This window comes from Diabrotica undecimpunctata, chromosome 9 (assembly GCF_040954645.1).
Source record: "Diabrotica undecimpunctata isolate CICGRU chromosome 9, icDiaUnde3, whole genome shotgun sequence".
Taxonomy (NCBI): domain Eukaryota; kingdom Metazoa; phylum Arthropoda; class Insecta; order Coleoptera; family Chrysomelidae; genus Diabrotica; species Diabrotica undecimpunctata.
In genome coordinates this window covers 47788038-47860126 of record NC_092811.1, presented here as the reverse complement: position 1 = coordinate 47860126, position 72089 = coordinate 47788038, and the positions used below count along the sequence as shown (strand labels likewise).

The 72089-nt window shown below is 32.2% G+C and overlaps 4 protein-coding genes across 4 annotated transcripts; 2 read left to right on the top strand and 2 right to left on the bottom strand.

Moving 5' to 3' along the window:
- Nucleotides 1–20986: 20986 nt before the first annotated feature.
- Nucleotides 20987–22048, top strand: LOC140450640 (uncharacterized). The gene has a single exon (XM_072544301.1). It carries the CDS (start codon nucleotides 20987–20989, stop codon nucleotides 22046–22048), a length of 1062 nt encoding a protein of 353 aa, XP_072400402.1.
- Nucleotides 22049–28684: 6636 nt separating this feature from the next.
- On the top strand, nucleotides 28685–32524 carry LOC140450639 (uncharacterized). Its single transcript, XM_072544300.1, has 3 exons — nucleotides 28685–29513; nucleotides 29878–31638; nucleotides 31959–32524. The coding sequence occupies exons 1-3, from the start codon at nucleotides 28685–28687 to the stop codon at nucleotides 32522–32524; spliced, it is 3156 nt and encodes a 1051-aa protein (XP_072400401.1).
- Nucleotides 32525–33800: 1276 nt separating this feature from the next.
- LOC140450638 (uncharacterized) lies at nucleotides 33801–35581 on the bottom strand. Its single transcript, XM_072544299.1, has 2 exons — nucleotides 35322–35581; nucleotides 33801–34548 (listed from the first exon to the last, which is right to left on the bottom strand). The coding sequence occupies exons 1-2, from the start codon at nucleotides 35579–35581 to the stop codon at nucleotides 33801–33803; spliced, it is 1008 nt and encodes a 335-aa protein (XP_072400400.1).
- A 35084-nt stretch (nucleotides 35582–70665) lies between these two features.
- LOC140450637 (uncharacterized) lies at nucleotides 70666–71688 on the bottom strand. The gene has a single exon (XM_072544298.1). It carries the CDS (start codon nucleotides 71686–71688, stop codon nucleotides 70666–70668), a length of 1023 nt encoding a protein of 340 aa, XP_072400399.1.
- Nucleotides 71689–72089: the final 401 nt, after the last annotated feature.

Genomic DNA, 72089 nt, shown 5'->3' with positions numbered 1-72089 from the left:
CACGACTGGATGTAGGTTTTTCTTCAGTCACCTTCTGTTTCTTTGTTGTAATAACAAATTTTTCCATGATCAAATACAAATATGTATTACAAATCCAAGAAAAGAAACAGGAAACGGAAACAGAAACTAAATATTCTATTCTGGTATAAAATTGAGTTTGTTCTTTTGTGTTCTCTTCTTTTTTCTTTAGTTGCAAAGATGAATGCTTTTTTTAAAGAGAAATTACCGGCATTACACAAAATTGTCATGAACTGAAAATATTTATATCTAAAAACACCGACATAAAAAAATCTGTAATATCGAAAACTATCGTAGGTCAAAAAAAATATTGATGGCAAACGATAGTCAGTACTATAGATAGTTATCGATAGTGCTATCGATAGTTCTTCTCCACTAATTGATATACTTAACGTTTTGCAGAAAAAAAATCTGCATACTCGAATTTTGTCATTGCCATTTTTACAGAAATAATGTTTTGCATTAGATCTTTCTTTAGTACATGTTGCATTTCCATTAAAAAATGCTCAGTACATTTATAGATACATAAGTCACAATTAACTGGTTTAGGGCTTTTGCCATCACGTAAAATATTTTTAGTAGGGTAAAGTACCCAGTTATTGGCATTTTAAGCAAAAATTTTTAGGTAACTATTTTAAAAACAGTATTTATTTAAAACATTAATAGTTGTGTTTTCACTTACAGATTTGGTAGTATTTTTAGATAATAATACTGACGTCTTTTTATTCAAATACCATCTGAATTATTTTATATAAATTGTTTTTTGAGAATCGGTCTATTTTACCAGTTATTGGCACTTGAGTCTAGTTATTGGCATACCAAGGATTCCAGGTATTGGCACCTAAATTCAGATAGGCATGTAGTTACGGTTTAGTGGGTACCTAGGTTACGGTAGGTAGGTATATTGTTTAAAAAATATTAAATCTTAATATAACTTTTTATTAAAAACAAAAGAAATAAATAAAAATGAGTCAAACACGTACAAAAATGAAAAACATAAATGTGAAATGTAAAAACATAGGTTTTAAACATTTTTGAACGTTTTTTTCATTTAGATTTAGTGCAATTTAGTTATCTGTGATGGCAACAACGAATTGATTAACGAACAAATCTAAACACAGGTTTACATTGGGAAAAAAAGTGTACCAGTTTTATATGACGGGAACTGTACCTACTCAAAATTTAAGATGCCAAGCCGCGTGTGGTACACACTTTACAAACATAAAAGTCTTTATAGGTCGTAGCTTTCTTTAGGCAACCACAATGGTAACTTCTGGAACATTTTTGACACTGTATTCCAAAATTTATCAATGAAAAATTTTTTGTACAACTGGAGGATATTCCTTTATTTAAATTTTATTATTTTTTGGCAATGAACTGAATGAAATTTGTGTTTGTATTAAATGGTTATTATTTGCTGTCTCCTTTAAAATATTTCTAATTTGCTTGAGTTTATTCGCTATTTTTTTCATTTTATCTTGTTCTTTTCTTAACTTATTTTCTTCTTTTTTTACTTTATTTTCTTGTTTTTTCCATTCTTTTTCTGTCTTATCCCTCTGCTTTTCTTCATAATTTTTTTTCAACCACTTGATGTGATAACAAAACGAAGTCTTTCAGTCTCAAGCTTGCCTTCTCTTTCAGGAGTTTTGACCACATCAAGTAATCTTTAAATTCTATGCTCGAGCTAGTATTTGACACACAGTTTGCTTGATTATCATTATTCTTATTAGAATGCTCTACTACAAAATCAGTCTCATTTCTATCAATAATATGTTTAAAATTACTACAATCAAGTAAACTTTCATATGGGTGGGCGGGTGTGTGTGCGTGAGTGTGCTTGGGTGTGTCTGTGTGTGTGTGTGTTTACCTGTTCTTACTAATACTTCATTTCCAGGCATAATTTCACTTCTTATATAATAATCATCTTTCTCTACACTTATTAATTGCATATTTCTATTACTTTACCATTCGTACATTTTCTACGCTCTAACCATTTGTTTTAGCCACTTCTTCCGTCGTCCCATAAGGCGTGTTTAAACTTGACTTCACATGTTGCTCCCATTTTTGATACTTAACTTTTAATTTTGCTTGATCTTCAGGAGGCTCCAAAGTAACATTCACCAGTCGTCCAACATTTTTATTGCATTTCTGCGCGAAAATAGAAAAGGAATTATTCTAAGAGAGATAGGAGAGGTACTTAATCGTGGGTGTAACAAATGCGTAGTTGCCGTATTAAAAATTTAGTTTGAATATGAACATTAGTAGATATACGTTATATACTTACCATATTTGCCATACCATACTTGCCATGTTTAAGAAAAAATCTAGATATATTTAGAAACATTTTATATTAGCACGTATCGGTATCAATGTAGTTTATACTAGAAATGAGTAAGATACAGTTATTCTAGGAATTAAGTGTTTTACGAAGTGTCACAGTTAGGTAGGATCTACATTAATTTTTTTGATTATTTGATTAGTTACAAAACTAGGATTAAAATATTGTTGTTAATTCTGAACAATACTTTAAATAAACTGAAATATCTAAATTAAAAAATTGTAAAATTAAATGTAAATTAAAATAACGATTATGCATTCAATAAAACTTGAAACATAAAAAATGCTTGGTGAATAAAGCAAATAAATCTAGTCTTATTAGGACCAAGAAATTAATGTAAAACCTTGAAATAAAACTGCTAGGACATCTAAAAATCCAGCATTATTAGTTACTTTTTGATAATTTTAATGCGCATAAGTTTAGTAATTTCATTTTTAACACAAAATCTAATCTTTGACCAACATCTTTCAACTAATATGGGATTTAGCTCAATGCATTTCTCACATTCTTTTTTGTTTGGTACAATTCCCTTCTTAATATTAAGTTTAAAATAATTGCAGACGGCTTCCTTTTCTTGATTCGTCCATGGAACTGGACCTCTGGAAATCTTTTTGGTCTTTTTTGCTTTGGTTACTAAAAAAATCAATAAATAATAAATTAATAAATTATATTGTTAGCAAAAAATAGTATTATCATTTTAATTTGGCATGTTTTTACAACGCCCCAGTTACCTCAGATTACAACTGAAATATTCCATATATTGTTGACTGTTTTTCTTAAGATTGTTCAAATAATCACTTACATTTTGTTTTGTGAATGGTCTGAACATTTTCATCATTATCAATTCCTGCTTCACCTTCTTCAGCTTCTGGTTCTTCTTCCTCATCTTCTTCTAAAGTAGGCAGATCTAGAAAATGAATCATAGAAGCAAACAAATTAATACTAGTTCAAATTAATATTCAAAACATTACCTTTAATTTCTATTTCGTCAATAGATTTTCCAGCAAACTTGTTCACTTCACCTTTATCAACAGCTATACGCAATCGACTTACTTTGGTGAGTTCAATCCCACTTTCGTGCATTCTGTAAAAATCACGATGTACTTTGATGGAATGACCTAAGTGACGAGCTAACCAGTCATATTGATTTTCTGACATGTCAAATAGTTGACATACAGTTGCTACATATTTACGGAACTTTGTTCCCGTTATTGCTGAAGGATTCTGCAAATCAATTTCTTCACATATTTTTTTCAAGCAATCATGCCCGCTAACATTTGAACTAGATGGATTAGATCTGGCGAAAATGTATACATTTTGACTTGAAATACCACATGTAACTCTATGTTGAATCAAAATATCAATACATTGTTTCGTATTTGGAGTTAGGATTACTGGGACCTTTTTGCCACGTTTCCCTTCAATTTCCACTACTGTCAATGACTCCGCCAGTTTTTTTTTTTCGATTATTGTGAGAGAATTTTTTATTTCGTCCGTATTTTGCTCTGCCCAAGTTGGTCGGGAAATATAATCAGTTAGCTTCATTTTTGCTGCTTCACCCGATCTGCGTTTATTAAACGATATTATTCTAGATAAAGTTAACGTTGCAAGCCGTGTCCACTTATAATTATTAGTGTAGTCTTGTATTAATTCTTGTTTAGCCTTTAACATGTTTGTATCGATATAATTACTAAGTTTCACTAAATCGGTCGTAATTGGCAAAAGTTGAGTGGAATTCAATTTTCTTCGGTAAAGTGTGGATATAGCATTGGAAGATATTCGTATGCTCCATTCCATTTTCATCAGATGAAGGAATGATAACAATGACTTGTTGTTTTCCATATTTCCTGCTCTTAAAGCACTGCCTCTCTGAATAGGCATACATTTCTTAAGAGCATAACCCAATTTTAAAGCTAAACTCGGAGTATGAAATTCTGGTCTACAGTTACTACTAGCTGCCATGGCCATACTAATGGCTTTAGTTGCTTGAACAACCACATCGAATTTCTTAGGAACCAGAAAATCGCCAGTCGTTTGCGACCTACTGTTAGTTAATTTCTTAAGGGATATAACTAAACGAGCTAGCTGCCTCATGGTTTGTCTTATTAACTCGTTTTGAGTATCACCATACTTCTCGTACTGCATGGCTCCATATTTCAATATCAAAATATCATTGTTGCAGGTGTTACCAATTTCATCGTTTTTAAACTTTGCTATTATTGAATTTGTGAAATGTTTAGTAAAACCAATTCCGAATATATCAGCTGGTCTTCTATTACATTTGCTCCATCTTACGTAAATTCCGAAACATTAATCTTAGTCGCTACATAGTTCGTCACACGAAAGATCATTGTCCGAGCAATCAATCGGATCGTCTTCAGAATCCTCACCCAAGTTAATTATTATTTGATCAAAAACGACATCGAATTGTGGTTCTTTTGTCACAAAATTATCCTCAATCGAAATATTTTTATCACAAACTTTTTTTCCATTCTTCTGCAGGAAATTTGTCAAAAAACTCATCGCATAATTCGGTGACGTCATTTAATTTAAAGCTAACATTTTTTGATCTAACAAAATTTTTCAGTTCAGCCCATACCAGTTTAATTGGATTTAGATCCGGATGATAAGGAGGCAGTCTTAATACCTTGTGACCATAACTTCTAATCACAGAATCAATGGAATATTTAACAAATCGAGGCTTATGTAATTTAATTGATTCGTAGAGATCTGTCCGAAGCATATCCTCGGTATACGGTATATTTCGTTCTCTAATCACATTTGGATATCTGCTTTTTGAGATGCCGAAGTTGGAAGTTTATCCTCTCGTTTGTTGTGGTACGATGCATTATCCAACACAATAACGCTGTTAGAAGGTAAATTTAGCAACTGTTTTTCCGTAAGCCACTTGTCATAGTTTTCATAATTTATATCGTCGTGGTAGTCTCCAGTTTTAGATTGGGATTTCCATCTAAGATACGAATTCTTGACGAATCCGTCCTCAGTTCCAGCAGCAACAATGATTAATATCTGTTCTTTTTTATACCTGCTTCCTCAAACCGTCGAGACTGTTCTCCAATGTTCTCCTGATCACTCCAATTATATTCTTTTAAATAATCTGAGTGCAAGTATGTCTCATCCGTAAAAACAATTGTTCGCTTTTCGCTGCGTAATTGTTTAATTTTTCTAAGATAATCTAGTCTTAATTTACGTATTTCATGTTTTTCCATTAAAATATGTCGATTTTTTTGGTTTTCTCCAACGAAATCCTAAATTATGAATCTCTTTTGAAAGAGATTCATAATTTAGGGTGCTGCTTCCGGTGTACCAATTCTTTCACAATTTTTTGATGCAATCTTTTAATTGTCGGTAGTATTTTCTCCTGGATATGGAAGTTTATTATAAATCGACGTAACAAGCCTTCGTCAACTACATACATTTTTAGTTTAGAAACTCTGTGCTTTTTTGTAGACGGAAAATTGAACAGATTTCTGCTTGTGCAAGCTTTATCTGTTACCCGTATGGTAAATGCTGGAGTTGTTATATTTGATGACCATTTATTTAGAACACAACTTTACACTATTTTCTTAACATTACTTATTTTAATTATATTCAGTACTTAGTTGACGTTGCTGAGACTACTTCATAATTAATGATCGCGTTACATCAAGTTGCTATCTTGACGTTAATTTAGTTCTGCCCTTAAGATAAAAGTCGTTGTCTCTTTTATAATAGACCTTGCAATAGTCAGCAGTCGTTCATTAGTGGGTCAAGTTTGTTTTACATAACCTACGACAAATTTGCGATTCATAATTCTGCCGACTTTACACATTCTAATCGAGGCCATTTTATTGATGTCCTCGATTCGAATTATTAAACATATTTTATATAAACAAATGCGAAATGCACATTATTACATGTTTATGAACATGTAATAACATGAACATTACATGAATTATTACACGTTCCTTTTAAACTTTATCTTTTTATGAATTGTAATATTTTAGGGATAATACCACACCATCCCTCTTACGGAAAAAATTTCTCTCTTGCAACTGTCTCATTCCACTCTCCCTTTCCCTTAGGAAGAAGAGAAATTTTTCAACCTCAAATAAGTACTGTTTACCTATGCTACTGTATACATGTACATTATCTTAAATCTAAAACATGTGATAAAAATAGTTTATTAGTTTGCCTTATTCGATTATTTGTTTACGCCGCGATTGTTCATTTGCTCTGTCACTTTTCCCGCGATATCACTAATATTGTTCACTTATGTCTACTGATTGTAAGCGTATAATATGTTTTTATGCACCTCCCTAATCTTTCCGGTATCTAGCCTAATTTTACAGTTAACATTATTTACTTCTGTTATGACAAAAGGACCTACATAAAAACTATCAAACTTATTATTTTCTTCTTTTTTGAGCAGGACTAGATCTCCTATTTTAAAATGTTGAGGTGCTGCGATTTGCTTGCTTGCGTCTTGTCTTCCCTTTTTGTGATTTATTAAGAATGTTTTAGCTCTGTCATGTGCAATTTGTAGTTTATATCGGAGCTTATTATAATAGGCATCTATGTTATAACATGGTTGAACTTCCTTTGTGAGATCTTCTGGTAAATTTACTTTCCGACCATACAACAATTCAAAAGTGTGTAGCCGTGATAAGCATTAGGGGTAGTGTTGTAGCAGTATGTGAACATTCTGCAACACTCGTCCCAATTTTCCTTGTTTTCGTCTATGAATGATCTTACGTATTCATTTAGTGTCCTATGTAGCTTCTCACAACTCCCTATTGACTGAGGGTGGTATGCCGTTGAAAAATTGTGTGTGATCTTTAGCATTTTAGTTAATTCATTCATTATTTCATTTTTGTATTCCGTGCCTTGATCCGTTCTAATCTGTTTCATGAGTCCGTATGTTGGTATGAAATTATCAAAAATTCCACGAGCTATCGTTTCGGCTTCTTTATTAGGTACTGGGATACTTACTGCGTATTTCGTCAGTTCGCAAAGCATTGTAATACAGTATCGATTGCCTTTATTACTTTTAGGGAATGGACCTATCATGTCAGTAGAGGGCAAATGAGAGTTCTAGCCGCACCGTTCGTATACCCCCCACCATTATTATACCCCCCTCCAATGGTGAGGTAAGGGGTGAGAGTTCTAGCCGCACCGTTCGTATACCCCCCACCACCGACCCCTACCCTTTTGTATACCTCCCACCACTGACGAGGTCAACGACCGGTCAAGGGGTCAAAGACCGGTCAAGGGGTCAATAGCCGGTCAAGGGGTCAATAGCAGGTCAAGGGGTCAATAGCAGGTCAAGGGGTCAATAGCCCGTCAAGGGGTCAACGACCGGTCAAGTATATTATTAATAATACAGAAATGCTTTTAGGTAAATTTATTTTAGTTAACTTTATTTTATGTAATACATTTGTGACATTGGTATTTGTATGGTAGGTAATTGTTGTATAGTGAAATAGAACAATGTTCCCAACAAGGTAGCTTCATTTGGATGGCTTCATTACACCGAATATGTGGTGGAAGTTCATTCCATTTATCCAATAAATCAAACCCATCAACATGATCCAGAAGGTACCACGCTGGAAATAGTTCTAACTCTTGTTTGTTAAATAAACAAAAATCTTTACGGCAAAGATAATGATCCGTTATCACTTGCTCTAATAAAGAATTGTGTTCAACAAGATTTAGAATACAAATATAGCAGTCGCTGACCGAAGGAGGATACATCACTCCATCACAGGTGGAAGGCCAATGATTATAACAGCGAGTAATTTTCGCTCGTATATGCGGATTATTTTTCACTTCATCTGATAGTTTATGTTCAATATCTCGTAAATCTGATGCTTTCATATACTGAAGATATTGTAATGGAAAATCATGTAATTCTTCGGAAGAAAAGGCACTCAATGGAACAGCAGGAAAGTGTTTACTGTAAGAAGTCATGTCGAATACTGTTTCATATAAAACATTTAACCACCGCAAGAATAACTGGTTATACCCCCCACTCACAAACACCTCCCACTTACAAATCCCACTTAGACCCACTTACTAGACATAAAAGATAAAAGGTAGGCTAACCTGTCTATGCATTGAGTAAACATGTCTCAATACGACTTTAGTGGTAACACACCCGTTCAAAAATATGGGGTAGATAATAAAAAAGATGTAATAATTGGTGAAAGAAGTTTTCAGTTAAACAGATCGAAAAGCAAATTTGTGTCTATTGGGTTAAAGTACGGTGCGGAGTGTGTACCAGTGATATCACTATATGTAAATGAAGGACAACGGGTAGTATTCACGGAAGAAGATTGGAAAGATTTTTTATACTACCAAGGAGTGATTACAAATTATCTGCACACAGTGGAAAACTATGCACCTATAAAAAGGAAAAATTTAAATAGTATAGAATTTATAGTTATATAATTTTATATATATATATAATTTTATAGTATAGAATTTAAAAAGGTACTAGAAGCAAAAGTAATAAAGATATTACAAGGTAACTCGTACATATATTTAGGATACGAAACCATTTGTAAATTATGGGAGGTGTTACCGCTTATACAACATTATATTAACCATTTGAAACAAGAAAGTTTCTGTGAATATTTGAAAAATCTATATCCGCAACTACGAAACAACACAGGTGATTTCTATGAAAACATATTAAGAAGTGTCAAGACAAACACCCATATTTGCTTTGAAGATATAAGTAATATTTTGGAATTGGTGTACGTGTATCCAGAAGCATTAAAAGATGTCTACAGAAACTGGGAAAAAAGTAACTTTTAATGATGATTTTAACAAAACACATGTTCTACGAGTTTGGAACTACGCATATCGTCAAGCACGACAAAGGTATTGGGAAATATTTGTAATAAATAAAATAAGATTTAAAAAAAGAATCGAAGAAACTTCAAAAGTAATATCTCCGATTTTAAATATAAATCATAGATTTTTTGTATACAATAGTAGGTTTAAATAAATATTAAAACACAAAAGTTTTTTATTTTAAAAATTTATTAAATACAAAATGTTTAACATATCTAATAATTACATTTAAAAGTAGAAAAGTAACACAAAAAACTAAATACCAGGATAAGCGAATGTTTGACAGATATTCTCCACCAACTTCGCCAGAAGAGCTGTAGAGCTGACGCCATTCTGTTTCATCATTAAAGTAATTGGGGAAAGGTAATCGTAGTTTGTACACTGTACTGTTATATGGTATGTAAGCAAATCTAAGATCCACCCCATTCAGTTTATAGAGACTCATGTTAGACCATTGCGACGGCCAGCTATCATTTTTTGTACCATTTTTATCAAAACATATATGAATATCCTTCACAGCATAAGGTTGGTAAATATAAAGCACCCCCTGCAAAACGGCATGTAAAATGAGTAGACCTGCTCCAGACATTACTTTATCGCAAACTAAGTTTTCTATATTTATACAACATTATTTTTACTAATCCACGAATTGTGACTTTTATCCAGTCCCAACCATTTAACATAAACTCGATTAGCTTTGCGTTGCAATATCTTTTCCACAAGATATACGTCTGAATATTTAACTTTTTGAAGCTCTTCTGTGTAAAAAGCCCCTTTAATTTCTTCTTGTTTAAAATCTTCAAGTAAGTATGTAATCGGATTGGTAAACTGTACTTTTTTAACCTTAAATATTTCAGTCGTCCAAGATGGTGTATATCCTTTTAGCCCAGTCATATTAGGGCTTTCACCTCGGAATGAAAGATAATAAGCTGCAAATTGGTATGAACCTTTGTTTTGTCATTCTAAATGTTGTCTCAAAAGTCACAATCGTTATCGTGTCCGCGTCTCAAGATATTCAAGGTCAAAGGTCACAAAAATCGGTTTTTCGCGAATATCTGGCTTCCTATCGGTTAAATGAGATTTGCATTTATTATAAAAGTTGTAGGCTATAAAATTCCCTACAACTTTTGTTTAAACTTTTTTTTCATACGACCAACCGTTTTGAAGGTAGAGCGCGAAGAGTGCACATCGTACAGTCATATACGGCCTAATGCAAGGTCAAGCGTGAGTTATGCTTATCAGTACGTTATAAAGTCAATTATTTACTTGGAAATTATAAATATTAAACAATGCCTATTATTTATGTACTAACTATTAATTATTTATATTTAATTAAAGTAAGTAACTTGATTATTTATATATAATTATTCATATTTAACTATTTAAGTATAAAATATTATTAATTCTGGATTATATATTTTAGTTTTATTTTAAGTTAAAATGATATAATAGTAAGAGTATATATTTTACACATATTTTTATTTATTATTAAATACGGCATAATATACATTTATCAAAATGTGAGTTCAAATATCAAAAGTATCTTTGTTGATTTTAATTGTAATGAAATTGGAAATGGAAGCTAATTATCTTCTTCTTGTTCGTCGTCTTCTTCTTCTTGTCGCTCAAAAATGTTCGATTCATTGTCATCATCCTCATTATCTGTCATGTTCATCTCCAAACCTTCCAGAATATCGGGATCATATGTATTTTCTTCATCGGGATTACTTGGATACAGTGAAGCGTTGAGGCAAGCTTGTCCGTTGCACTGGCCGCAAGCTAAAGAACATTGTAGCCCTGATTTTCTGCATCCACAGCGGGAACCACAACCATTTTTGCAATTGCAAAATATTACGTTTAGTAGTTCGGCTGGTGCTGGAGGTAATAACGTTCGTATGGGCTCCAGGATTTCATTTTCAAGCATCCAGCCCCATTCTTGAGGTTCTAAGTCCTTCCCTAACCACGTTTGAATCTGGTAGTAGACACGTTTTATGTGTTGATGAGCTGCTACACTTGTTGGTGGAAGTGTTGACAGGTGTACAGGTTTATTTAGTTTTGTAAATTTGATGAATTGCGTGTAGCGGAAATGATCAATGTTGTCCTCAGATTTTGGAGCATTATATAATGCCAACAAGATGCGCACTCCATTTTCTAATAATGTTTGTTTTGGGCAGTTTTCTTGTTGAAATACTTCCACCAGTTTATCTAAATCAGGAATTTTTTCCAATGCTCTAGTAACAGTTTTTTTTCCTTTTTTAAATAGCGCAGAAGTCGTGTCACAGCCACTGAATGCGTGTAAAAATAAAATGTGCTTTTTAGTACGAGGATATTGGTCAAAACTTTTAGTAGAATATATTTGTGTTTTGACATTGCCTTTGCCAACTTTTTTCAAAAAAATTTCCTGATGATGTGACTGAGTACGTCCAATTAAAATAACGAGCAAATCGATATCTTCTCCTATGATGACAGCAGTCTTTTGATGTTCTGATAAGGCAATAGCTGTGTCAATGATGAGAACATCAGCATCATCTCTGGCTTGTTTTGTTGTGATATTAACAGTTTTAAATTTTTCAACAAGCATGTCGATAAATTTTTTTTTATTAGACCGATTTGATAAAAATTTTTCTTGACTGATTGGCACAACCATTGTTTCGTCAAAACAAACTTCATATGATTTTGAAAGTGCAGCAGTTCTTCTTTGTTGTTCCAGTGCTTTAATATTTTTACTATAGTCCGAATATCCGTCAAATACAACAACAATTGCTGAGCCATAATGTGTTTGTAAATATTTAATGTACTTATTTAAAATAATAGAGAAAGTATCGTCTTTGCTCCATACGACGCGATGCAGAAGAAATCCACCATCGATGATGTATGTTACATTATTTTCATCAAGATCGATAACGACAGGCATCATATTGTCATATAATGTTGCTTTCGTGGTTTTTCTCATGCCATTACTATCAAATAAAGATGTCGGATACGGGCTTAGTTCATACTGAAGATATTCTTGTAAATTACTTTCAAATTTTTTGCTTACAGTTATTCTCTGGAAAAGTAACATTGGATCTATAGAAACTTTACAATCATTAATTTTGACAGATTTGTTAATGGCTGAAAGCGGTAAAACCTTATCGACGCGTTTTAACTTTATTTCGTTGAAGTTCAAACCAGTTATCTTTACCATAGATTGCAATCCGATTTCATGGGCTCGGTGACAATTAATTTGGTCATTTCCAACGATTCCTGAAGCTAAGGATACCAACTGATTCGTATTTGGAAAGGGATTATGAAGCGTAAACCAACCAACCAGTTCATTTACATCAGTATCATCCCTTTTTATTCGTGAATCTCTAGCATCAACATGTTGGTCCACAGAATCGAAAGAAATGTTACAAAACCGTTCAATTTCTTCACAAATTGTATTCGTGGCATACATAGCATATACCCACTTACATAGAACACTTTCTTGTGTACTTCGGCCTCGAGATACTCCTCCTTCTGTCTTCATAGATTTCATCAGACTTTGCTCGATTACCATGTCTGTCCATGTACCAGAATTGAATTTTTCTGTTCGTTTTACAGTAAAGAATCCGTTTTTAAAGTTCTCAAAAGCCTGTTGATCCATTGTCTCCTCAAGTTTTAACATATCTTGAAGATACAAATGAGCTGATTTCGCATATAGGAAATGACCACCAGCATGAAAATAGGGCAGCATTTTTCGCACTGCATCCAAATGTTCTTGAAAAAGTCCCAGCCTTTCAGCGCGAATGAAATCTAGGGCTATTGATACCATTTCAAAATATTGCACCCATAACTGTGCCGTGGGACCTCGAGCTTTTAATTCTTTTAGTTTATCCTGAAATTGATCAATTAACGAGTTGGAGCTGCTCGTACATCCTTCAACATCTTCGTAGGAAACATCGCGACTAGTTATCTGTTCAATTAACTCATCTAACACACAATTTTCAATTTTCATCTCTTCAAAAATCTTTATTGATAATGCAAGTCGTAATAATATATGGCCTCTGATACTTCTTGCATAAGCGTGACCATTCAACATTTTGTCGACCGAATTTGTAGCATATATTTTACTTAAAGCTTCCTTGAGACCACTACCGTCCATTACATGTCCTATGCATCCAAGAAAAGACATGAGCATATGAAATCCTCCAAGTTTGACAACTGTTTTAGACAAGTCTGAGTTTGCATCTGACGCAGCAACCATTTCACGTGCTTTTGAGTACAGGGGCTGATCAAATGTAATTATGCACGTTTTTTGTTGATGTGACTTGGCAATATTTATAGCACTATGTAAAGTTGTATAAATTGTGTCTAAATTACTGGCAGGATGATCAATGAAAGGTAGAAATATAACCTGAGAAGTTGAAAAATTTTGATTATTTTTCGTAAGTTGTTGAAGATAGCCATTCCACCCTGGCAACGGTGAAAGATTCTTCCATTTTCCGTATAACCACAACAAATCAACTGCATTAAATTTTTTTTCAATCAGTACTTGATCATCATGTAGATTTTGGACTTGAATCTTGCTGTACCCAGGTACAACTGGCTTTTCATATGCTAAAAGAGATACATGTGATATTGCTGCTAACTCTTTTGCACTCGGTTTAGTTGTACATTTTTTTATGCGATCATCATAAATTACAGCATCTTTCGGAGTAATTATTTTTATCATTCCCATAACGTGAAGAGTATTATTACCGTCAAGAGTACTGACATTAATATCTGCATTGTCTCCAACATATTGTACCAACGCACCAGACTCTGATGGTAAAATACGAGGTTGTGGATGGTAAACTGATGAAACTTCATACTGTATGGTATTACTATATGATGCAGCAAATCCTAAAGATGATAAAACATTCAACAATTTTTTAGACCCATATCTTCTGTGAAGAAATACGGAAAGGCCCAACAGTAGCTGTGATGAAAATGAACGTTCTCGTATCGAAGCCATTATTGCGTGGCTAATAGATGTGCATTTCGTTTTTAAATGATCTACTTGTCCTTTTCTATTTTTTAATATTATTTCTTCCAAAAAATGTGATAATGTTTTTGGTATTTCTTCATTAATACAATCTAGCATTTTATTCGGAGGTGGATACGTTTTTGTTTCAACTACAGATGATCTGATGTCTTCCCTAATAATAGCCGCAGCAGCTTCTACAATCCGTAGACGTTCTTCTACAGGAGTACTTTTTTTATTTTCGTACCAAGCTCTTGATAATACGTTAAGCTGTGTATCACGGAAAGATATAATTGTAAATGATCCAATTTTTTTTGTGATTATTATATCAGTTAAATACTTTTGTTGTAATTTTGTAATAATTGTCTTATCGTCAGGTATGTATTCCGTAGGGACATCTTTAAGTTCTTTCAAAGTAAATTGAGAATCTTCATTATTTTCTATATAACAAAAAATCTCCTTCATTGCTTGAGTGACTTGATCATCTTGGCGAGGCATTTTATCTGCAGATGGTACTCGGGTTAAAAAGTTGGTATAGCAAATAGTATGATACTTTGCTTCAGCAGCGATCAAATCATACTCGTAATATATACGTTCCTTTACTAATTCTCCTAAGGAATCGTTTCGTTCTTCTGCTCTCTTAATTACGTTGTCTTTGAATGCAAGAGTACTTACATTACTTATTGTCCGTCTATACTTTAATTTTTTTTTCTTTTCTGCTATTTCATCAGCTTCTTGGCCACAAAATAAGCATAACTTTCCAAAATCAAAGACTTCATTTCGTTTTTTACGAGGTGCACGTGACGTTGAAGGTTCACTCTCATCTGTGCGTCGTTTTGATGCAATAATAACATTTTTACTCGTGTACACTTTTCGACACTCGGAATGCACATTTACAGAACTTAAAGTATTTAAATAGTCTATATGTCCATCATTTCTTTCAATACTTGCAGTTTTTAAAGTTTGTAAACCACGTACGACATTCACAGAAACACCTTCTGAAAGTTTCTTATCACATATAAAACACAAATCAGCCATAGCTCTTAAAACCGTACGTCCGTAGTTGCAACGGTACAATTTCAAACTAACGAATAATCTTGACTCATACAAAGTGGAGAGAGTGGCCTTGAATACTATAGAACATCTGTCCCGGCAATGAATAGAAAAGGGCATAGGGTAGGGACAAGTATTTCCAGGTATATAAGTATTGAGAAATTTACGCGTTTTAAAGAAAAGATATATAATGTCGTGTTAACTTAAAATAAAACTAAAATATATAATCCAGAATTAATAATATTTTATACTTAAATAGTTAAATATGAATAATTATATATAAATAATCAAGTTACTTACTTTAATTAAATATAAATAATTAATAGTTAGTACATAAATAATAGGCATTGTTTAATATTTATAATTTCCAAGTAAATAATTGACTTTATAACGTACTGATAAGCATAACTCACGCTTGACCTTGCATTAGGCCGTATATGACTGTACGATGTGCGCTCTTCGCGCTCTACCTTCAAAACGGTTGGTCGTATGAAAAAAAAGTTTAAACAAAAGTTGTAGGGAATTTTATAGCCTACAACTTTTATAATAAATGCAAATCTCATTTAACCGATAGGAAGCCAGATATTCGCGAAAAACCGATTTTTGTGACCTTTGACCTTGAATATCTTGAGACGCGGACACGATAACGATTGTGACTTTTGAGACAACATTTAGAATGACAAAACAAAGGTTCATACCAATTTGCAGCTTATTATCTTTCATTCCGAGGTTGACCCCTTTTTTTACCTAATATGACTGGGGTATTTAGCAAAAGCGTGTCGATATTTACTTATGCGAACATAATCCCCTTTTTGAAATTTAGGTTTATGTTTATCTACGGTTTTTAACCAGTTGTAAGCAGTTATACGCTTCGCATTTCGGTCAGTAACTTTACTTGGAATGACTCCAGTAGTTGAATGTTTCGTGTTATTATATTGTTCAACGATGGAAGGTAGTATGTTAACCCATTTATAAGAACCTTGGAGATTAAATTGTTTCCATAACTTGGACTTTAGAGTTCGTATAACGCGCTCAGCAATACTTGCTTTTAAATTAGAATAAGTACTGTAATGATTTATACCATAAGTCGACATTAGGTTTTTAAAGTGAGAATTATAAAATTCGGTTCCATTATCTGTTTGTAAATGTTTAGGAATTTTAGACATTTGAGATAAAATTTTCTTCATACCATTGGTGACTTCAGATCCCGTTTTTTTTTAATTGGTGATACCCAGACATATTTACTAAATGCATTTATAACAATCAGGATATAGTTATACCCGTTGTTATATTTAACAAAAGGTGTCATAATTGCTAAATCTGCTTGACACAAATCATGCAAACCTTTAATAATAACGTGTCTCCGTTTAAAGTTTTTTCTTGCTGGTTTATGAAGTTCATTAACGACTTGTTCTTTAGGGTTAGACATTTTTTTCCAATGAGCACTGAAGTGTAATATGAACAAAAACGTTAGGCTTCGTATCAAGTTTAAAAGAAAGTTTATCACCTTTTTTTACATGTAAACCAGGCAATTCATGGTATTTATACTCTACCGAATTTAATAAAACTAATCCATTAAAACCGTAATGTTGTATTGTTTCAATTTTACCGTTTACAGAAAATACATATGACGTCCCTCCATGATCCAACACGTAAAACTCCTTGTTCAAACTTGTTTTTTCTTCCCCTTTTAAAGCTATTATACATTTAGTGTGGTAAGACGACGAATCACAAATAAAATATAATGGATTTGTAGAATTATCGTAAGACTTTAAATCAGTTAGAAAGTGATTACCAAATTTATTAATAGGCATTATTATTGAATTATACCACCTTCTCGAAGTTCCTCGATAATGGAAATGATTTCGTTGCCGTGACCGTTATTTCCTGCAGATTGTGATGCTAGAAGCAGTCGAAGTCTATCTATTATTTCATTGTAATCGTCAAAGTATTTATACTCAGTTGGTTTCGTAGTATATTGTTTTGTTAGTAAAGTCCCACCTTTTTTACCGCTAAATTGTTTGGCGCGATTTCTAGTTGTTGCACCAAGACTTGAAGGTCAAGAACTTAACCTCTGTCTCTGAGGTTGTGGTCTAGTTTCCAATACTGGCTTTATAATAAAATAATATTTATCTTTTATTTTAGATTCCATTTTTCTAATTGGTAATTCATGGTTATTGTTTCTATGAAGAGCATTGGTTCGCCGTAAAATATCCACGTATTCGTTTATATCCTTCTGTTTAAAACTAACAGGGTTTGCCTTAAACATTAATTCATAGAGACCGGGTGTCCCTATGTACTTAACTCCTTTTATAATCATATCCGAACCGTCAAAATCAATATTTGAATCACCGATTGAAAATTTTTCGTTAGCTAAATCGTGATACACTCCTAATATATGATCAAATTTACCTTTTGTATCCTCTATATTAGCTTTTACGTACTCCCGAGGTAAAGGTTCAGTGAATTGCTCATAGTACTCACCCATTACGTCAGGATTATTAACCATATTGTTAAACTCTAATACAGTTTCTTCAAAATATCGATTTATATCTTCACTACTATTACACCTCTTACACGTTGTGATGTAAATGTATCTTCTGCACTATCTTCTCCAAGTCGTGATTCAAATGTTTCTTCGATCCCACTAGGTGGTATAAAAGAAAGTTCTCCAAAGTTGGTAGATGTTTTAGATGAAGGAGAACGTTTATTTGGCGATGAAGTTGTAAGTTGATATGAACTAAGATTTGGTGTGCTTAATCGACGAGGATTATACTTGAGAGATTCAAATTTAGGTGATTTAGCTAGGACAGGCTCTTGTTTTATATTACTTGTAGGTTCTAATTTTAATAACAACTCCTTGAGAGGTTTTGTTATGGGTTGATAATTTTTTTCCAACTGACTTTGAGACTTGGCAATGTCACTTTTTAAACTACGGTATTAGCGTTTTAATGCTTGACGGCTTTTTAACAGCTGTTTCACGATTCGAGTATCCATTTTTACTAACGCTAACAAGACGCATTTCTTCCTTTATATATGTACAAATGTATCAAACCCTTTGCGATATTTTCCCGAAGATGGCAAACAATCCTTATCAATCACTACAAACCCATATTTATCTTTCCAACAAAAAGAACTAAATTCTTTAAATTGTTGAAAACTCATATCAATATTAACATGGTCGTCATATATGTGTTTTAAATTTGTCATATCTTGTTGAAAAATCACTAAAAGATTGGCATTATTCCGTACTAACTGTTTTGGTATAGCGCTATAAGTTTGACATAAGTAAAAACAGTCGGTAAATTTATGTCTACCAAAACAAAAATAACTTTGAATAAGTTTTTGATCACACGAAGCAACATCATCAAAAATTATTATTGAGTGATTTTTAATATCTTCTGGAGTGGGTATGTTTGCGGAATCACTATATTCTTCATACCCAATCTCAGACATCGGTTTAATTAAGTTACGTAGGTATATATATTTTGGTTGGTGAAGTGATTTAGAATAAACATAAATGTTTTGAAATCTTAAGCCATTAGGATGCTCAATCAACGATAATAATGTATTAGTCTTACCACATCCACTCGGTCCAATAATAAGACACCGTTTTGAATCACCACCAAATAAATACCCGTGTTTTTTTATTTTAATATCTTGCGCAACTACATCATGGTTTGTAATAGGGAGAGATAGTTGTTGTTTTTCGATCTTCATTGTATCTGGGAATGATGTGAGTATATAAAGGGTATCAGATTATATATAAAAGAAAGTATAATGAGACGAAAAAGGATTAGTAGACATCGAACAGTTAAACGAAGAGGTTGCGGATTATTAAATTCTGTCATCAATAAATTACCAGTCGAGGTACACATCCCAGGTTATTCGTATTGTGGACCGGGAACTAAGCTAGAGAAAAGACTTACACGTGGTGATTCAGGAATAAATTTATTAGACGAAGCCTGTAAAGAACACGACATTACATATTCAAATCATAAAGAACTTGGTGAAAGACACGAAGCTGATAAAATATTAGAGAACAAAGCTTGGGATCGAGTAAAATCCAAAGACGCTACATTTGGTGAAAAAGCAGCAGCTTGGTTAGTTACAACCGCGATGAAGAGTAAACGCAAATTGGGTATGGGGTTACGTAAAAAAATTAGACGTTTAAATAAAATAGGTGGTTCTTTAAAAAGAAAAAGAATAACTTTGAAAAAACGTATTATTAAAACACCCAAAAAAGGAGGTTTTCTACCTTTACTATTACCGTTAATTGGAGCTTTAAGTGCGGTTGGGGGTGGAACTGCATCCATTATGAAGGCTATTAACGATGCAAAAACCAACCGTGAACAAATAGCTGAACAAAAACGTCATAATCTTGCTATGGAGAAAGGAGGTAAAGGGTTATACTTAAAACCTGCTAAAGGGTATGGGATGTATTTAAAACCATATTCAAAAAACTAATATTCCCCCATCATCCGTTAACAGATGTTGATTTAAAAAAATATGTAAAATTATTAAAAATCCCGCATTTTAGAGATGTATTCATGAGAGATACTTTACCAAGTAAAATTCGAAAATCTGAATGCGGTATTATAAACATGGATTCAAATAAAGGTGAAGGCACACACTGGACAGCTTATACAAAGGATAACAACGATATAATATATTTTGATTCTTATGGTGATTTACCACCACCAAGTAATGTGATCAAATACTTTAAAACTGGCGGCTCCGTAAATATATATTATAATTATGAAAGGTTGCAACGTAATTCATACAATTGCGGTCAATACGCATTACAGTTTCTATATAACCATTATAGTTAGGATGTCTGAATCAGTCTAAACAATAGAACCGTCCAGCAAATATGTCGTATAATTTCACTCTGACCGGAAAGTCTTCTATTTTAAGTTATAATTTTAATCCCCCCATTTACCTGGACGAAAGTCTTGAATATGAAGTTGGTTTAACGAACTTTTATTCTTTTAACTCCATACCCAACATTGATGATTCTAATAATATATTTCTCTTTGGCCGCGGTAACATTACTTATACAACTGTTATCCCCTCGGGGTCGTATGAATTGGAAGATATAATTCAAATTTTAAAGGTGTTGATGAAAGAAAGGGATAAAGATGCTTATATAGATATTATTCCAGATAAAAACACATCTAAAGTATCTATTAAGAGTAATTGTTCACTATATTTCGCTATTGAAAACTCAATAGGTAAAATTTTTGGATTTAAGAGAAGAGAACTGGAAGCAAATAAAATCCACGTTTCTGATGAACCAGTAGATATTTCAGTGACAAATGCAATCTGTGTTGATTGCAATATCGCTTCAGGCTCATATTTAAATGGAAACCCAGTTCATATAATCCATCAATTTTTTCCGACCGTACCTAGTGGGTATAAAATAGTTGAGTCACCTCAAAATATTTTATATTACCCCATCAGCGTTAGGACAATCAACAACATTAGTGTAAAAATTGTTGATCAAAACGGTAAATTACTTAATTTTCGACAAGAAGAGATTACTATTAATTTACATTTACGACAACGATTATAATGGTTCTAAACTTTTCTCGCCAACAACCTGATTACATAAAAAACTATAAAAGAACCGACAAAACACAAAAATTGAACAGTTTCAAAAAAACAAGTGGAATATTAACACCATCTAATCGGTTATTATTAAAAAATCTTGGCTTCAAAGTTTTAGTGTGATGGAAGTGTTACAAGTAACCGGTCATCCTTATAACGATACAACTATACAGGAATATCAATTTCACACCTATTCACCATACATTCCCGGAAACTACAACGATGAAATACGAATCCCTATTCAAGATCTCGACGCGTATACGTTACCGTCAACATCATACCTAGATATTGAGGGAAAACTACTCACCCACGACGATAAGGAACCAACAAAACTTAAATTCATAAATAACGCTATTTCCTTTTTATTTCGTGAGCTACGGTATGAGGTAAATGGGGTTATTATAGACTCTGTTCGAGAGGTCGGACTGGTATCAACAATTAAAAATTATTTAAGTCTTAACGAAAACGAAAGTATTCTGTTCCAAAATGCTGGATGGTTCCCAAAAGCAGGGAATGAAAAAATAATTGTGGATGCTCATGGTAACTTTAACGTGTGTATCCCATTACGATTATTATCAGGATTTTTTGAAGATTTTAGAAAAATTATTATGAATGTGAAGCAAGAGCTTATTTTAATACGATCTAATGATGATGTGGACGCAGTTGTAAGTATAGACGACACCGAACGCCCTAAAGTTGAAATAACAAAATTGCAATGGAATGTCGCCTATGTTAGCCCAAGCATGCGTGAACAACTACGATTAAATAGTATAGCTCATAAAAATATTGAGCTACCAATTAAATTTCGTTTGTGGCAAATGATTGAATATCCATCATTAAATAATACAACACGGCATACGTGGGCGGTAAAAACCAGTACTAATATTGAAACACCGATACATATCATTATTGCATTTCAAAAAGGGAGAAAATCAAAGATTACTAAAGATATGAGCAAATTTGATCATAACGACCTCAAAAATATAAAAGTATTTTTGAATTCTGAAAGATATCCTTATAATGATTTACAAATAGATTTTGAAACCAATAAATTCGCTCAAATTTATGAAATGTTTGGAAGTTTTCAGACAAGTTATTATAATTTAAGTTTAAATCAACCGATATTTAACCCGCAAGATTTTAAAACTAAGACGCCGCTTATACATATAGATTGCAGTAGATAGAAAGAAGTGATTCAAAATGGATCCATCGCTCTGCGGATCGAATTTGAAACAAATACACCATCAACAACTGATGTATCCGCATATTGTTTAATTTTACACGAGAAAGAATTTACATATAATCCATTAACAAAAATAGTAAAGCAGTATTAATACGCATGCGTTTTAACTGTATATTATTCAATAGTAATAATTACAAACGTTAGTTGATGATGGAACGTTCACACGAAAACACGATAAAAAAATTTATAAACAATTTAAAAGAACTTAAAAAACAAATTCAACAATACGAAGCCTTCAAACAAGTTCTCCAAAAACTCCAACAGTTAAAAATATGAAACTTGTTATTGATATCCAAGGTTTTAAAATTGAGAATAATAGGTTTATTTGTAAAGAATTAGCGTGTTACTCGGGTGATAAAGTTGTAATATATATTTTTAAACCACCTTTCCCATTACGAATGTTACCTCCTGATCTAATTCAGCAAGCTGTATGGTTAAGCAAACACCATCACTTCATCTCTTGGAATGAAGGTTTTACCCCCTTATACGAATTTAAAAAAATTATCAAGGAATTAACAGATAAAGCTGAAATTGTTTATCTAAAAGGAATGGAAAAAGCGAATTACATAAGAAAATATTCTTCCACACCTGTAATTGAAGTAGGCGAATTCCCACCACTACCAATATCAGAAGCAAAATGTTTTTACCACTCTAAACAAAAATGTATATGCGCCCTTTCAAATGTATTTTTTATTTATGAAAATTTTGTAATGGAGTAAATTTGAATAAAAACAATATATTTTTCACTTTTTATTTTTTTGATCCAAACTACAATAATAAGTTCTATCTATAACCTACTTGCACCTACAGGTTCCAGCCAAACAACCTTCATACTCTTGGGAATGTTGACACGCTTCAATCATCCCAGAATCCCTGGTGCTAGCAGGTGTTCCATGAGCTTACAGAACCTAAACAACCTTCACATTTGAAGGGATGTTGATACCCCTTACACTGCAACCGTTTCAGAATCCTTGGTGGTAGCAGGTCTTCTATAGGCTTAAGAGATTCCAATTGTTGGTATTGGACAAGTTTTGGAAAAAGGGTGTCGAAAGTTGACGTCTTTTTTAAGAATTGGTCCACCCACAACCAAACGTCGGAAAATTTGAAAATTCTTTCCAAAGCTGTATCTAACAGATAACGTTTTGTCGGGTATTCGTTGACATACAGACGTAATTTCAAGGGTAGACACACATCATCAAATATGTTGTTTTGACCGAGTTCACAAAGTGCCTCCACCCAACAGTTTACACAAATTTTATTCAATTTTTTTTTGTTGGTATAATATCCAATAGATGTTAAATTAGGTGTTGATTTTTCACTAAGTAATTTCACTTTATCCATAGTAAATTTAATACTTTCTTGAAACATTATTATAGTCTAAACTGATTTTGGAATTACATTAACGAAGTTATATACCATCGACCCCCACTAAACCATATCGAAACCGGTTTTTAAAGCTCGTGTCGCTAATACCCCCACCTTTCTTTGTTACCGATAGTATATTCAACTCTATAATAAGTAGTACAAAAACATTTTATAATTTATTACAAATTATATATAAAAAAGATAGAATTACATTTCATCAGTCTTGCAAACAGACATGTAGAATGCTTTATGCACTCATCAATAGGTATATCGTATGGCTCCCATTTGCGTATTTCGACCTTACAGTAGAAACAGCTAACGACATCGACATTCCCTATATGCTAGAACCCTGCTTTGCTTAACAACACGAGTTAACTGCACCTTTCCAATATTTAAAGGATGGTAAACGATCTTCAAACAGATGTATACTACCAAAGTTACCATCGTCAAGACACATTTTTAATTGAAATATATATAAAAATATTTTAATTATTTATTAACAAAATAAAAAAATTAATAATACATATTATTAAAATATATGGTATTATATTGTTAAAACTTCGTTGAACACATTTTTTTTTCGAACTTCGATATTTTGTCGCCAACATTTTTGCAAAAAAATAGTCGCTATACTTTAAATGCTCTTCAATTGGTATATCGGAAGGTTCCCATTTATATATTTCAGTATTGCAGTAGAAACACCGAACTATATCACTAACCCCTGTATAGTAAAACCCAGCTTTGCTTAATAACAGGGGTTCAACTGTACCCTTCCAATATTTAAAAGAAAGTAAACGGTCTTCAAATTGCCGCCCAGTACGAGATATACTATCATTGTTACCGTCGTCAAGACACATATTTAACTAATAAGTTAGTTCGGAAAATAATCTATATATGTAAACTTATATTGGAGGGAGGTATAAGCTTGAAATTTTTAAACAATTATCACATTAATAACACTAATTGCGCTATAAAAAGAAAAAATTTATATTAACAAAAAAGACTGACAACAAGATACAAAACCAATAAGACCTTGACCGTTTGTTCACATTTGTTACCCACGTTCATAGGATAAAAAGAATAAAACCTTGACCGGTTATTCACCTATCTTTGTTTGAACCGGTTTGGTGACCGCATATTCACCTTTTCTTGTCTATGGTCGGACTATAGAATAAAAAGAAAAAATCCAACAAGACCTTGACGGGGCAATTACCCCCATTGTTGTTAAACCTGTTTAGCTCAGTCTTAAAGATACTTTCGGTTGAGTTCTATCCAAAAATATTTGTTAGACAGTAAGCCTTACACATTCAACCATGGAAGTTGGTTCTCCAAGTATCATTGTAGAGAGTGGTGTGTGTGACTCTAGTACAGATTGGGATAATTATAGCATCATTAGTGATGATGGTCCATGCGATTCTACTACGAATTGTAATCTATCTGTATGGAGTTTGTCAACACTCGAGCTATCAGAGGAGTTTAGTTCTTTGTCGGAGAGTGACATGTCAGGTATAGAAAATGATAGTTTATTGTATAGTGACGTGGAATTTCAGGATGTCTCGGAAGATGATGTGTTTTTGGGACCTGTGATAGCACCACCCGAACTGATTGAGGATGTATCGGGAAATAATATGTTTTGCGGACCAGAGATAACACCATTCGAACTAATTAATGAACCGATAATTATCTATTCGTTTAAATATTAGTACTTTATTATGGTAATATATTTGTAATTCAATTATGTTGCAAATCCTTATTAGTTATTTTTGTACTCAAATTCTATACTTATAACCATATACTTACCATGAAGTTTTATTGAAATCTCTTTTTAATAACTGTATTTAAAAATTTAAAATAAATGTCTTAATGCTTTTCCGTTTTCTCCTTTATTACATACAAAAACAAAATACATGGTTATAACAACAAATCTACTAAGTTATAAATTAGAGCTGGAGGGTTAGATAATAGAACAAGTGATGGAGTTTTACTATCTAGACGTCGCACTATCTAGCTATGGAAAGCTTAAAACAGAAGTGGGAGATCAAGGTAATAGAGCAGAGCTGCAGGTTACCTGAATGAAACAATATGGAGAAAAAAAAATATCAGGGAAGAAATGAAAGGTAGGATTTACAAAACAGTCATCAGGCTAATAATGACATACACAGTAGAAACACGAACTGACACAGAGGGAACAAAAAGAATGTTAGCAGAGATGAACACCCTCAGAAAAATCGATGGTAGGGTACTATGGGATAGAGCTAGAAGTCTAAATGTTGAAAAGAATGCTAGAAACAACAGATAAAAACCCTCAGAAAAATCGATGGTAAGACGCTATGGGAGAGTGCTAGAAGTATAGATATACTACGGAGATGTACGGTAAAGAACATCAAGAAATGGGGGAGAAATAGAAGAGTAGAATGGAATGATTATATGAGTCTAATGACAACAAATTGAGTAGTAAAGATGGTAAGAGACTGTCACCTAATGGGGAGACGATTAGCGGAAAGACCACGAAAACGATGGAGCGACAACTTACTGGAGGAGCATTGAAAAACGGATAGAGTCATATCTACACGAAATAAAGAAGAAGAAAATATAGAAATAACAATTTTTAGATGTTTTTATTAAAAAACGATATAGAAAATCACAATAAAAATCATGTATACACAAAATGAAGAAGAAGAAAATATAAAAACAACAATTTTTAGATATTTTTTATTAAAAAATAAACAATATATACAAATATAAACATAATTAAAAGTAAACTATATAAACTATATATACTTATATACACAAAATGAAGAAGAAGAAAATATAGAAACAACAATTTTTACATATTTTTTATTCAAAAATAAATAATATATTTATATAAATATCTAAACACAATTAAAAATAAACTATATAGACTATATATACCTATATACACAACTAAAACTAAATATTATATACAAAAATAGACTAAAACTAAATTTACATAACAGGGTCGTCGGGGTGGGATCTGTAACAAAGAAATAGCAGAATGTAGAACTACATAAAATATCATAATGATATATAAAATTAAAGGTGACACTTAATGAAGAAAAAATTAAAATTTCACAATAGAGAATAAACTAAATTTTCGTTTGTAAAAATTCATGGAAAACTGTTTTATTATGATCCTAAAGAAGGAAAGGTTGGTGTACAAAATTAAAGGTAGTACTTAATGAAGAATAAATTAAAATTCTGTAATAAATAATAAATTAAATTTTTGCTTGTAAAAATTTGTGGAAAACTGTTTTAATTATGATTGTAAAAAGTAAAAGTTAAGGTAAAAAATTGGATTACTCACGGTTTACTCATCCCCCAGCATCGCAGGATATCACCACCAGCATTTTTGTTGAAAAAGTCTGTAACAAACAAAAAACATTATCAGTATTGTAATTATCATTAATAGCATTACGTAAATTTTGTTAGTAAAATTGTTGCAACATATTATAATAAAAATTCTTACCTCGAGAATCCGTTCTTACAGTATTGGCTAGGAAAGTTTTGGTGTTGTTTATGTCTTGTGTCAACCGGATTTGTTCTTCGTGGAAAGCCACCATAATTTTTTCAGCATATGCTAAAATATTTTCGGTGGCTTTCTTAAGCAGCTCACTATTTTTTATACTCTCGTTCAAACTTTCCTGGAGACGGTCCGCATGCTGCTCCAGAGCCGACACAACTCCCCCCTTGTAATTCTCGCAAAACGCTTGATGGTGAGTTTCTACTTTTTTCGGGATTTGTAGGGCGCTTGCCGCTACATTAATCAATGATGGCTCCGAATTCGATATTAATTTTTTTTCCCAGACTTGGGTTTCCGTCAACGGTTTCTCTCTTGGTGGTGATCCATAATCAGATATATCTAATATATCCTCGATAGAGGATAAGTTTTCACCTAAGGGTGTTTCCTCTTCATAGTCGGAGATATCCTCGAAAGGTGTAGAGGTGCTTGGAGGAGCGTGCACCTCCGCCGCTACTTGCTTCACCATTTTATGTTTGCATGCAGCCTCTTCGGCGGCATGAAGAATGTCATCCTTAATAAATGTGGATGACTGAACGACATTCTCATTAACCGCGGAGTGCACCGTTGCTTTAGTTTTTAGTTTTTTTTATTGTTTATTTTAAAAATAAGGCGCTGAGCCTCACTAATTTTTTTACAATTTACAAAAACAACACTCTCTTCCGACGGTGCACGCTGCCTATCCCTTATTTTACAGACCGGAGAAGAGATCGAAGACGGGACCGATCTTGGTGACGGCGGTGCGGTCGCGGACGGAATCAAATTTTCACACACCGGCGGCGGCGACTCGATTGAAGGAGGAACCGTGTTAATTAATTGTCTTTTAGCTAACGGTTCCTCAAACTCAGTATCTGGCACACTATTATATAAAACTCTTTTTTTAGCCAACAACCCCGGCTCGCGACACGCAGAACGTTGTACGGTTTTCATTGCGAAAAGAAGCGACTATTTGAAATTGCATAACTTAAACGGGGTGATATACAACAAACCGAACCCAAGCCAAGCAACGCGAAATGGTGGGTGAAACAGGATCTACACTTGCTGTAACAAAGAAAGGTGAATACTCGAAGGCGATGTAAGCTCTCGCAAATGAAGTGAATACTCTACCCGCTATAGTTGAGTTTATGTATGTCTGCACAGCTTTGCGCTTATTGTTGGTTTTCCACATCAGGGTTTTTTTTTTAGTCCTACAACCACCTTCCAACCACTCTACTTTGAGAAAAAATTAACGCGTAAGGCGGTAAAACGCTAAAAAAACTATTTTTTGTTACACTTTTACTTTTAACCACGCTTATAAATGCGGTAATTATCTATATTTGGGATATATTGTTAGTTTTTGTAATTATTTACTCCAATAATACCATAAAACCGGTAATCAAGACAAGTTTATATATATATTACATATAGCGGTAAAGCGGTAAAAAAAACTATTTTTTGTTACACTTTTACTTTTAACCACGCTTATAAATGCGGTAATTATCTATATTTGGGATATATTGTTAGTTTTTGTAATTATTTACTCTAATAATACCATAAAACCGGTATTTCCAGTTTAAAACCGGTATTTCCAGTTTAAAACCGGTAATCAAAACAAGTTTATATTTATACCCCACACTTCTTTCGTTATTGTTCATTTTCGTGTCGTACAACCTAGCCTAGCTTCAGTCAACAACCATGCAGTGTAACTCTTGTTTAAAAGTTTTATCCAAGAAAAGCAGTGTAAGTAGGCATAAACGGGAAAGTTGTCCGGAACGATTCAATGAAGGGAAAAAGGTGAAACTTAATGATGACCCAGATGTTGTTACATCCGCTAATAATTACAATTCAACCATTGTAGAAGCAACTCCCTTTAGATCTATTTTTCATCCAATTACCACTACATCCAATGTTATCGAATGTCAAGATTGTTATAAAAAAATTTCTGGGAGAGGACTAACAGGACATTTACGTAGTAATTCACAGAAAAGTGTTATTAGTAATGATAGTGGGGTTGAGAAACTATCAAGTGCGTTTAAAAATCGTATCGGTAGTTACCGTCTTTCTAGCAACAAACATCATACTGATCACTTGGAATTTTTTAGTGAAATTGAAGGTAACGTTTTGAAGCTCCTACATAACTATTTACATAAATTTAAAGTGTTAAAAGTTAATTTCGAACTTTACTCTATGTACACAATACCTGAAAAAGATACTTATGATTTAAAATCATTTAATACAAAAAATCAGATTATTACTATTTCTACTAATTTGAAACAAGCATATCAAGATTTTATTAGGGAGATATTACCCAAGGTTTCGGAAATACAAGAAAAGGAATCTGGATGGAGTCTTTTACAAATCCAATCATTAGAAGTTAACATTAATAAGTACAACCCTCTACGATCTTCTTCATATATCAGGTTACCACGACAAATCGAGATGAAGAAAGCAATTATTAATATAATGAATAAAGATGAAGCATGTTTTGGTTGGGCGGTAAACGCATCAATTTTTGACCCAACAGGTAAATCCAATCTTACTACTTCTTATCCGCATTATACTAGTCTCTTAAAGTTCCATAATATAGAATTCCCTATGAAACTCAGATATACCAAAATTTGAATTACTAAATAATATTTCGATTAACGTTTTTGGGATTAGTGAATGTTTTAAAAATAATATCACACAATTGGAAATCGTTGGACCGTTGTATCATACAAAATCTAAAAAAGCTACACATGTTAACTTATTACTTATTTTTGATGAGTACGGGAATAGTCATTATTGTTACATTAAAAATTTATCGCGGTTAATATCAAAACAAAAATCACACCATAATGGTCAGACTTTTCTATGTAATGGTTGCTTACAATTTTTCTCATCCTTAGAACGTCTTTGCAAACATGAAGACAACGATTGCAACTTTGTATATACTAAGCTTCCAACTACCAACATGATTCTCAATAAATATGGACATCTACAAAAAGAAAATATCTTACAGTTTTCCAACTTTCAGAAACAAATGCAAGTTCCGTTTGTTATATATGCTGATTTTGAAAGTATACTGCAACCGATACAATATGCAACACCTTCTGATAATTCCTCGTTTACTGTCAAAACCTATCAGCATACACCATATTCATTCGGTTTTTATGTTAAATGTTATTTTGATGACAGTTTATCACAACTTATCATTTATCGCGGTGACAACGTGGTTGAAAAGTTTATTCAAAAACTAGAGGAAAAAGTTTACACTATTTATCATAAATATCTTAAACATATTAAACCTATGAAAAAACTCACACCAGAAGAGGAATTACAATTTTTTACTAGTAAGTGTTGTCACATTTGTGATAAACCGTTCGATATTAACGAAATTAAAGTTAGAGATCATTCACATCTAAAAGGGTTGTTTTCTGGCGCGGCTCATAACGCTTGTAATTTAAATTACAAATTACCTAAGTTCATACCTGTTTTCATGCATAATTTAACCAATTACGATTCGCATCTGTTTATAACAAAATTAGCTCAGAATAACGAAAAAATTGATGTTATTGCACAAACTAAAGAAAAATATATATCATTCACCAAACTACTTTTAGTTGATCGTGGTGATTTAGAGCGAAATATATATTTAAAATTAAGGTTTGTAGATTCTTTCAGATTTTTACCTCATTCACTGGATAATTTAAGTAAAACCCTAAATGATAACCAATGTCTAGAGTTACAAAAATATTGTCGATCAAATGAAGAGTTCGGATTGTTACGACAAAAAGGTGTTTTCCCTTATTCATACCTGGATAACTTTTCAAAACTTGGTGAGGTATCTTTACCCACACAAGAAGAATTTTTCGATATTTTAAAAGGTGAAGGCATTTCCGATGAAAAGTACTTACGAGCTAAGCGAGTTTGGGAAGTTTTTAATTGTAACACTTTAGGAGAGTACTCAGATGTTTATTTAAAATCAGATATTTTATTATTAGCTGATGTGTTCGAAAACTTTCGACATAATTGTTTATTTAACTATAAACTATATCCTGCTCAATATTTAACAGCTCCATCACTTAGCCGGGATGCTATGTTGCGTAAAACTAATGTTCAGCTTGAATTATTGACGGATATAGACATGCTCCATTTTTTTAAAAAGGGTATACGTGGAGGTATAAGTCAGTGTAGCAATAGATTTGCTGCTGCAAATAATCAGTATTGTGGGAATTATGATTGTTCTAAACCTACTTCATATATTCTTTATTTAGATGCTACAAACCTTTATGGTTACGCTATGAGTCAATTCCTTCCGCATGGTGATTTTCGATGGTTAGATGATGTAGAAATCACTCATTTTGATTGTTTATCAGTCGATGATGAATCTCCAAAGGGGTATGTCTTAGAAGTTGATTTAGCTTATCCTGAAACATTACATGATTTCCATAACGACTTACCGTTTTGTCCTGAAAATCTGATTCCTCCTAATAGTAAAGATCCCAAGCTTGTATTAACGTTGTTACCGAAAAATAAATATATTATCCATTATAGAAATTTGAAACAGTGTACTGAACAAGGTTTAAAGGTGACTAAAATTCATCGAATTCTAGAATTTTCTCAATCATTGTGGTTAAAACCTTATATTGAATTAAACACAAATTTACGTAATTCTTTAAATAATGAATTTGATAAAAGTACATATAAAAATTACACAAACTCTATTTACGGGAAAACTATGGAAAACCTTGATAAGAGGGTTGATATTAAAGTTTTATCCCACTCTGAAAACTTGCCTGGGAGCATCGGTGCTGAAGGGTTTATTAGTATGCCGAATTTTCACTCTGTTTCAATATTTTCTGATAATTTAGTTGCAATTCAAATGAATATCCTAAAAATAATTTACGACAAACCGGTATATGTCGGTTTTTCAATTTTAGAAATATCCAAAATTCGTATGATTGATTTTTTTACAATTACATTAAAGCTAAATATGTAGATAATGTCGCACTTTTGTATACCGACACTGATTCATTAATTTTACACATTCAAACAGAAAACGTTTACCGCGATATCAAAGAAAACCTTCATTTATTTGATACATCCAATTACCCCGCCGATAATATCTTTAATATACCAAAAACACCATCAGTGGTTGGTAAATTAAAGGATGAGTTTAAAGGTAAACCAATTACAAATTTTTGTGGTACTGGTGCCAAAGCTTATTGTGTGACATTAAGTAACAATGATAACCTTAAAAAAGCTAAGGGAATTTCCAAAAACGTTATAAATAAATCTTTAACATTTACGGATTATAAACAAGTAGTTGATAATACTAATGCAAAGATTTATCGTAAAATGTATACATTTAAGTCACATTTACATGAAATGTATACTGAAATAAAAAATAAGGTTGCTTTAATTTCCCACGATGATAAGAGATATGTTATACCCGGAACTATTAACACATTAGCGTGGGGTCATTACAAAATAGATACGTTTATACCTAACCAACAACAAAAAAAATCTCGATTATTTAATCCAGCAAGCTAAACTACTTCTACCAGAAGCAGAAAATGATGGTGGGGATGAATTTTATGTAGATAGTTTTGAAATGGATTTTTTATCGTAGTGGGAGAGTTTGTTGGTGGGGTGTTTGTTTAATAACACGTTGTAGAGCTAATTCCTACAGTTCTTCTTCAGCTTTACTGCTAGTATTTACAATGTGGATGTGTTACGTTACCGAAATTGAAGTTACGGATTTAAAAAGTGGTGTTCAAAACTTACACCAACTTTTTTCAAATCTGGAGTTTGATGCTTCTCATGAAGCCGTTTATGGTGCAGTGCGTCCATCATCTTATTCTCCAGAATTTTGTAAAGAATTAGATAAAAAATATGAAAAAGGTGCTGAAATCTGTGACTTGTATCTTAAAAACCAAATATGTTTATATGGATTTGTATCGTTACTAAAAGTTGTAAAGTTGGATGGTTATTTAATTCGAATAAAAGACTATCTTCCATCTGTTTTATACGAAAAAGAAGAAAATAACGAAGATGATACTTCCAGTAATGAAGTTATTGATAAAGACATTGATGGTATGGTTGAAGATGGTTCAAGTAAATCACAAACTTAATAATCTTATATTTAGACTTTATTGTATTAACGGTATAATGTATTTAATAAAAGCATTTCTGTACTAATAATAATTGTTTTATTTACGTATTTAGCATTTATTAATATGGTGTGAGTGTAAAATGCACCTTGTTTCCACCACATATTCTATATAATGAATTTACCCAAATAAAGCTACCGTGTTTGAAACACTATTGTACTTCACTATTCTGTTTCACTATTAACCTACTTCTTGTTTTTTTCCTTATTTTACCTTATAAAAATAAAGTTGTCTATTGCTAATTCTTGTTTTTACATACCTGACCTGTTTGACTTTCACTGATAATGTATATTTTTATCCTTTGTGTGTAACGTTCATTAAGCCCTTGACCGATCGTTGATCCCTTGACCAATCGTTGATCCCTTGACCGATCGTTGATCCCTTGACCGATCGTTGATCCCTTGACCGGTCGTTGATCCCTTGACCGATCGTTGATCGCTTGACCGGTCGTTGACCCCTTGACCGGTTATTGACCCCTTGACCGGTCTTTGACCCCTTGACCGGTCGTTGACCCCTTGACCTCGACCCTTCGTTGACCCCTTGACCGATCGTTGACCTCGTCAGTGGTGGGGGGTATGCGATGTGGTGGGGGTATACAAAAGGGTAGGGGTCGGTGGTGGGGGGTATACGAACGGTGCGGCTAGAACTCTCACCCCTTACCTCACCATTGGAGGGGGGTATAATAATGGTGGGGGGTATACGAACGGTGCGGCTAGAACTCTCATTTGCCCTCTACTCGTGTCTATATACACTATGTCCCATGGTTTTGACGAAGTGTCCGATATCACAAATTCTTCGACATGTAATCTTTTTGGTTTATTAATTTCGCATTTATGGCAATGTTTAATATATTTACGTATGTCCTTTTCCATGTTCTTCCATCTGAATCTGGCTTTTAGTTTCTTTACAAGTCTATTATTTCCCACGTGACCTCCAAACATCGGGTGATTATGGTATTCTTCTATTATTCTCAGTTTTTCTTGGTCATCTTCTATGATTTCTGGTACTTCGCATATGTATATGTCTACATTTTTCAATATCTTATTTCCTTCGTTTATAAATTCATCAATTGTGCACAATTTAAAAATAATATCATTTACATATATTTTTGCTTTACTTATTGCATTCTCTACCGCTAGCTGATCAAGCTGTACCAACAATTGACCTAAATCAAAGTGATTAAATCCTGTGGTCATGCTCTTACTGCATTTGATTTTGTTTTTGACCCGAGTGCTCAGTCTTGGTGAGACTCGGTTTGCTCCAAAAGACAAAATTGGTAGTCTATGCGCCTCCATATTATTTAGTACCTTTCTTACTGTTTGCTTGTGGGTTTTATGCTGTAATGTAATTTCCTCTTCTGTCTCCCTGTACTCTGCTCTTTCCGCTTTCTTCTTTGATTGAGCTCTGGTTATAGCTCAATATATGATTGTTGTCTATGTATAAGTCTTTTAGCTGGTTCGTTGATATTCTCGAAAGGCTGTCTGCGTAATTATTTTTCCCTGTTATATATTCTATCTCAAAATCGTATTTTTCTAAATCTAATCTGATTTTCGTGAGTTTCTAGGTAGGTTCTGTCATCGAAAATAGGTGTGTTAGTGGTTTATGATCCGTTTTTATCAAGAATGTTGGTGCTCCATATAAATAACATTTGAAATGGTTGATTCCCAAATGGATTGCAAGTAATTCCTTAATTATTATAGGTTTGTTAAGCTCTCCTTTGTTGAAGCTTCGCGATGCGTAAGCTACTGGTAAATCTGTTCCGTCGTAGTTCTGACTTAAAATTGCTGAGCAGCTCGCATTTGATGCGTCTGTTTTTAGTATGAATTGTTTTTTGAAGTCTGGGTATTTGAGAATAGGTGGTTTTATCAAAGCTGATTTAAGTTTCTTAAATGATTCTTCACAATCTTGTGACCAAAAAAATTCTACTTCTTTTCTCGACAATCTGTTTATAGGTATGCATATCTCTGCAAAGTTCGGAATAAAACGTCTGTAGTAGTTACAAAATGCTACGAATCTTTTGGCTTCGTCCGCTGTCTTCGGTGTCAGGTATTTCTCTATTGTTGAATATTTCGCTTTATCTCGGTGATACTCCTTCTTGCGAAAGATCGTCTCCCAAATATGTAACTTCTTTTCTGAAAAATTGACATTTTGCTGGGTTTAGCTTCAAATTAAATTACCGACATATCTCAAATGTCTTTTTTAAGTTGTCTAAATGATGTTTTTCTGTTATTCCTATCACCACTATGTCATCCATATACAAAAATGCTTTCTCCGGTGTTAAACCTGTGAATGCTATTGACATCATTCTTGAAAAGCTATTTGGGCTTATATTTAGTCCAAAAGGTAGTCTGGTGAATTGGAATGCTCCTTTTTCCGTACTAAAAGATGTGTATTTCCTTGATGATTGTTCTAATGGTATCTGGTGAAACCCTGACATTAAGTCTATTACTGAGAACCATTTTGCTCTTCCTAGTTGGTCTAATATTGAGTCTATTCTTGGTAACGGAAATTTATCTGTGACTAGTTTCTTGTTTAGCTGTCTGAAATCTATACATAATCTCCATGCTTTGTTTCCATCTATAGCTTTTTTCGGTACTAGTACGTCCGGTCTGTTGTATTCTCATGTCGATGGCTCGACAATTCCCTGGTCTATTAATTGTTGTACTTGTCTATTCAGTTCTTCTGCTTGTGAATGTGGTGTCCTATAATTCTTTATGTAAACTGGTGTGTGTTCCTTTACTCTCAATTTTTGTTCATAAAAGTTGTTGCATGTTAGCATATCATGTCTTAATGCAAATATATCTGCAAAATCTTCGCATAACGATACTAATTTATCTCGCGTGTATTCTGGAATATCTAGCTTTAATGTTTCTCTTAGTTCTTTCTTCCTGTCCTTGCTGTCGTTGATTAATCTGTATACTTTGAACAATTTCATGTCTAGTGTTTTGATTGTACCTGTCTCTATCGTAACAGTTTCGTAAGTTGTATTTAAAATTTTGATATATGGGTTATTTCCTGATATTATCGCTCTCGCTATGAATATTCCTGGTAGTATCTCCTGTTGTTCTACTAGTCTATTCGCCTTTAACGTTTGAAAATATTGAACTGTTCTGTAAACTTCACATCTGGGTGGTATTAAAATTGTGCTATCGTCTACAGTATCCAAAATATTCGTACTGATGTAATACTTTCTATCATTCTTGATGTGTATTTTTAAATTCGCGTAGTCTAATATGCATTGATAATTTGTGATAAAATCTCTTCCAATTATTCCGTCTGTTGGGATAGGAAAGTTGTTTTCTACCAATTGAAAGGTATGCCCAAAAGGATTGCTACTTACGTCTAGCGTAGTTTCGATTTCTCCCATTGTTTGCAGTTCTCCTCGGGTTACTCCTTTTATTCTCGCTTTTGTATTTGGTCTTACATGTTCTCGCATAGAGTCTTGTGTGCATTTAAGTATTGAAATATCCGCTCCTGTGTCTATAATAAATGTATTTACTCGTCCTAAGATTCCTGTTTTTATCCTTACGAAATTTGTTAGGTTTAAGTCGAAGTTGTAGATATAGTATTCTAATTCTGTCATCTGTTCCTCCGTCTTATATAAGAATTGGTTGTTCAAAACCCCAACTGTGGGTTTTCTGATTCGCGCTGACTATCTTCTATTTCTAATAATCGTATATTCTCATTGAATCCTCTTGAATATCCTCTATATGCTTGATTATTGAATTTTCTGAACCCTTTCTGTTCATGTGGACGGTGATCTCTTTTTAAATCGTTTTGTTGCGAGAAATTTGGTCTCCTCCACTGGTCATATCCATTGTAATATCCTCTTTTGTGCTGGAATTTTCCTCTTTTGTTAAAGTGCGTTCTATAGTTTAACACTCTTCCATGTGCGTTGTCTTCTGTTGTGTCTATTGATAAAAATTTTGACATTACCTCTTGTGGGGTTGTGAAGTTGCCTGCCTCTAATATCAGCTTGGCTTTATCTGTGCTGGCATTACGTTTTATCGTAGCCACCACTGCCTCCGTTGTATACTTCTTAGCCAACTCTCCTGGCATTCCCTCTGTTATGTATGCCACTTGTAATTGTTCGGCTAGTGCCTCAACCTCAGATGCGTACATAGCTGCATCCCTATGTCCTTGTTTCCTTTTTTCGAGTTTAGCTATCACCATTTTCGGCGTGTCACCTTTTAGTTCTCTCTTCAATGTTGCTTGTATATCTAAAATTGTATCTTCTGCGGTTATCAAATTTCTGGCTTTATTTGTTAATCTTGTTTTTATGAGGCTTACCGCTGTTTCCTCATGTCCTACTGCTATTTTCTTTAAAAGTTCAAGTGCGTCTAAGAAGGGTTGTAGTTTTCCTGTGGTTCCGTCGAATTCACTCAGTAAAATTTTGCTTGCAATATTTAAAAATTCGTTGATACTAAGAGCCATGGTTTCTTCTTGTTCTGTGTCGCTTTGATCTTCGTCTATATCTTTGTCAATCTGTTGAGTTATCAGATTAGGAACTAATATTCTGGAATTTATGGCTTGGAACGATCATATGACCTTGTCTCGATTTGTACTAAAGTATCTCTTACAAGTCTCTCTCTGAATATCAGTTAAGGCTTCCCGATTTTTGGTTATGAGGTGTACAAATCTATTATATGATTCAATTAATTGTGTCGTTATCTCAATCTTTACCTCCTTGCTTTTCGGTATCTCCTTTTTCAACACTCTTTTGCTCTGTTTGGTTATATCCTGCGTAATGGTCTCAAGTATTTTAACAAAATCTTCCCAACTGCTAGGAATTTAAAACGAAAACACAAATCCGATAGTCTTATGTAGTACGATAAGATTCAATAAGTAGTTACCTAGCCAAAAAAAAATATATTCATTCAGAAAAATAAGATCGTCAATTATCCGTTAAAATTCAATAAGTTAATAAATTAAAAATTATCCATACCCAAATATAAGCAAAGTTGTCATCAAAAGTCATAAAAATAATAATTAATAATCAATAAATGTTATAAATAATAATAATAATAGAATAATAATAGATTCAATAAAGAAATAATAAATAAAAAATCAACTGGCATATTATTATGCGTGTAAGGGAGTGCAATAAAAATAGATAATATGCAAACTCACCACTTAAACGTCTAAATTTGTTGTCGACCTCGCTGCTATGTCCCGGTGTATTCTCCGCTTCATATTTCTCCTATGCGCCTTCCATAATGACCATATTAACTTCAGTATCAGGACTGTGGTAATAACGTATAAATAGTACCTTTATTTCTTCGCTTGGTCTGATATCTTTGGTTTTGACTATGAAGTTGCTGTTGACGACTCCATTCTCTTGTAGCTCATCTTTGGATGATTTTCCTCCCATTCTAGGCCTCTTGGGATGAAGACTCCTGGTTTCTACCACTTCAGGATTGCCATATGGTAAATGCTGGGGTTGTTATATTTGATGACCATTTATTTAGAACACAACTTTACACTATTTTCTTAACATTACTTATTTTAATTATATTCAGTACTTAGTTGACGTTGCTGAGACTACTTCATAATTAATGATCGCGTTACATCAAGTTGCTATCTTGACGTTAATTTAGTTCTGCCCTTAAGATAAAAGTCGTTGTCTCTTTTATAATAGACCTTGCAACAGTCAGCAGTCGTTCATTAGTGGGTCAAGTTTGTTTTACATAACCTACGACAAATTTGCGATTCATAATTCTGCCGACTTTACACATTCTAATCGAGGCCATTTTATTGATGTCCTCGATTCGAATTATTAAACATATTTTATATAAACAAATGCGAAATGTATTACACGTTCCTTTTAAACTTTATCTTTTTATGAATTGTAATATTTTAGGGATAATACCACACCCGACCTTCCCTGACTATTCGTTAAACTGATCTTAAGCTTATGCTTAAAAGAATGCAATTTTTTATTGGATCAGAAAAAAGCTAATAATATCACAAATATATTTCGTTTATTTTAGTTTTTTAAAAGTAAAGTTTTTGTTGTTTAACTATATACCTTGTGGCAACTAAAAGATAAAAAATGCTCCAAACAGCAAGTTATGAAATAAAAAAATCTACTCTATGGAAGGGATATTTATATAATAAGATCACGGTACTTTGATACATTAGTTACAGTTATCCATAAAAAGAAACATTTTAAAAGCCATATACAGCATAACATTGTAACACAGTATAACAAATGAATTATTGAGAATACCTAAGTCTAATAAAAATGTACATGCAAAATTTGCATATCATCTAGCCTCAAAAGCTTACAATTTATAACGCTTTACTATTTGGAAGATTAAAAACTATAAAAACTTTTCACTTCAATCTAAACTATTCATAAATGATATAAAAATTTTGAATTGATGATTTTACTTTTACTAAAACTAAAAAATCAATCATTTACGTATTAAAGTAATATATATATATATATATATATATATATATATATATATATATATATATATATATATATATATATATATATATATATGTTACGAGCAATGCCTGAAATTGGACAATCCTAACATTGTTCGGAAAATATTGTCCACTTCTAGCATTGTACCTCCAAACTGTACAATGTCCGAAATGGTCAAAATTAAAAATGACAATCGAAATGCTCATCGATTCGAATCGATTATTATTGACAGGCGACTTCTTCTTCTTCTCGTGCCACTCCTATCGGAGATTGGAAATTATCATGGCCACTGCGACTTTGTTAGCAGCGCGCCTAAAAAGTTCAATCGAACTACACCCGAACCATTCACGTAGATTACGAAGCCACGATATTTTTCTTCTTCCTGACAGGCGACACACTAAATCAAAAATCGAACATTTTGGTTAATATTATGCAAAATATGTTTATATTTTCTATTTATATATATTTAAAGTTGTTCTTTTTCGAATCGGCAACGCCAAAATGCTGTGTGCAACTAAAATATAAATAATAATAGTCCAACTACAGAAATTGGTTTTCGTATCCCGAACTTTTAGGCCAACTCGCCAACATTATTAATTATTCCATGATGGTAATGGTAGAGATCTCAGAGAAATCTCTTCCTGGACTTTAGTAGTGAAGGAAAATTAACGGTTTTATTAAAAATCATTAACGATTAAAAAATATGTTGGAAGAAATTGTGTTCTACAATAAGTGATAATGGTATCAAAATGGTAGTGAAACATTTCAAAGATTCAAGAGATAGAATGAGAGAAAGAAAAGATATATAGAGTAAACAGGTGACATTAAAAATAGAAAACACAATGCCAATGTCAAAAGAAGCCGTTAAAGTGGAGATACTTGGTTATATACAACTGGACAATAATTAACAGTCTATGGGACATCTCATGAATCATCATCTAGTGTTTATCGAATTGTAAAATCCTCTGCATTTCACCTTTATAAAATCAGATTACTTCATTGATTAAACAAAGATAATCCTGATATTTAGCTCCAATTTTGTGAAGAATTTAGTGAAATTATAAGTAACAACCCATATCAATTATGTGTTTTTCCAACTAGTGTGCCTTTATGTTTAATGTTTAAGTTAAGCTATGTATTTGTCATCATTGGAGTGACAGTAAACAGGGTGTTGGATTAGCAAGTGTTCCAATAGATTGGCTGACCAGATCACTGGATATTTTGCCGTTGAACTTCTTTTTGACAGGATACCTTAAATCAAAAGTATATACAACTTTTCTGCAGATCTTGCAGCATTGCAAAATAATGTCCAATGTAGATACCTGAAGTATGTGCAAATGTATAAAGAGGCTTTGAACATAGATTATATCATTGTATAGAGGTCATTTTGAACATTTTATTGGTTAATTTGGTGAAATTTTATATTTTTTTGTTATTACAGATATTCAGCAAATAAATAGTTTAAAATAATTTCTAACAGTTATTTCATAAATTATAAAACAAAAGGTGTACTGTGTAGTTACCATTAAAATTATGGGTTACTAGACTAGACTTATATATCCAGATTCCAATAAAATTTGAAATGTTTTTATTTTAATTATGTAGTAGCTCTTGGTTTCTTATCCCTGCAACACCCTGTATATGTATATTAATGACTTGTTCCCAAATTTTCACATTGATATGATTAATGTTATTATCCTATACTTAGTTTATACATTTTTAAATGTCTTCTTTATTTTTACTTTGATAAAATGAAAGGCAGATATCGAGCACACCTTTCTTAATTTAATCTTGCCCAAGTACTTTCGCTATCTAAAGCATCATCAGGGGCATTTTGTCAATTTTGAGCTAGCCAAAAAGTGCAGAATGTAATAAACATAACATTGAACATAAAACTGTACAAACACTACACTAAACAAGGACAAACAGTTTAAAATTATTTAAAAATTGGTTAAAGCTACATTCTTGTTAGCAACAGGAGAGAGAATTCTCTCATTCTCTCTCCTGTTGCCACAAGAATGTAGCTTTAAATAATTTTAAACTGTTTGTCCTTGTTTAGTGTAGTGTTTGTACAGTTTTATGTTTATTACATTCTGCACTTGTTGGATAGCTCAAAATTGACGAAATGCCCCTGGTGATGCTTTAGATAGCAAAAGTACTTGGGCAAGATTAAATTAAGAAAAGTGTGCTCAATATCTGCCTTTCATTTTATCAAAGTTCATTTATTCGAGCATTCAACCTTATATAAATTCTTTATTTTTGTAAACTGGCTTTAATTTGCTGTTTCTCCACTAATTTGGTATTTGTCCTGTTTTCATAATTTTTTTGAACAATCCTATGAGCTAATGTATTACACTTTCATCTAATGCCTTAGATGGTATCTAAAGATATTATCTAGATATTTCTGATTTCCTTTCTTCACTGTTTTTATGGCCTGTTTAACTTCTTCCCTTCTAATGTCAAGTACCATTGCCATGACAGTATCTAATTGTACTACTGCTGCTGTATCAGACACTACATTTAACAAGTTTTCAAAATATCATTTCCACCACTGCTTTATATTATTTTCTTGTGCTAGTATCTTATTATTATATAAAGTGAAGAAGAAATTAAAATATGCAGATTAAATTTATATATTCAATATCTGACATTCAATAACATATTATAAAATATGTTCATCGAAAAAAAAAAACTATTGTGAGATAAATCAATGCATATTTTTAGGATGGTGTAAAGTTTGCACCAAGGAAATAGGATAGTGATGGATGCTGACAAATGTTATATAAAAATTCAGTAAAAATTAGGAAATCAGTGAAAGTAATGCACATTTTACCACATAAATGCTCCACTAGTATTGAATAAAATTAATCAATATAAAGGAAATAATAAAGTCTGAGAAATTCATAAAAGCTTTTAAATTTTCAATGCAAAACTGAAATAAAAATATGTACTATGAAATAAATTAACTAAAGACATAGCAAAATTGTAACTTTTAACAAAACTTCTTGTTCCACTTTAATAGTGGTTCAAAAACTGACAACAAATTGGTTATGGAGCATACATACCTAACACTATAAAAGTAAAAAATAACTTTAGTAAAATTGAATACTAATATATGCCATTATCCTATTAATTTATTATAAAATATAAATAAAAAAGAACTGTAACTTTTATTTTATTTATTTAATCAATCAAGTGAATAATGACACTTTGAGTTACATATAAGTCCATTTTTGCGGCAATGACATTTTCCATCTACACATTTCTTTTTACAATTGCATTTGATAAATCCTTGACCACCAAACCTTGATTGTTTCTTAACTATAGTTCTTAATGCCAATTCTGTATTTGGAACATCAGTATTAGACATAAACATTGCCTTGCAAGGAGCAATTTGGTTCCTTGAAAATAATTGTGGCAGGATACCACTTGAAGTTCCTACTTTGTAAAATCCATCAGTATTGTCTAAGACAACACCTAGGATATTTCTCTGGTCCCCTTTCCCCCTATCTAAAGAAGGCACTGGTACAATATCTAAAGAGCCTCCATCAATAGGTGGAAATTTTTTTTCTGTATTGGCTTTCATCTTTTTTGCTTGCTTTTCTAAAGCAATAACTGCCAGATGTTTGTTTTTTGAAATACTACTTTTTATGGCAGAAATTTGGTTACATTCATCTACTTCAACAGTTGGCTGAGATTCAGGTGTAGATGTAGACTCAGGATCTTCTTGGCTTTCTTTTTCTTATATTAAATCATGCATGGGACACAAGTCAATAAATTCTATATCTGGTGATGAGTCTTCAACAATGGCACTTTCTACTTGGATCTCATTTTCATTTAATATAGCTTCAGAAAGTGTTTTCTCACCACTTTTCACAACATTCATTGAACTAATGACCTGCTCTAATTCTTCCTCCGTACTGACACTAAGAGCTACTGGTAGGTTACCAGACTCATGTCCTAACTTGGGTTTTCTACCAAACATCACCTCAAAGGGACTTTGCTTAATTCCAAGATGGAAACTATTGTTTTTTTGAAATTGGCATAAACATAAACCCTCATCCCACTTGTTTGTTTTATTATCTTCCATCCATGCAACAAACATTTCTTGCACATCCCTATTGGCTCTCTCTACACTTCCCTGGCTTTGGGAATGTCGAGGCTTGGCATGGACTATTTTTAATTGTGGCCACATCATCTTTAATTTCTCTATAATACTATTTACAAACTCACGCCCATTATCGCTCTGTAGCACAGAAGGTACTCCAAAAATACAAAATATATTTACTAAATGTGTAGCCACCTCTACTGCAGTTTTTGTTTTAAGAGGGCGTAGACTAACAAATTTACTCAGGTGATCCTGATAATTTAATATAAATTTATATTCGCCACTTGGGCATGTTTGAAAGTCTATGAGATCAACCTGTCCTCGCTCATTAACTTCCTTGAACACCATAGGCTTTACTACAACACCTTTCTTTGGAAGTGTTTTCTTCTTTACACACACCTCACAATTTTCAAGAAAGATTTTTATGACATCCCTGGTTATATTGGTTTATTTTTGTTTTAAATTGTACTCCAATTTATGAATGCCACCATGACCTGTCTGTATGTGAGCACTGTTTATTATACCATACAATTCAGAATTGCATACAAAATACTTAATATTAGTGTCTGTTTTGCACATGGGAACAATTAACCTATATGTATCTCCTACTTTTAAAACATACCTCTTAATTCGTCTATAGTCTGATGAAGTTTTGGTTTTTCTATTTTTTGCTTCCATAACTTCACTAATAAGGGTATTATAATCTGTTTCTGTCTTAATTCGAAAACTATTTATAGTACTGTAACAGTCGTCATTTTATTACAATTTATATTAAAATAATAAACAATTTATAGTAAAATAATTTCAGAGATGTAGTATGGGTTGCCTAACTTTAAGTGTTCATTTGCCCATTAAGTGTGTATTTTTAATAATTTAAGTTGTCACTCTGATCTAATTTGGTACCATTGCGAACCAAAAGAGATGACAGGAGATTAGGGGAAGTGGAAATTGGCTCTTCTTGGTTAATTAACTGTGAATTAAAATTCACTTTTGATCTAGAGTTTGAAGTGGTACACAACGGTGGTAGTTAGCGAAAGAAAATCCAATTAATGCATAGAATTTCCTTCACTTCAAGAAGTTAAATATTCCAAGTAGAACCATAACAACTTAATTGACGGTGTTTTCGGAAACTCGGGGAGGTGAAGTGAGATTTCTAGCACGGAATTAAGTAGCTATCTGGTAAATAATAATTTTTTATATTATAAACATTAGAGTATTTTATCTATATCCTATTATTCAGATTCATTATTTCATATTTTAATATAGTATTTTGTCCAAGGCCACTATATTTTTACTCTATGTGAAGCAAGGTCACGCTACATCCGATTGGATGGGTTTTTTTTATCTACCATAATTATCTTTTTGCTCCGGTTTCTTATGCTGAAAGAAACTTTCCTCACTTCTTCTTTGATTTCTTTTTATCAATATTGAGATTAGAAGTAACGGGGAATTGTTTTCAGCCACCTACCATGGAATTATAAATTTCCCTCAGAACATCCGAGGGAGAGTACCACTTCAACTCTATTAGAATCAGGGTCATTGGGACAAGCCACAGGGGGTATTGTCTACTCCACCCTCATTTTTTCTCCAGCCTGCACCTAGAGGTAGGGCAGGACAGTAATCATCAGAACTGAGCCAATTAGCACCAGCTCCGTGCTAATTTCGGATCTCCAGGAGGACTTCGCTGGGACACCGAAGCCATTCGGGAGTATCCTTCCAGACAACTGTTTCACCGAGGAGGACAGTTGGTTTTTGATTCAGAACTATATATATATCTTGTTTCACCAGTTATAGTTTTTTTATAACATATATATATATATATATATATATATATATATATATATATATATATATATATATATATATATATATATATATTAATTAATATAACTCCCCTTGGTGTAAGGTATCGGTAAGTTTGAGCTCAAATTCTACCCAGAGATTATCTTCCATTGTTTTTTTGTATTAACCATTTATTTCATTATTAACTTTAATTATTTTATTATTTGTTTATTTAACTAATTTTTTATATTTCATCTTGCGTTATTAACTCCGGTTATTATCCCTTCAGGATAATATACCGTTTCAATTGTTTAACTTGGCTTGTTCCCATTTATATATATTATTTTGTTTGTATGTGCATTTAGAGTTGTTTAACAATATTGTTGGTCATATTGTAGGTAAGTTTGATATATTTACTTGGCTATACGTTCTTCCAACGTTAGCATTATTTTGTTTAAGGTTGTTTTTTAACCTAGATGTAGGTTGTACACTCTATATCAGAGTTATTCTGTCTAGTTTTCAACTTTTTATTATAGTTGTTTTCAACATTCTTTTTTTTTTTAAGATTATATTGTGAAATTTTCATATACCTTTTGGTAACTTAGAGATTGTCAAAATCTAAGAAGTTATATTTAATAAACTTGAATTTGTTTTGCATATAATTTTTTTTTTATTAATATTTCCTTACCTTTTTACATTTACAGCATTTTTGTTTATTACATCAACTTTAATTAATATTAGCAGTATACGATACCTGGAAGAGTGACCGTTACTCTTTTTAGAGTAGTATCCCTCTTCTGGCGCCCTCAATTTGTTTTCTTTGTTAATTTTCATTATATCTATTTATTTTTCATATCTTCTTTTCTATCCATCATACATATTTTCCTGATTTACTGTCTTTAAAAGGCATGCAAATTGGCCGTATCCATCCTTGAGTTTCTAGTGGTCATTCTCTTGCCTACATTGCTAGCCTAGCCACATTCCGTTCAATATTTTTTTTCATACTTCTTTACTTAATTGTTATCAATTTTATCCCATATATATAGACCACTCTTCTTATATCTCTCTTCTCCTACACACCCCAGTATTTTGCTACAGTACCACCTAGCTCGTTTACTTTAAAATTAAAAATATCTTCCTGGACCATTTTAAACTGATTGGTAGATTATTCCAAGAATAATTTAATCCTACAATCCAGAAATCAGAAACCGTGATTAATTTAATTATGGATTTATAACCTCACGCCTCACAGTGACGATTTTTTCTGTTTGCCTCTAACTTTAAAAACAAAAAACAAATGGGGAATAATCGTAAAAATCGATATGAATCGATATCTGTCATATTCTCCCAAATTTTGACGCATCGCTACTTATTGAAATTCGAACATTGTACAGCAATTCTTTTATACAAAGTCCGATATTCATGTCTATTTTGGAGACCGTACAGTAAAGGGGAGCAATGCTAGAAGTGGACAATATTTTCCGTACAATGCTAGGATTGTCCAATTTCGGACATTCTCTTAACATATATATATATATATATATATATATATATATATATATATATATATATATATATATATATATATATATTGTTATGATGTATTGTTTGTGAATGATGAGCAATGAGTGTTTTTTTAATAATATAGGGTTTTTATCGCGGTTCTCAAAGAATTAGTTTGTAAGTACCTTTTTAAATTATCTTTATTATATCTATTATGAAACACATATATATCTAACCTAGCCAATGTAAATTTAAAATAAACTATCTTTAAATTGAAATTCTTATGAAACTAATTAAATTCTATAGACAATGTAAAATTTAAACAAACTATCTTCAAAATTGAAATTGTTATGACACTAACTAAATTATATTAACAAATTTTTGTACCTTTCTGTCACTGAATGCCTAAATGAACTGTTTTCCACTGTATAGATTATAATCACCACTCAATGTCTTCTTCGCAGCTTCGGTTATCCTTGTTTTTGTGAAATTACTTTTTCCAATTATCAGCTTCCACCAATTTAAAATATATTTCTTCTTAAGCATTTATAAACCACCAAGCAAACCAGCAAACAGCATTTATTTTTATTCTTCTTTTCAATATATCAATATCCAATCACCAAAAATATTATTTAATTTTAATATTCAATTAATACTTCTTCCATTATCATCATTTATACATAACATAATTTTTAATCTTCAATAATATTTTCTTTATACTGTTTCTTAATCTTGATTTAACTCACTATATTGAACAATTGTAACTGATTGACTGCCTCTAACTAATTTTCATACTAAAACTGGCCATCATAGTAACTGTAACTCATAACTGATTGACTAACTGAAATGGACATCTTGAATCCAAATCACCGGGTATTTATATCTTTTTTCATGTTCCAGAATCATCTAGCAAGAAATCATGTTCCATTTGTTCTATTAAATACATGTCTGAATTTTCTGGAACAAACCATTTCGCAAACAAGGCCATCTCCGGTGATCTAGAGAATTCCTTACTTTTCTATTGATAATTTTGTTGACATTTAGGCTTTTCAGATCAGAAAATACACTTAAATCAGTAACTATATATAAATTAAACATTTTAAACTAACATTATTATAACCCCACTTTATATTCCTAATTATTAATTTCTATCTGTCACTTACTGTATAGTTGGTTGCCTAGTCACATGGCTCACTTAAATATATCTACAATATTATAATTATTAAAATACAACTTTTTACAATTATTATATGCTAATTTCTTAAAAATGCCCTCACATAAATAATTTTTATTAAATTCTCTAATATATAACTTCTTAAAATAACCAAATACTTTTAATATCTAATATTATCTAGTAGTGTAACTTATAAATTATTTTCTATAAACACCAATCATATCAATACCCCAAAATTAAATTTAAAATAAATAATTTACTTATTATTTTTTATTAATTTTCTTATCCACATACCTTAGTAATATAATAAATTAACTAATTTAATTTCTTATTTAAAAATTGTTCTATTGAGTACGCCTATGTTTCCATGTCTACGTCAAACTGTCATGTCAAATGGAAGTTTGTATGTTTATTTATAGAAAAAATCTAGGAATTATTTCCATTCAACAGGCTTTCATCCATATGAATTGGTAAGTTTTACACTTTATTATATTAGAAAAGACATTTTTAGCAAATCATTTTGTATCTAACCCCAAATTATGATTTTTAGGGTACAAAATAATTTCCATATGTACAAGACAACAAGTATGATGTCAAATTGATTCACAATAATGAAATCTACCATCTATTTAACAAATCAAGTCTATTGAATAAAATGGATATATCAGTAAGCTGTTAGTGTTGTTATTATTAGTGTTAAAAGTATAGAAAACATTATTCATTCTCTTCATAATATTTAAAAATGTCATTGATATGAAAAATTCCTCTAGGTCTATTATCTGTATCTATTAAGACGTAACTATTTAGTCCATTCTGATTTTCAATTCTGTATGGACCTTCAAACATTGGTTGTAATTTCTTACAACGGTTTTCTTTAACATTACTTTTTCTAAGTGAACGAATTAACACTTGGTCTCCTTTTTGAAATGTGATTGTTTTTTTATTTTTTGATTTTGTCTTCTGATATATTTTTCAGCTTTCCTCCTAATTCGGTTATTCACTTTCTGCATTACTTGTTCTAACCTATCCTGATTATATTCATTACTCCATTTTCTGTTTCCTATATGGCCAAACATTAAATATTCTGGTACTTCCTCTGTATTTAAATTATGTGTATTATTTAAAAAATATTCTACTTGTGGTATATGTTGCTGCCACGTTTCATGTTGATTCTGGCATACTATTCTTAAATATTTTATAACTTCTTTAACATATATTTCTGCAGGATTTGCCTGAGGATGTCTGATACTTGTAAAATGAATGTTGATTCCCTTTATCTCACAAAATGCCCGAAATTTTTGGTTGTTAAAATATGTAGCATTATCTATTATGCAATTTCTAAATGGTCCTATTTCTTCGAAAAATTGATTAATATATAATTTCAATGTTTTAACATTTGTTCTTGAGCAGGGATATAGTTTAATAAATTTTGTATATAAATCAACTATCACTAGTATGTTTTTTTTCTGTTGGACTTGGAACTAAATTTGAGATAAAATCCATGGACACTGTATTTAGTTTTTCATATACAACATTAGATCTATATGTGTTTTGGTTTTTGAAATTCTTTTCTTTGTTTATTTGACATATTTGGCATTGGGTAGTAATTTCTTTTGCTATACTTATGTCATTCTTTGCAAAATAATTGTCCCTAAATAGCATCCATAGCTTTCTTGAACAAATATGCATGTAATTGTTATGTAAATTTTTCAATATTTTCTTTGCTAAAGTTCTAGTTATTACATATACTTCTATGCCATTTATTATTTTATAATAAACTCCATCTTTCGTAAGGACTTTTTGTTTTTCACTCAAATTGATCTGATCTCTTATGATTTCTTCTTTAGAATATAATCCAGTGCTTTCTACTAACTGATTTAATCCAATTTTTATTGTTCGCTGCCCTTTTTGTGATGTATTTTCTAACCTTGATAAAGCATCTGCCACTATGTTGGATTTTCCAGAAATGTATTTGATTTCAAAGGAGTATTCACTCAATATTAGACTCCACCTATGTATTCTACTGTTTCCATATTTGTTATTTAATATAGATGTTAAAGCTTGGTGATCTGTTTCTATTGTAAATTCATTACCCAACAAATAAAATCTTAATTTTGTGACACAGTGTATAATACTTGCTAGTTCTAATTCTGAAACTGAGTAACCCTTTTCGTGTGGCTTTGTAATTCTTGAAATGAATTGTATTGGGTATTCGACCCCATCATGTATTTGTAATAATACCCCTGAAAATCTCTTTATTGATGCATCTGTTCTTAATATGAATGGCTTTGTGTAGTCTGGGTGATATATTTTTAAATTTGACAGAAAAATGTTTTTGATTTCTTGGAATGCTAGTTCTCTTCTCTGATCCCATCTCCATTTTACACCTTTTTTTAGTAGTTCAATTAATGGAATTTCTTTTATACTTAGATCTGGTATCATCCTTTTATAATAATTAATTATTCCAATAAATCCTCTTAAAGTTCTTAAATTGTGTGGTGTTTTATATTCCTGAATGACTTGTGTCCGTTCTGGATCCATTTCGATTCCCTTAGTGTAAGTTTATAACCTAGATATATTACTTCTTTTTGAAAAAATGTACATCTTTCTTTATTTATTTTTAGTCCAACTTCATCTAATCTGTTGATTATAATTTTTAGGTGTTTCTCATGATCTTCAGCCGTTTTAGAAAAAATTAATATATCATCAATGTAGTGAATTACAAAATGTTCATATTGATCCAAAATATCATGAAGACATCTACATAGAGCACTGCAAGATGATTGAAGTCCAAATGGTACTACTTTGAATTGATATACTACTCCATCTATCTGAAATCCTGTATACTGTCTACTTTTTCTTTCTAGAGGTATTAACCAAAAACTATGCTGTAAATCGATTTTAGTAAAAAATGACATTCCTGTAATTCTTCCTAGTATTCCATCTATACTCATTGGTGCTTCAAATTGCTTTTCAGTAATCTTGTTAATATTCCTTGCATCCAAACATAACCTGATTTCACCTGATTTTTTACGTACTACTACTATAGGGTTTATAAAACGTGTATCTGCCTTCTCAATGATTCCATCTTCTAACATATTATTAATTGTTTTGTTTACTTCTTCTCTGTATTTATATGGTATTGGGTATGATTTTGTTGTAAAATCTTTTTCTTCTTTAACTTTTATACTATGGATATAATTTTGTGCAATTCTATTTTCTTTATTGACAAGTCCCTTGTGTTGCTGCAATATGGAAACGACTATTGATTTATATTCTTCAGGGCAATTTAAAACTTTTATCATATCTTCTTCTTTACAAATAAAATTATTCTTCATTATGTACTCATTATTCTTTGCTTCCAATTTTACGCACTCCACCTCGTAGGCATCCATCTGCTTAAAATTTCCATTCCTTAAATATTCACTACAATTATTCTTTACATTCTTTTGGGACATTTCCCTATCATCAAAATATATTTCTTCTTCATAAATATCATTATTTCCTTTTAATAATATCCTATCAACTCTTATTCCTTCTTCCACCTCATCTTTCTGCATAAATTTAATTATTTGCCCTTCCAAAGTTACCATTTTTTCTTCAAAATCTATCTTTACTTTCTTCTTTTCCAATTCATCATTTCCCATTAATATATCAACACATAAATCCTTGACAATAAATCCTTGCATATTAATTTCTTTATTAAGAATATTAATTTTAAAATTGGCTAGTTTATCAATTTCACCCAACTTCTTATTATTTGCACCAACAATTTTAATTTTTGGAATCTTTATTATATCTGATAGTTTTAATGTATTAAAAATAAAATTCTCCGAGACTAAAGTACTTTCTGAACCAGTATCTATTACAATCTTAATCATTTTATTTTTGGCCAAAGCATTTATATAAATTAAATTAATAGATTCAATAATTTTATCTTCATCTAAAGAAATAAATTCAGAAGGTTTTTCATAATAGCAATGGCCTAACTTGTAATTCAGAAAGTTTACTGAACAAAATTTTGATTATTAGAATTGTCAGATTGTATCTGACCACTTGGATCTGATGTCCTATGTCTTTCCCTACTATGACTTCTACTCACATTTTCTTGCCTTGTACTATTTCGCTCCCTGTCTTCGCAGCTTCTATTCATTCGAACACAATTTACCTGTCTGTTATAGTTAGGTCGCTCTGTATTTCTTCTATTGTTAAAATCTTATCTATTATAATTAGTATTGTTATTAAAATTTTGTCTATTATAACTAGTATTGTTATTAAGATTCTGTCTATTTTGATTATTGTTATTATTATTAAAATTTTGTAAACTATCACCATACCTAGTATTATTGTTATATGATTGTCTATATTGTTAATTATCATTCTTATTATATTGAAAGTTATTATTGCCTTTTCTATTGTTGTTATTATTATTACTTGTCATATTACCTCTTTGTATTCTTTGAATAAAATTAATAAAACTCTCTATTGTTTGAATATTTTGTACAGCTACTGTTTGCACAACATCAGCATCAAAATGTCTAGATACATTTAAGACCGTTTCATCCTCTCTAAGTGGTGGTTCTAAATATTTTGCAACTGTTATCAGTTTCAATGCATAATCTACCATATTTGATTTTAAATTGTGATTATACTTTCCAAAATATAGAATTTCTCTAAACTTTGCTTGCTCTAATTCACCCCAATAATAATTTAAAAATTTATTTTCAAATGTTTGAAAATTATCTAAATCATTTAATACTAGCAAACCAAGTTGCTGCATTGTCATTTAATGTCATTCTAATATAATCTTTAATATCATTATTATTCACTAATCTTAATTTATGTTTTAAACTGTTTATGTATACTCTAGGATGCAAATTTTTTATATTACCAGTGAATTTAATCCCAGTCTCATTTGTTAAATTTAAGTAAGGTCTCCCTATGTCTCTCATTTGTGAAATATCATCTATTCTCTGTTCCACATTTCTTATTTGATTACTATTTATTTGGATATTTTGTTGTATATCGTCTAATTTTTCTTCTGTGTTTCTCCTGTCTTCGTTAATTTTTACTTCTAAGTTACATTTCTGCAACTCTATTTTCTGTTCTATATCTATCTTATTATCTTTAATAATCCTCTTTACTTCTGTCCTCTCATTGTCTATCCTTTTCTTGTAGTCATTCCGTATACTTTTTATTTCATTTGCTACTTTTTTCTCTGCAGTTTCAAGTTTTTTATCCATTTGTTTTTCCATTTGTTTTACAATTTTATTATTATTATCTTCTATTTTCTTTTCTAATTTTCTATAATTCTCTTCCAATTTTTGTTCCATTTTTTTCATGTCTTCTTTGACTTCTTTTGAATTCTCTTCCATTTTTTTTGTATTCTCTTCCATTGTCTTGTTCATCTGCATCATTAATGACATCAAAGCTGCCATATTGACATTTTCCTCTCTTTCTGGATTCATTTCTGCAGTATCTTGTGGAACTTGAACTAAACTCTCCTCTTGTATAGGTTGTGTTTCTACTTCCACATCTTCATTCTTTTTGCTTCTTGTACCTTTCTTTCCTTGAGACATTTTGAGACATTACTTGTTCAAATATAATTAAAAATAAAATCTATAATTTTTCTTTCTAATGATAATTAATTTAATTATATGAGAGCACTTATCTTCCCAAACTAATTATTTTAAATAGAGAGCCCCACGTTGGGCGCCAAAATTTGTTATGATGTATTGTTTGTTAATGATGAGCAATGAGTATTTTTAATAATATAATATATAGGGTTTTTATCGCGGTTCTCAAAGAATTAGTTTGTAAGTACTTTTTTAAATTATCTTTATTATATCTATTATGAAACACACATATATATCTAACCTAGCCAATGTAAATTTAAAATAAACTATCTTTAAATTGAAATTCTTATGAAACTAATTAAATTCTATAGACAATGTAAAATTTAAACAAACTATCTTCAAAATTGAAATTGTTATGACACTAACTAAATTATATTAACAAATTTTTGTACCCTTCTGTCACTGAATGCCTAAATGAACTGTTTTCCACTGTATAGATTATAATCACCACTCAATGTCTTCTTCGCAGCTTCGGTTATCCTTGTTTTTGTGAAATTACTTTTTCCAATTATCAGCTTCCACCAATTTAAGATATTTTTCTTCACCAGCATTTATAAACCATCAAGCAAACCAGCAAACAGCATTTATATTTATTCTTCTTTTCTATAGACCAATATCCAATCACCAAATATATTATTTAATGTTAATATTCAATTAATACTTCTTCCATTATCCAATTATCATTTATACATAACATAATTTTTAATCTTCAATAATATTTTCTTTATACTGTTTCTTAATCTTGATTTAACTCACTATATTGAACAATTATAACTGATTGACTGACTCTAACTAACTTTCATAGTAACTGTAACTCATAACTGATTGACTAACTCAATGGACCTTCTTACTAAACTGCCATCTTGAATCCAAATCACGGGTATTTATATCTTTTCAATCTTCCAGAACCATCTGGTAAGAAATCATGTTCGATTTAGTTCTATTTCTTCTATATGGATGTTCTCGAAAAAAGTATATGTTCGATCCACAGACATAACCATTATTTCGAGAATGTTCCACCATAAACAAAGGTGAAATTCTCTATTCTGGAGAATTCTTTAATTTTCTATTGATAATTTTGTTGACATTTAGGCTTTTCAGATCAGAATATACACTTAAATCAGTAACTTAACATTCTAATTTAATAAAATACACATTTTAAACAACCTATTATTATAACCCCACTTTATATTCGTAATCATTACTTAAACTGTCACTTCGAGAGTATGTATATCTGGTTGCCTAATCACATGGCTCACTTAAATATATTTACAACATTAAAATACAACTTTTTACAATTATTATATGCTAATTTCTTAAAAATGCCCTCACATAAATATATTTTTATAAAATTCTCTATTATATAACTTATAAAATAACCAAATACTTTTTATATCTAATATGATCTAGTAGTGTAACTTATAAATTATTTTCTATAAACACCAATCATATCAATATATATATATATATATATATATATATATATATATATATATATATATATATATATATATATATATATTATTATGATTGTTTATTTTGACTGTAATCTTAGTTTATTGAGCCAATAAAAAAGAATTATAACTTATTTGTTATCAAAAGTAAAATAATCCTTATATTACCTGTGTTCGATGGATTCAAAAGATTTTCTAGTTGTCTTTTATCGGGAAGAGAAGAAAGGATAAGAATACAAATATATTATATTACAAAGATTTATGTTTCTTTATTTTATATGAACGAATAAAACAATTATTAAATTCTGTCGTTATCTTATCAATCAGCATTCAAGAAAATAAATCAAATTTTTATAATAATAAGATTATAAACCTACATACATTTATATTACGTAAAAACCAATTTTACTTAAAATTTTCTTTACTCGAAACAAGAAACAACAATGCTTTAAACTTTTGATTAGCCCAACAAAACCTCAGTTCTTAAATTTGAATGCTAATGACCATGATGTCAAACCGATCCTTCACAGATATATAATTCAATTGTACAAACACTTACAGCTTATTTTCTTCTTGAGTTGTATGTTGGAACATACCCAGAAAAGTCCAGTCTCCTCAACGATGTGATATCTCCTCTTTGGCACCTCGGCTCCTTCTTAACGTCTCTGCAAACCTCCTGCAGACTACACAAAAAACACCTGATTCACTTCTCCAAACTCAGCTACTTATTTATGACACCAGGACCTCCTTTTGTCAACTTGATGCCGTAAGAATACTTTCACATATACTTTATAAAATGCCCACGGTAGATACAAGGACCTCTTTTAATCTACTTGTTATCTCCTTCTGCAAACTATTCACTTCTTTTCGTTACACCGGTATCCAAACTCACGAACCACACCCTATCTTGAGACAAACGACTGTTTCCTTTCGATGACCAAAATATAACTAACTCCTCCGGTCTCCTGATCGGCTCACAAATTCCCATTTAAAAACGACCGTCCAATCAAAAGCTCAAATTGTGTTTACCATGATTTTGGAAAAGCCTAATTTCGGTTTCAGAGAAAAACTAAATAGCTTACTTTAAAATTGGTTTTGTCAATACAAAATTTATACATATTTCAAAAGATTAGAATATGGTCATTTAATACTCGACTATACAAACAATAAAAAGATTAACTAAGACAGGTAAAATGTCTTCTAATTCTAAACAAAGGTTTTTTTGATAATTTTGTTTGAAACGGAAAAAGGTCGTTTGCCAAACAAATTTCTATTCTTATCTACACTAAATCTTATCTTAAATTACTATATACATTTTTGTTTATAATGATATCTTAAAATTTTATTCCGATGGATATTTTTATTTATTTTTCTTTGGTTGGGAAAGAAAAAGTATGACAATATATATATCTAATATAAAAAAATGTGCACTCGTAAGTGAATGGGATATTTTCGGTCAATTTGGAGATAAAAAAGTTAAGAGTTGTGCTACTTTATCTATTTATTGAAGACGTTTCGCCCAATGTTCATTGGGCATCATCAGTTCATCTAAAAGAGTATTATAAGCGATACATCTATATGAAAAACAATTAAGTAAATGATCTTACCTTTAAAAGATCTGTAGCATTAAGATGTTATTATTGTGAAGAAACATCAAAAATTAATCTATTAAATAAATCAGCAAAAACACAGAAACACAGAACGCCGGAAGATTCCCAATTAAAGTAATTTTATATTAATTTTTTTAATTTAACTTTTGAAAACACTGATTGATTCTAAAATCTATCAAAAAATGTAATTGTCAATTTTGAAATGTTATTAACAACGGCAAGGCTAGGGATGCCTTGCCGATGCCCATAAATCTACATTTATTTCTCCAATTCCTCAATGCTTCTTGGACGTATATTCTAAAGAGTGTCGGTGACAAACAGCATCCTTGCTTTAGGCCTTTAGTGACTTTAAATTCATTTGAGGTTCTGGTTCCAATTTTTACACAACTAACTGCATTTTCGTACAATTTATATATCGCTCGGATATACGTCGAATCCAATCCGGACCTTTTGAGGACCTCAAACATTTTCTTTAACGGGACACTATCATATGCTTTCTCAAGGTCTATAAATACCAAATGGGTCTCTCTACTTCTTTCGACACGCTTTTCAATTATTTGTCGTAGGATAAATATATTATCAAGGCAGGATCTCCCGGTACGAAAGCCGCTTTGTTCTTCAATATCTTGTATCTGTCTTTCAACTCTCTTCTTTAATATTCTGCCGTACAACCGGCCCACAGAGCTCGTCACACTAATACCTCTATAATTGGAACAGTCTCTTTTATTCCCTCTCTTATATATGGAGCTTATATAACATTTATTCCAATCTTTAGGAATTTCCTGGTCTCCACACATACATTTATTGAAAAGGTCTACTATTAATTCTAAAAGTGCAGTCGGCCCATATTTAACCAGCTCTATGGGAATGTCTCCAGGCCCTGCGGCTTTTCCGTTTTTAACCTCTTTTAAGGTTTCCGTCAATTCAGATAATGTTATTATAGGGATTTCCTGTCTTTCGTCTCTGTTGTCTATTAATTCCCTTATCTTTTCCCATCTGTACTCTACTCTATCCTCTTTCAGCAGTTTCGTATAATATTCTTCCCATTCATTTAACTTTATGAGAGAAATGTTGTCTTCATTTTTCTCATTTTTCCTAAACTGTTTTAATGTTTTCCAAGCTTGCGCCACTTTTGTTCCACCCATAAATCTGTCCAGTTCATCACACTTAGCCTCCCAGTTTATATTTTTCGCCTTATCCACGTCTTTTTTAACTTCTCTATTCCATTTAGCGTATATTTCTCTGTCTTGAGGATCTTTGGATTGAAGCCATATGTGATATGCTTGTTTTTTCTTGAGAACTTTCTCTTCTAGTTCCGTTGACAACCATTCAGGTTTTCCTTTTTTCCGATTTTCAACTTTTCCCAGTGCTTCATTTGCCGCTTCATGAATATATTTTTTAATTACCTCATACAGACTTTCAGGGTCTAAGTCCTTTGTTTCTATATTTTTTATTTTCTGAGCTATTCTAATTTTATATAAGAACTTTGTCGAATCTTGTTTAAAGCTTTCCAGGTTATATTTTATGTTTTCTATGGTTGTTCCTATGTCTGTTACTTCATCATTTTTGTGACTTGATTGTTCTCTCTGAAATGTCACCATTACTTTTGCAATAATCATATGGTGGTCACTTCCACATTCTGGCCCTCTAAACACCTTCACGTCCTTCGTTTTTAGTTTAGAATCTTTACGATGAATGAAATAGTCAATTATTGATTTTAAATTCCTGGTAGGCTGCGTCCATGTAAATTTATGTATATTCTTATGGGGGAAGAAACCATTTAATATTTTCAAAGAATGTGCCTCGCAAAAATCTATTAATCTTTGACCATTGTCGTTCAGAATGTCTTCTCCATATCTCCCTATTATTTCACTGTTGGAGCTCTTTCCGGTTCTTGCATTAAGATCACCTAAGATCCAAATTAAATCCAAATTAGATCCAAAAAAAATTACTGTTTTGTATTGGACAGAAAGTCCTCTCTAGAGAGTTTTACATCTTTTTTTATTTAGTTGTTAACCTGAACTTTGTGTCATGTAAAGCCGACAATGTGGTTGATTTGCAGGTTTGAAATCTCTAACCTCTAAAATCTTCTTCTTTCCTTGATGGTCAAGGTAGAATGGAGATTTTAGTGGCCTTTGCCTTCATTGGGTGTCTGCACCTGTATTTTATTAGAATCTCAAGTTGGAGCTATTTAAAAATTGAAATTGTTAAAGTGATTGAAGATCACTTTAATAAGAGTTTGATAATTAGTTCTTGGTTAATTCCAAGACCTAGTTATTATGTAAAAGTTGAAGAGTAGTGTAGAATGATGTATTTAAAATTACATTATTACAAATTACAAAAAGTACATCAGTGTACCACCGGTGGCGCACTCGGTTATTATTATGATTAGAACATGACAATAAAGAGCGGACACCAAAAATAATAATTATTTTTATTTTCCAATTTAAAAATATTAAAATTAAAATAATTCTGAACAAAAATAAAAACTTTAGCTTACTAACTAATATGACAGCAAATATTGAAAATCAAAAAACTTATTATTCTTATATTTCTTAAAACTGATTATATGAAAATTAAAACAAAAGCGAAAAAAAAAAAATTAACATGAATTACGTTTTATGTTTTTCATTAAAGCATTCTAAACATAATACAGGGTTGTTTGGACAATCCTGACAGAAAGTATTTACACGTTTAGTTTTTTTTTCTGGTATGAGCACTACCAGCAGCTTCCTGCAATTTGTCGTAACGAGAGACACACCTTTTGCGATTGTCACGCACTTTTCCTTCGTATTTTGCCAGCTTATGAATAGTCATACTGCTAACTTTGTTCGTGTGGGTTCTACTGCTTCCATAGTTTCAGAAATGTCCGACAAAAACCCACGTGCAACTAGTTCTCTAAATTCCAACATGTGAAGTTTTTTGTTTGGGTTTAAGTCATTGAAAATGATCCATGCGTTCACCATAGCTGTGCCCAAAACAACTTCCACAAATACTTTTTTATACCATTTTAGGCTTTTTCTCAAACAGGTATAATACGCAGACATTTGATCTGATATATCTACCCCCTTTTTAGCTTTGTTGTAAGCAATCACAGCAGGAGGTTTGAGAATATCCTCTCCTTTTCGATTTTGCTTTCCAGTAGCCTGTAGATCACAGATGTGGCTTGAAACAGTGCTTATCATTAAAACGGCACGTTTGTCTACCCACTTTACGACACGTACGCCGTTATGATTTTGTTCGCCGTAAATCTCTCCTTTTCGTAATTTTTTTTGAGTAAGTGATTTTGGAACTCCTCGTTTATTTGATCTTAACGTGCCGCACACGTACGTTTTAGCTTCTAGAAGAGACCTACAAAGCTGAACGCTAGTATAGAAGTTATCTATATATAACGTTCGGCCCTCATTCAGTAATCCTTGCAGTAAGTCCATACAGATGTCATAAGTGTGTCCATAAGATGTAATGGGTGGATTCGGATTATTTTTCCCTGCATATATTCTAAGGTCATAAGTGTAGCCCTCTATTGTGCAAATTTTGTAAAGTTTTATTCCGTATTTGTGGGATTTAGCAGGCAAATACTGTCGAAAGGCTAGTCGGCCTCTCCAAGGCACCATCGACTCATCTATTACAATTTGTTCGCCAGGAGAAACTGTCTTTTTAAATTGATTACAGATGAGATCAACAATATTTTTTACTTTGCCCAATCGATCACTACTAACAGCAGGATTTTCATTATTCGCAAAGTGTAAAAATTTCAACAGTGTATCGAATCGGTCACGTGTCATAGTTTGTTGAATAAGTTTGTTACCAAACATTTCACTGCTACTCCAGTATAAGCGCATTTTGGGTAAATGATTTATGCCCATAATTATAATTATGCCAATGAGTTTTTTTATTTCATTACGATTTGTTTCTTTCCACTTCCGGTACATTGAACGGGGGCGCAGTACATGGGATCTCAAATAAAGCTCCGCAAAACGATTTGTCTCTGAAACAATCACATCAAGTACTTCATCTGTTACAAACTGTCTGAAAATGCCACATGGTTTCGCCAAGTTTATAGTGTCTACAATTACACCACTCTGTCCAGAGAACTGAAAACTCACTAGAATGTGTTCACATGCACTCCATGTGTCACTTTCTTTACCACGATTCTGCATAAATATTTCATTATCTGACTGAGCAGTCACTGCATCTACTTCATCAGAGTTTTGGCTAGATGGCTCGACGTCTGATTCCTCTTGGCCACTATCACTGGGAACATAAGATTGTTCTGAATCTGCGAAGGGATCAGATTCTTCCGAAGAGGTAACAGAAACAGCAGCTGATGTTGAAGGATACACTAGTGGCTCTATGTTCTGGGATAATGTTGCTGAAAGACCAACGCAATTATTTTTTTCCCTCTAGACGACATTTGTACTGGCTAATCTGGTACAAAAAGCTATTTTATAGACACATTCTTCCGTGTACCACCGGTGGTACATGTCGGCTCCAGTAAATAATTATTCATTACAGCCGTCATGTACCACCGGTGGTACACGTTTCAAATGTCATTCAAATGTAAAAAAACAACATGTTAAAAGTTAATACAATTTTTTTTGTAATTTAAATCCAGTTACACTTAAAATAAATGAAAAGTTGCTCTCGGCTCTGACTAATGACAGCGTTTTGAGGTGCTGTCGTCAAGGTGTTAAGAAGATTAGTGATTACAAGAAAAACGCGATAAAGTGCAAACAAGTTTGGACAGGGTAAATAAAAACATTGGCATATGTAATCAAATTCTGACATTGATCTTAACTTTTAAACCTATGGGGGAATAGTGCGGATTGCAGTGATAAGGACAATATACAGTTTTATTTTTATATTTTGTTGTAAATTGTTTGTTTAACTATGTAAATTAATAGCATTCTGCTTATTGGTTTATTTAGTTAAAGAAACATATTCTAAAATGAAAATTTTACTTTTATTTTGAAATAGAGACAGAACTTGTATGAACTAATTTTAATAAAATAACATTTTAACTATTTTTTTGTTTTCTTTTCAACACACACCTAGCAGACAAATTACAAAATAAAGCCAACATTTTTTTTGACTTTATTTTGTATTTTATAGGAAACAATTTTGCAAATAATGACCTAATAAAACTCTAATGATATCTAAAACACTTACCTAAGTATTACATATCGCCTTCCGGCAACAATACCAGGACAACTCAAAAAAACGTGTTTCGAGAAAATCGAGTTTAAAGTTTTTGGAATTTTGTACAGCCATTTTATGCTTTGAGTTATATACGTTTTTGACTAAAACTATGTTCTTTGTTTCAGTTGATGTCAAAGATTGCTTTTCAGTTCATTTTAGCAATCTTGTGCTATCACTCGATTTAATAATTAGCAATTAATTGAAAAAATTTTGAGTTGTTCCAGTATTGTTGCCAGAATTATTTCATTATTATGAAATATCTACTCATTCTGGATATCCCATTTAAAGAGTAACAGCATAAATAGAAATGATGAATAAAAAGTAGACGGTAGTTTAATAGTTTTATTAAAAAGTTATAATGTTCACAAAGAAATTTCAAGAGGCCAAGCATCAGAAAAATTGTGTGTATTATTAATTAATGGGGTACACAAACTTGGTAGCTAAACATAACACTAGGATCACTTCATTTGACTGCCTTATTAATTAATAAGTCTTTGTAAAAACTGTGATAGGTAGAGATAATGAGATTGTCAGAGACTAGAGACATCAAATCTTTTTTCTTGTTCTCAGATATTCCCACCGGTTTGTCATACGCCGCTTTTTTGGGCCAGTTTTTTATTACATTAATTTTATCAGTAGTAGTCAACTGGTTGCAATTCTTGCGCAATTTTAGCTTCTTTTGGTTATGTTCATCAGTCCTGAAGTCATCTAAGTATGATAATTTGTAGAGGAATTCAAAAGGTTTTTCTCTGAGAATTTTTACTATTTTGATGTCTGAGAATGAAAAGGTGTCAGAATCAATATTCTTATTAAAATTTTTGCCGATTTTTCCCGCCAAATCCTTGAAATCGATAAAATCGTTGAATGCAAATTCTATTACACGATACAGTGGAGATGTCTTTTTCGCACTTTTCATTAGCTGGTAGTACTGGGCCGGCACATAAATGGGTCCAGTTTTTCGAGTCCTCCTTAATTCCGCCTCAATCGTTGAATGAACCGAATCACCCTCGTTTTCAGTGTGCCCGGAGATCAAATATTTATGGGAGATGCTTTTTATATTACTGAACTCTGTAATGGCGTACATGTACATGCTCAACAAGAATTTATTTTTTTGTTGTCCGCAGCAGTTGTCGGTGAAGAAAATGAACTCTATATCTCCTTCTGCGCTCATAGCTCTCTCTTCAATAAATTTAAAAATGCATGTAGCTATTTCATTGGCACCTCTGTGGGCATCACCCTCGTGCCAGACATTACAAATAGCTTGTTTTGTTTTCAAGTCAAATACAGTTAGGTTGTACGTAGAGAGTTTCGACTTGTAGTAAAACGTTGAAACTTCTCCTTTAGGAGTAGGCAATGCTGCTTGTAAGTCGTATGTTGCTACGATAACATCTGCTGCCGATTGAGTTTTATCCATCTCTTTCTCTTTTCGAGCCAAGTCTTTTTCCTGATGATGTCGCTTGAGTTCTTCTGCATTCTTTTCTCGAAGTTCATTGTAGTTTTGAAACGCTGTGCAAAATTGACACTGATCTTTTTTGGGCGTAAAAAATGACAAATTGTATTCTTGGTTGAAAATACGTGAAAACATCGTCTGATTTCCAAAATGTTTGCCTTGTTGTCTGCATTTCTCAACGTAATCACGATAGATTTGCGATATTGACTTACCTCCTTCGATAAAATGCCTTGTGGTGTTAGCTCTTGTATAGTGGCTATCCACTTTCGGGATTGAATCAATGTGTGCTCTCATGTCGTTCTTAATAGAAACATCAACTACTTTTCTATTAGTGTGTTTACCACGCCGGTCTGGCTGAACGAAACCAGCCTCGTTTTTAAGGAAACTCGTCGAAATTGCGCGTTTACTGATTCCCAATGTAGCCATAAAAAAAATTTACATACTCTAAGTCGCAAATTATTCACTTCAAAATAGAAGGCATGATTCAATTTTCTAGAATTTTCTTTGGCATAACGATACTGAGGTTTTACTTCAGCTGAGTGACGAACCACAAAATCTCGCTGCTTTTCTATACTGCCAAGTTCCCAGTATCGATTGAATAAAGACATCCTTATTTCTTCTGAAATTTTTAAAGGACAGTTGTGTGGACAATTTCTGCAAGGAGGTTTTATGACTCTTGCTTTAACGATTTTATTAGATTTCCGTGAAGTGTATTCTTTGCCCGAATTACGAAGCTGTTTATTCTTGTTACTTTTCCATTCTGAAGGACAGGCAACTCGTTTTTTTCCTCTTTTTGTAGTGGCTCCGCCTTCGTTTTCTGGTGAAAAATTATTGACATCAACCAGAACTTCAGCTGCTGGGCAAATTTGATGATTTTGTTTGAGCCTACTTTCTTGGGATTGTCGGATCTCTTTCGCTTGCTTTTTGGTCGACTGGTTCATGTTAGCCTCATCCATTTCAACACTGTCTGGGGACGTAACGAAGTCCGATACATCGAAATCTGGATCTTTAATTGAGTCGTCATCTCCGAAAGGTTCGACAATATCACTAATTGTGGATTCGTTGTCTAGATTTTCAATCGTGTCTTCAGCATTGTTAGTGGGTTCAAAACGTGCTAAAGTATTTTTATTTGAACAAGGTGAGATTTGGGTGAACTTTTCGCATAATATGGCCAAGTCTTTATCAGTTATTATAGTCGAAAAGCGATCATATTAAAAAATAAAGGGGTTCCATACACTTACATTATCAATCGTGCGTGACGCTGGATTATTAGGTTCTGAATCTAGATTCTCCTTTTCATTTTGATTCTGTCTACATAATGATAGTAAAAGCCGACCTCGCCCACCAACATCAGAATGAGACGGTCCCTGAAAACAAATGAGCCGAAATGTAATTTTGAATATTACTCGTACATTACAGTTATTCTTAAGTTATTATGTTACGATATTCGTAAATTCGATATGATATTCGTAAGTAAAGATGTGTGGAAATTTTAAAGTGTGTGACGTGCATTTTTTCACCCCCAAGTAAAATCAACCAACGGTACAAGCTCAACTTTAAAGTCGAGGGTTAGTAGAACCCAAATACAAATTTTTTATGCAATGCGGAGTTGACCCTGACAAAAATATACTCCAAAACGGTCATTTACTGGACTATTTCTGTGTATTTTAATTTTCAAATATTTATTTTATGCCTTAATCTCTGTCCGAAATTGTTCGCAAAATCGCACCAATCTGCTATCTATTCATAATTATAACACTGTTATTAAAAAGGTACCTACGTAAAATTCTTTAGTTATGACCAAAGTAAAGATATCACATAGTGAATAATTTAAAAATATACAATAATACTTACTTTGGAGCCTGAATAGAGGGACATCTCTAAAAACAATTCAAAAAGATGTGACAACTCAAAATGGATAACCGAAGTTAAGGCATGCACACTGAGACAATTCAAAAGGTTCACTGTTCGTGACACACTCTCTTCAAACGTCGGTAACAGAGTGACGGACTTCAGCGTTAGCCCACTACTCCCGCCGCGCTTACCTCCTACCAGTCTGAATGTAATAGTGGACCTAGCGCCCTCGCTCGGAGAGTATTGCACTTAAAAATGTCCCAGTCATCGCGGATTATAGAGCTTCAAATCCTCTATATTTTAGTGTAGACATCTCAAAAACGACCAATTTTGAGTTGTCCCGGTATTGTTGCCGGAAGGCGATATATATTCCAATAGATAAATCCATCACACACAAACACAAATCAAATTATTTTTCATACATCGCTAAACTTTGCCAGACGCGGAAATTATATGTCTTTTAACCGACATTCGAACAAAGACTACATTTAAAAATAGATTTGATGAACGATGCTTCTTAAGTAAAAGACACATGAAATGAAAAATAGAATTTTAACACCATAAACGGGTTAAAAATTTTTTACCTAAATAAATAATTGATTTAAAAATTATTTCTCATTGTATTTATGAAAATTAAGAGAAGATATTTTGAAATCATATTGTACAAGTATAGGTTTAGTTAAAACTTGGAAAAAAATTTTAAGTAATAATTGTTACCGGGGTAGTTAACCCCATCCATAAAACTTTCGTCAAAACAATACAATGTTGCATATCAATCAATAGGGAAAAAAATAACAAAATCGAAAATGTGTAACGTTTTTGTTTAAAATTCAATACAAGGGGGTTAATTTGTTTTTTTTTTATTTGCACTTAAATAAATTATTTCTTATTGTATTTATAAAAATTAAGACAATATATTTTGAAATCATAGTGTACAAGTATAGGTCTAGTTAAAACTTGGAAAAAAATTTTAAGTAATAATTTTTAGCGGAGTAATTCACCCCCATCCATAAATCTTTTGTCGAAACAATACAATGTTGCATATCAATCAGTAGGGAAAAAAATAGCAAATTCAAAAATGTGTAACGTTTTTGTTTAAAATTTAATACAAGGGGGTTAATTTGTTTTTTTTTATTTGCACTTAAATACATTATTTTACACTTTATTTATGAAAACTAAGAGAAGATATTTTGAAATCATATTGTACAAGTACAGGTCTAGTTAAAACTTGAAAAAAAAACATTTTAAGTAATAATTTTTACCGGGGTAGTTAAAATTATCCATAAAACTTTCGTCAAAACAATACAATGTTCCATATCAATCAAAAGGGGGAAAAATAACAAAATCGAAAATGTGTAACGTTCTTGTTTAAAATTCAATACAAGGGGGTTAATTTGTTTTTTTTTATTTGCACTTAAATAAATTATTTTACACTTTATTTATGAAAAAGAGGAGATATTTTGAAATCATATTGCACAAGTACAGGTCTAGTTAAAACTTGAAAAAAAAACATTTTAAGTAAAAATTTTTACCGGGGTAGTTAACCCCATCCATAAAACTTTCGTTAAAACAATACAATGTTGCATATCAATCAATAGCAAAAAAAAAATAACAAATTCGAAAACTATTTGTTTGAAGTATGAATTTGAACTTATTTGTTTAAAATTCAGTACAAGGGGGTTATTATTATTTTTATTAATTAAAAGGGAATGGAATTAAAACCTTTTTGTTGTTGTAGATTTATATTATTACAAACAATACAATATTTGGATAAACAGTAAATATACAAGTTTTTATTACAACACATACAAATATGTGCACTCAAATCACTGACCTTTCCACTTGAATGTTCTGTAATATGAGTAGTGGGGACGTATGATGGCACTCCGCACTTGTATTGTCAATCACATAATATTGCTGCGTTATACGTACTGGATATATGCTTTCATATGACAGAAATCGCACCTTGTTCACATTGTCCATTTTGAATATTTTGTTCTCTACCTCTGCGGAATCAGTATCTAAAACTTTACTGTCTTCCATGTCTGATAAATTCTCAGTAGATACCGAAAAAACAAAACTTCCGTCAGTGGAGACATTGTCACGATCTTCAGCTTCATATGGCACTATGGGATCCAAAAGATTTACGTCTGCTTCAACCATTTCTTGGTTTTTATTTTCTAGCACCATTTTGATATTATCACAAACATTAAAAATGCATCAGTTTATATATTTTCAAGTAGTATAAAGAGGGGGTTAGTGCCATCTGTTCTTTACATCTAAAAATAGCTAAAGGTCATGGACCTGGGCATCTGGTGTGTCTAGACAATATCCGGTCTAAAAATACCTCAAGGTTAATGAACAGTATCTAAAAATAGCTGAAGGTCAGCGACCTGAGCATCTGGTGTGTCTAGACAATATCCGGTCTAAAAATAACTCAAGGTTAACGACCTGGACATCTGGTAGGGGCGTAGGAAATTTCGACACTAAGCAGGTAGCGACTAAAATTTAATGGCAATTTTCGACACCAGCCCCAATTCACGTTTTTATCTTACAGGTATATTCGACACCAAATAAATATAGCTGCGACATAAATAAAATACCATAATTAATTAATTTATTTATTTTAATAAAAGTAATGTGCATTTTATTTCTTTATAACTGTAATAATATCTAAATATAATACAACTAGTACCTAATTTTTGTACATTTTACCGTTAATATACTTGTATACAATGATTTATTTGCTATTATAGGAATGATAAGATACAGCTTTTATAAAATCTAACCTACGTATTTGTTGGGATCGTAGTTTATCCATCATTTTCTCCAAAAATGCCAATTTAGCCTTAACAGTAGTATCTTTGATTTTTGCTGGTATATGTAAACTATTTATTTTGACATAAGTGTCTACTTGAAATTCTTTTAACTTTTCAATAAAAATAAAAATAGAAGGATGTGTTGAATAAAAAGAAGAATTAAATCTCGAATGAAAGGATTCACAGGCATTTGTGGTCCTCGCAATAGACGGATTCTGATTAGACCATATGTGTGGTGGAAATAGAGCGCTATCGAAAATGTAATTTTCCAGTAAATAATCTGCATATATATCAAGTGTTGCGTTTATAGGTTTATATGACATTAAATCATAAAGAAAGCATTCTTCAACTTCTGCTGGATTTAAATAAGTTAAACCAAACGTATGCCTTAACCATTTTCCAATTTCTGAATTTGTATCCTTATATTCTTGTATCAAACCCAAAGATTGAATTTTTTTAAACCAGTTTTGGTGTAAGTGAAAACGGCATCCACTAATTTTTGCATTGGGCCACATATACAATAAAGCACAGTGAATTGCTTTTTCAAAGTCCACAAATATTTCAGTTGGCTCTAATGATAATTGAAATGTTTAAAAAATCTTAGACCTTAATAAAGAAAATAAATTTTTGTATGTCATTGACAATTTGTCCTTTAACAAACAGTATGCTAAAGGAACATAATGTCCATTTTCCAAGCCATGTATAGTAAATAATTGTAGAAAATATTTGGTACATTTAATTCAGGATGATTTAAAAACAAAAAACTTTCATTGCGACAGGTTTTAGGAGAATAATTACTAACCGCGTTATGGACTTCTGATATGCTTCTTGGTAACGGACCTGGTAACAGTTTACGACGACAGTTGTAAATGTTCTTTCTTATGCTAGCTATGTCAGGAACCGTCAGCAAATTGGCATCACACTCAGCAACAGCAGTTCTTGTAATTTTGACAGGCTTTTCCGATATGTCCTCTTGGGCTTTTCTTTTACATGCATTGGTTACCATCTTTACTTCAAGCTTTTTTGGATCGGCTTCATGATTATGTACCAAATCACTTCTTGTGATGGTGAGGTCCTCACAGCCTATTGTAAACACTTTTGCGGAACACTTAGTGTTTCTTTGGATGCAGCGCCAAAATATCTCGCCGCTTTTTAACACTTTCTGTTTCGAGAACGAATGATGCTCCACCACTAATAAATCTCGACCACGGGAACTTTTTATCAAACTCATTTTTTAAATATCCGTATACGTGCACAAATCAACGTCAAACAAGAAATAAATTACAACTGAAATAATTTAGTCACAAGTACACAAGTGCCACGCTCCCCGCCGTGACAATAAATATTGGGAAAACCCGCTTGTCCTGCTTGGGTGCAAATGTCCATCGCCGCTAATTACCTACCTACCTGCTTTACGCCGCGGTGTCGAAATTTCCTATAATAAAATTTGACCCTTCGATTACCCCAGGTACAAAGACAATTTGATGTCGAAAGTTCGCCTGCCGTCTGGTAGTGAACATCCGGTTTGATATATATCCCGTATGTTATAAAATGAGGAGGAGGTCAATGACCTGTTGGTCCAGATAACATTTAGTAATAGGGTGGGGGGGAATATATGAATTATTGTGTGCAAAATGAAGAGGAACATCCGGCAGTGTGGTAATAGTGGACAGAGTAGGGAGGGTAGGAAAACGTGTATAAGAACCCGAGACTTGCACAGATAGATCATAATTTCAAAATGAGTGCTACATTTCGAAACGTATTTTTGGGTGAACGCCGGTTTTACCTGAACCCATCGAACTCAAAATTTGTTTCTGTTTGTCTAGCACATGAATTAAATTTTGAACCGGTATTTGTTATCAATGGTAACAAACAAGATCGGGTTTTGTTTAGTGAACCTGAGTGGTTGAACTTTTTATCACATAAATGTGCAATTGGCAGTTTCATGGCGGGGAATCCCCAACAATCGATTAATGATGGTAAAATACAACTAGAGTTCATGCAACTACCCCACATGTCAGTTGTGAAAGTTACCAATGGCGAGTCACAGATAATTTTGGGTGCAAATTCCATTGCATCGCTGTGGATAACACTTCCAATAATTAACTACCATTTGGAAACTTTGAAAAAGGAAAATTTTAAAATACTAAAGATGGGAATTTATTCAAATAATGCAAATGAAACTGGGCTGAAAATAATGGAACCAATAAAGAATATAAATAGAACACTTATGGTATGGCGCTAGAGTTAATTCATAGATATCCAGAGCTACTCAATGATCAAAGGGGATCGAAAATCGTTCTCAAAAAGAACGATTTCCGAAGTGGAAATTGAAACGTCAATAAACGTACTTTAACCTTTAATTGTGGCTTATTCCCATTTAAATAGTAATTACTTTAAATTAAATTATTTAAATCTGAATTTATTTTGAAAATGAGTATTATAATTACCAGTTAACACGTTCATTGCCAAGCGTATATTTCAGAAGTACTTGTCTTAGCCTACAGGCTGTGGGGAGTGCCTTATGTTTTGGGAAGGTAAGTCTGAAGAAGGTGATCTGTTTGACGGTCCAGGTTGTGGAGAGTGCCTTATGCTTTGTGAAGGTGGCGTGTTCTGCCGAGGCTCCATAATTCCAGCATTTTGCGACTGTTCTATATTTGTAGTATCCGCTGCCACAAAATCAGCATCCACAAAAATATTTGGGTTAGGTGGCCATATCCCGGTAGCTTTAAAACCATTTATAGCTATTGACATTGTTCCCGCTCGAATAAACGCCTTTCCAAAAAGTTCAGTCACTTGGTAGTGAGTAACTACTCGACCTGGATTCAACCTTAACCAATTTTTTATTTCGTCAGCGTAATAGACACTTAATGGTTTCATGAAGCTTACATCTAGTGGCTGGAGTTTATGGGTACAATGAGGTGGAAAACACAACAGAAGTACACCATGCTGTCTTGCAAGGTCAATAAGTTTTAAATTTTTTGTGTGCGTAAAATGGCCATCTAACAATAACAACACAATATTTTCTTTTGAAACTCTTGACCATGCTACGAATTTTTTAAACCATTTAACAAACAAATCACCTTGCATCCAGCCTGAATCATTACACTCAGCCCAAGACCCTGGTGGTGCGCCATCTAACAGTTCCGGCTTCATTCGTTTCCTTGGAAAAATAAAAAGTGGAGGCATGAATGAACCATCTGCACCCATACATATTTCCACAGTAAGCATCTTCCCTCTCTCTGCGGACGACAAAGACCCAACTTGCTTTTTCCCTTTGGTTGCGATAATTTTATTGAGACTTTTGACAACAGTGGTTATGCCAGTCTCATCAACATTAAATAATCGATCTGCCGTTATCTGGTATTTCTCAATAGTCGTAGTTAGAAGTTCAAAGAACCTATTTACTGAAATTTTGTTAAACCCCATAGCGCGTGATGCAGAAGTTGCCTCTGGTGTTCTCAAAGATAGAACATCATGCCTTTTAAGGAAAGCAGACAACCAATCTTCTCCCGCCATTTTGGTGGTATGATTAAAGTTATGGGAAATTTCGAATTATGCAACTTTTCGAACGTCTCTTGATGTAAGCCCAAAAAGGCGATTTTCCATATCTTGAATATAGCCAACCAACTCCAATTCCTGCTCTGGTGTAAATACCGGTTTGAAGAATCCCATGCCTTTTTTAACGGCACAAGACATGTCTTGATTGGCTTGGTATTTACGTATGCGACGTTGTAAAGTAGCACGAGGAACAGCATACTTTGTAGCAGCAGTTTGACACGCCATGTTTCGATTTATAACAGCATCAATTGCTTGTGCCATTCCATTCTCTGTCCAAGATTGTCTGTTGGTCTGTTTTATATAATTACGCACCATATTTGCTTAACTGAAATAGAAACAAACGTTGGTTTAAGAGTGTA

Bases quoted from the DNA above. Each gene is read 5' to 3' on its own strand.
- LOC140450638 (XM_072544299.1), bottom strand. From the start codon at position 35,581: ATGTCAGGGTTTCACCAGATACCATTAGAACAATCATCAAGGAAATAC. The intron at 34,549-35,321 runs GTAATTTAATTT...AGCTATAACCAG, and splicing joins AAGACATTTGAGATATGTCG to AGCTCAATCAAAGAAGAAAG.
- LOC140450639 (XM_072544300.1), top strand. From the start codon at position 28,685: ATGCAGTGTAACTCTTGTTTAAAAGTTTTATCCAAGAAAAGCAGTGTA. The intron at 29,514-29,877 runs GTAAATCCAATC...TCTCATCCTTAG, and splicing joins ATCAATTTTTGACCCAACAG to AACGTCTTTGCAAACATGAA. The intron at 31,639-31,958 runs GTAATTCTTTAA...ATTACATTAAAG, and splicing joins TGAATTAAACACAAATTTAC to CTAAATATGTAGATAATGTC.
- LOC140450637 (XM_072544298.1), bottom strand. From the start codon at position 71,688: ATGGCGGGAGAAGATTGGTTGTCTGCTTTCCTTAAAAGGCATGATGTT.
- LOC140450640 (XM_072544301.1), top strand. From the start codon at position 20,987: ATGGAAGTGTTACAAGTAACCGGTCATCCTTATAACGATACAACTATA.